Below are 71331 nucleotides of genomic sequence, written 5' to 3'. Positions count from 1 at the left end.
GTATTCACACTCATCATCTTCTATTCCTGTCACTCCTGCACTTGCACCTGCACCTGACCAAGGACCAACCACTACCCAGAACCCCACCAACTCTGAATTTTCTTGGAAGGTTGATGATTTTGTAGCTGCGATGGGGGGCATAGTTACTTTTGCGCATGTCAATATCGAGAAATCCTCCTTGATCAACCCTACAGAAAACAAATTCGCAGCCACATTGATCGTAGTTTCAATCATTCTAAACGGAATCTTCTGGGTTACTTTCATATCGGGGTGTTTGTTTGTAAGCTACGACAATCCATGGGCAAAATTTTTCCGTCTATCTTCGAGGGTCACGTTATCCTTATCCTTTGCCAACATTTTTTTTATTTCTACTCGGGTTTCACTGATACGGGTTTCCATTTTTTGTTTTGTTTGCTTATATTGCCATCGCAGTTACTTTCAGAGAAACAAATGCAAAGATTGTTGAAGCATTGATTACCAAAATAAGAAGGGTAAGTCGAACGTAAATTCTTAAAGAGAAGTTACCCTTCCTCTTTGTTCTTATTGCTGAAACTCAATCATGTCCTTTCTTTCTTACTTGATTACATCAGAACCACGAGATGCAGGAAACTACTTCAATTCAGCAGTTGACATGGTTTGACATGCATCCTGATTCAAGTATATCTATCTAAGCACTTCATCTTAATCAATATTTTCATATATCTATCTTCAACCTCTTGTTTAGGAACTGTGTCATTTTATCTGCTGAATGGAGATTGGACTTTTTTCATCCTCAGTTACAGAAAGACTCGCTTGTTGAGGTTTAGACTCCATCGGAGGAAAGAATCTCTCCATTAATTATATTACATATGTTTTTTGATCAATTTGAGTCTGCTTACCTTTACATGATTAGCTCAGACTCAGACATAATCGATTTGCTTGGTGTCCGAGTTGATTGTATTATCTCTACATCACTACCTCTTGTCCCTTCAGTTTATGCTTTGCCTACACACTGGACGAGACCTCTTACAGGCTTCATTAAAATTCATTTTTTTGATGGCACCACTTCCTCTCCCTGCCTTGGTGACAGAAGCCCTTAGCTTGTCTGAAGCTATCCATTTTCAACTTCTCTTGGTCTCTCCATTGCTACGTTTGAAGGTGATGCAGAAATTATGGTAAAACTCTTGTTGGGGGATTCTTCTCAGTTCTCACCCACCTTGTAGCATTAATCTTAGATCATTTCTAGTTGCAGGTGTATTTTGTCGCATCACCCCGATTCCTTCTCACTTCTCAGTTACTTTTGTTCCAATTAAGGTCTTATAATCAACTTTGTTCATTGAATGAATTGGTGTGGGCATTTTCCCAAAAAAATTTGCCCCTTTTTATTATGGCAAGAATATTTTAGTTCGACACAATTTGGCAGACAAATGATTCTTGGACAAGAGTTACTCAATAAAATTGTGCTGCTCGTGTTTGGTCGCCCCGAGACTTACTCAAGTAAAGACTTTGGTGGGAGATCTTAACATGAAATGAATAAGCCATGAGAGTATCAATTAATCGACAAACTAATATTCTCAGTAAAATAATCTTTCCATGGGACACATTATAACGGCACCCGAACATGAGAAAATTAATCATTTACTTGGTTGACCAACTTATTACCTCCATAAAATTTTTGTGGTAAACAAACGAGGCCTAAGTAACATTTAGCCATCTAGGATCTACCAGCTCAAAGAGCTCCATTTGAAGAGGCGATTGAGCAAAAAGAGAGCCACACAAACTAGCAATGCACCTACTCTTATTAAAATCCCTGATAATGACTCGAAACTTCAAAGGAAGCTTTATTAGAGTAAAAGGAAACCTGCATGGATCCATTGTGATTTTGTGTTAACCTTTACCCAACTTGAGTATGGAGGAGTCCAAAAACAGAAGACTTTTGAATGAAGGTAAAAATTTGCAAAGATTTTGCTCTACCTTATGTTTTCATGTGGTAAGGCTCAGTTTGGAAAGTGTATAAATACAAAATACAAGATTTTGCATTCTATATATTTGTATTTTGTATTCCTTTGCAAAGAATATAAATATAAATATCTACAATTCATATTCATACAAAGTAATACAAAATATAAGGTTTTGCACTGTATATATTTGTATTTGTATTCCTTTCAAAATAAGATTAAGGCTTAATTTGGAAAGAGCACAAATACAAATATGTACAGTGAAAATACATAAAAAAATACAAGGTTTGGCACATGCTCTACATATTTGTATTTGTACTCCTTCCATGCTTAGCTTAAGAGAAAAATAATTGCCTATAAGGCTCAGTTGGAAAGGAATACATAGAGTACAAAACTATGTTGTATATATTTGTATTGTACATATTTGCATTTGTTCTCCTTCCAAACTAAGCTAGGACTGTGTTTGGTTGTAGTGTAATTTTATTTGCACTAGCACAAATGCATGAAAGTGCAAATGAAAAAAAATGAAAATTCTCATTTAATTTTGTTTTGGGGTTTATTTTATTCTCCTTCATGTCTTAATTCACTTCATTCGTATTGCAATCAAATACAATAAACTAAAATTTGAAACAAAAACAGGTCAGAATTTACACTCAAATCGTTTGCACTGCATCAGTACAAATTTATTTGCATTGCAACCAAAACACAAGGGTAATTGTTGCATGTCACAGATTGTATCAGACGGTTCTGATCAATTAATCCTATTAATTCGATCTGGTTACTGAAGCACCTTATACAGTCGCTTGTGATTGTGAAATTGGATATTTTAGCTCACACCCAGCGGTCCACTCTCCATTCCAGTCTTCGGTAGCGTGGAAGCGTGTACGAGGAGCCAACGATGGATAAGAGAAATATCTGCTACTCCTGTTGGCGTAGCCTTGTGCTAAAGCCGTGAACGATGATGTATTGATGTGGGCCACAAAATAGGCCACATCAATACATCCAAAGGCCGTGATTTAATGTTTATGCCAAGCTACGTCATTGGGCGTAGCGGATTTCACCACTACCCAGTTGACAAATCGAAAACCCGCCAATTGTTTTGAAAACCCTTTTCGGAGAAGAAAAGTCGTAGGCAGCGCCCTCAGGCTATAAGTACCGGCGCTTCCGCCACGTTTAATTCCGAAGAGAATATAAAATCGAAGTTTGGTGTGAGAAACCACAGCTCTAACATGGCGCAAGAGGGCATGGAGAATGGGAAGAAGGTGATGATCGCCATTGATGAAAACGAGTGTAGCCTCTATGCGCTCAGGTGGGCACTCGACAATCTTCAGGATCGTCTCACCACGTCGTCTCTCGTGATCTTCACAGCTCAGCCCATGGCTGATTATGGTTACATCTATGCTGCATCTCTCGGTTCTGCTCGTATGTACCGTCCTCTTTGGTTCATTCACAGTCCTGCAGCGTTGCTTTCATTTTTCTCGTCCTTATTTCTGGCTTTTACTTCCTTGAGGGAGGATCTCTGGATTCTAAGTAAATTAACTGTCAATGGTTTATTGGTGTTTCTTTTTCCACATCTGTTTCCATGAAAAATGGTTCGGGAATTCTTTCGGTATAAAATTTTTAAATAATTGTTTGCTGCAACTTAATTGGCATAGTAACAGAGGTTATAGGCTTTGGAGAGGAAATATGAGGAAATGTCTAGATTTGGCTTCTCTCTAGTTGTTTTGTATTGCTCTTCTTCTTCTCTTCTTTGGGGGGGGGGGGGGGGTTGAATGGATTTTGATTCTGTTTTTGCCATAGAAGTACACATCTTGATAAAGTCCTGGGAATGTTAAAACTGGTTTTTCTCATAATCGAGATATGAGACATGCTATTCACTAATGGAAATTTTTCTGTGATATAGATCCGCAGCTGACTAAAGCCATTCAGGAACATCAAAAGAAGGTGTCCTTGTCTCTCTTGGAAAAAGCTAAAGACATCTGCGCTAACCAAGGGGTATACTCACTTGATTCATTTCGATTTGTTCTTTACACCAGTAAATCTAAGGCGGTAACCTGAGTCTCTTCTGGTGAAATTTCTGGCTCAGTGCAAGCTTTACAGTCAAAAGAATAATTAAAATTAAAAATAGTTGTAAAGATGAGAATACTTGAAAATTGTGGGATTTTGTAGAAAGTTTTAGTGGGTTGTCATAGTCAAATGAAGATGGATATTTAAAATTATGGCTCCCTTAGGATATTGAGTGATTTTTTATTACTTTAAATATATGAGTGCATTAAAATGATAGGCTTGTTATATTTGTTTAGATTTGTCATAGAATCTTTGAAATATTATAGGTTTCTTATATTTATCACCTTAAACACCTGACGTTTGTTAGATGGAAACTCCTAAACCATATGAATCAGTTTTAGATTGATTTATCTGGTATTATAATAACCTTAGTCTCTCTCTTTCTCTCTAAAATATCTCCATTTAAAAAATGGCTGGTGATATTGCAAATATACGTGTCAGAGTTATTTGTAGAAGCCTGGAACAGATAAAACAAATGTTTACTACTCCATAACTTCAAAAATTAATTATTGCTCTTTCTTTTACTGATGTTAATCTAAGATCTCTTATTACAGTTTGGTAACTACTGATTGGGGAAAAGTCAAAATCTAAGGCTAAAACTATAGTTATATGAAAAAGTTAATCAACAAAATGTAATTTAAGAAAACATAATCTAATGGTACTCCAAAAGAAATTATCATCGTTGTTTCTCCTTATTTATTTCACTAGCTATATATAGATTATGTTTTTCTTCTTGGCATCCAATATCAGTGTGTGGTCAATGTTTTATGGTAGTTTGTATATAGATATGCACATATTCGCATGGGTTAAAAGAAGCAAGTAAAGAAGTCAGAGCTCTTATTATTCGGTTCACCAAATAAATACAGATTTTGGATTCCCTTCTGGAACTAAATTAGTGCATAAAATTTATATCTACATGATGCACACATGACATGCATGATTAAGGGTATGATTATGATTTATCTTATTACAGGTAACTGCAGAGACAATTACAGAAATTGGAGATCCCAAAGAGGCCATTTGTAATGCAGTTGAAAAGTTCAAGATCAATCTACTTATTTTAGGTTGCCGTAGTCGAGGAGTCCTCCAAAGGTAGTTGCTTTTGTCTTGAATTATTACTCTATTCAACGATGTGGTGGTATTCATGCACACATTCTTTCCAAGTAATGATTACATTTATCAATTTCATTTCATTCTAAATTCTTGGGTTCTCTTTGTGTCCCTGAAGTTGTTGTATACCTGTATCATCTCCCTTGTGCTTTCCTCTTCTGTAATATCCATTTGCATGCCACTGAAATGCCTTTTTATAAACATCCATGTTGCATATGGTGAAGGAAAAAGGTTTGCAAACAAAAATCTGTTTCTTTCATTGTTGCATTTTAGTATATGAATATTGTTGTTGCAGCTTTGGTACTTGGTTTGGATTAGCAAGAATTTTAAAAATCATATCATTGTGAAGGGGAGGAAATTACAAAAAATATCATTGGCCCCTCTACAAAGTGTTCTTGACAAAATTCTACTTCTATGATTGCATATGGTTTAGTATTTTCTTTTGGAGGGTTAGGAAAGCAAGGGTTGGTAATTTGGTATACATGATTGGAAGGTGGGCATGGTTCCCAAACACAATTCCCAAGACTATGCATACTGATATTTGAGCTAATAAACAGAAGCACATGTATGCAACTGTAATATGAATGCTCTGTTTTGTTTCATCAGTTTGTTCACCTTAGTGTTTTATAGCTCAAAGAAAATGAGCACAAGGGAAAGGAACTAAGAAAGAAACACAGCATAAAGAAGAGAGAAACTTGATAGAGAAGATGGTTAACACTCCCCTTTAACACCACATACAAGTGCAAGATTGCCATAGGTCTTGAGAAGAAAGTATGGAATTCACCTTTCAAAAAATAAACCTTTTTAAGATTCATACAGAATGCAGAAATTTACAGTACACATTAAGAGATTGTAGAAAAACGCGCTGATGTCTTCAACAGAACAACCAGGAAAGTGGAGGAAAGGGAATCAACTTTATAGTTATTTCAGCATGCCCCTGTTTTTATTTGTTAAGGCCACTTTTCTTAAGAATTCTTGCTCTCAAGCAGATCCTCTAGGGCCATTGCTTGGTTCAGTAATAAATTCTCAGTCTGACAAGTGTGAGAATGTTGGTTCGAGTCTGTTAGTTTCTGTTTTGTGCAAAAGATGCCAAGGGGTAGGCCCATATCCAGTCAATCCCTCTCAAAAGTCAAAACCCCAGATGGCCCTTACTATTCAGTGGATCCTCAGTTCTGGAAATGCTGAATTTGACAATAAGGAACATGCAAGAGGAACTATAGCTTGAAGTTCAGAAATTCGTAGATAAAAAAAGGTGTAAAAATATTTGAGCTTCTAGTTTTTTTACACTAAACAGTTTTCAAAATTATGTCTCATATTTGAGTTATTTTATCTCTGTTATCTGTTATACAGAGAGACCAAATGATTCATGGATATGACACCTAATTTGCTTGTCATGAAAACGAGATTATATTTGCTGAACTTGATAGCTGTTTTAGTGGTTGTGGGACCAATCATTTTTCTCCACGCCAGCCATAAAGGACATGTGACCCACAACCACTCAATCTCTCACTTGCATTTATGGTTGACATGGAACAAAATGATTGGTCCCACAACCAGTAGAATAACTATCAAATTCAGCTAATCCATATTCTCTACAAAGGCCAATGTTGGCGGCAACTGAAGTATTATACTTGTTTCCATGTGACATTTTGAGAACAGAAAATGTGTTCATGATACTTTCATCAAAGAAAAAGAAAACCTGTTCAAGAGAGACATTATATGAGATGCCAATGCCCCAAAATTTGAATTGTCTCCCCATTTGATAATTTCGTTACTAAATCCATAGCAAATTTGTTGAAACAGGGCTTTCCTAGGGAGCGTGAGCAACTATTGTGTTCATCATGCCAAGTGTCCTGTTCTTGTAGTGAAGAAACAAGAATGAAAGAGTTGAATCACATTGTGAACTTGAAATAATTTGGTACAAAATGTATAGCTCTCTGTTCATATGTTATTTTATATGGTTTCACATTGTTAAGCTGTGTGGATAAAGAGACTGAAACTATGATTGTACAACAATGAGTGAAGCACAGTCTAATTTGGTTGTAAAACTTTGAACAGTCCCATAGACCCACTGACCTGTTCAAACAAATCAGCTAGCCAGATTAGTATTACCGGATCATTGACAAAGTCATGCCTTCCTTTTTGCAGGCAAGCAGTTAGAATAATGAAATGGCAGACAGAACCTGCTACTAGCAAAAAGCATATTAACACATTGACAGCATGGCATCCAACCACACACCGGGAACATCATGTGTTTTCATTGGGAGATGTTCCTGATGAGATCGGATTCAGTCTTCACATAATGGTGTTCACACCTTACATCCACTCGCAGTCTTGCATTGGCATGAAGAAAAACATGCGAGTATAAAGATATTCCCAATACAAGATTACAAGTGGCTGTGAGGACGGTGTGAGATCTGTTTTTTGAGGACTGCATCCGAGTTTGTTTCCTAGGCTATGTTTGTTTGGGGTGTAAAAGCAAATTTACACTGAATGTAAAATGGGAACCGGTTTGATGAGAGTGTAAAATGGTAACCGGTTGTTGGCCCCATTTACACTGGTCGTGTTTGGGGGGATCAAGGTGATGGTATTTGGTGTTCACACGCCATGCTTCCAGGCCCAATTGAAATGCTCGAAATCCAGCACTAACGACCTCAATCTGGGTCTTCTCTATTGAGTAATGTATGGTATGGGACTGCCAATGGGCCTCAAATACACCTTGTTTCGTCCCCATCCACCCTAGAATCCCCTGTAATGTATGTTCCTTTCTCTATTGAGTAAATTACAGTACAAGGGGTCTAAGGGGTTGGTAAGCCTTTTGTTTTCTATGATTCATGGCCTCACTGGCATTCACTGTGCATGGGCCTTCTTCAAAAAAGTGCATGCAGCCGAGCATGAGAAAGAAGCTGCTGACCTGCTATATCTTTTGGAGTATATTGTATTAGAAATTTGAAAACTAGCTGTTCTGTTAATGAATGTGGGTTCATATCTGCAAGCAATATGGAACCTAGCCTGGACCCAATGGAATCATTCTTTTCATTGTTCTTTCACTTCCCCCAATATATGGCTTTAGATGAATCTAACTAGTTTGATTGAAACTTGAAACCAAGAAATGTTGGGTTCTCATATCAACCTCTGCTAGTACTTGTAGCATAATCTTTGACCATATGCACTGTGTCTTATTAAAACAAATCAACTCAGCTAACATAACATAACAGTATTAACTGATATTATTCATAGAATGCAAGATAACCAAACATATGAGAGGAATAATGGGGATGCAGTAAAAGGTGGACAGACAGAAGAATGGAAGTCCGGAAACTGAAAGAACAAAAAGTAAAATAAATCATTGTTGTTGCTTTAGGGCTCATCTTCGCCATTTGGAGGTTCAAAAGATGTCTACCAGGGAGATCAACAAGCACAAGTAGATATAGTACAAAAGGTGGATCCAGACGGAGATCAAAGTTTGAGAGTTCCCCAAATTCATTATTTAAGGTTAGTTTTGACCCCGGCCCAGATCTTTTCTATTTAAATTCATAAACACCAGTTTCAGAGCTGGAAGCTTCTTGTGTAAAACACACTTGTGAAACTGTGGCCATTTCAACCAACCAAGAATCATCAAAGTCTTCATTGGTCAAAGTAGATGAATCATGCAGAAGAGAATCAATAAAAGCAGAATCTGACAGTTTGAGTTGTTCTTCTGCTGAAGAATTTGTTTTTGTACATGCGCGTGTAGAACCAATTGACAGTGGCAATTGTTCATCTGCCAATGAAAGTGCCCACCCTGAACCCCTCTTCTCTGATAATGAATCATTTCACTCCTTATGTGACTCACATTCGTCAAATGTGAGGCTTTCCAATGCTTCAGATGGTAGTCTGAGTGATCCATGTTGGTTCTCTGCAAAGCTTCTCAAATAGATCTTCACCCTGTCATGATTTAAGAGAACCTACTCTGCCCCATTCAGTGAAGTCACCATCTCCTGCAATTACTCCAGGTCCAGAACCACCTACACATTCAAATTTATACTCTTCTCCAAATTATTCAAATTATATAAAACAAAGCACATTAATATCCCCTCATTCTTTGAATTGTCGACAAGATGTGCCTCTCCCTCCCCCTCCTCCACCGCCACCACCACCTCTTCCAAATAACATTTTTTTCATTTTAATTTTCGTCCTTCTCAATCATCTGATACAACAAGAGCCAGACCTACATTGTCAAGTTCTTGTACAAAGCCAAATGCATCATCACCTCAGAATTCAAATTCATCTTCAGGATCAAACCAAAGCCCATCTAACAACAAACCCTCTTCTCCTAGTCCTGCACCAAATCAAGACTGATGATGCTAAAAGCAAGGGCCCATCACCCAGCAAACATGTTATTGAACCTAAGAGATTGCAGAACTTCACCATACTTTCAAAGGCTTTGAATGCAACTGTTGAGCAAGTATGTGAAGCACTTATTTGAGGTAGTGTACCTAGAACTTAAAAACAACTAAAACAAATTATGAGTATAATAATTGTTTCTAGGTTGTTTGTTTTAACCCAAGTAAAATTCTTTTGGCTTCTGTTTTTATGTTTTTGGTATTACACAGTGCACATTAATGGAGATTCAAGGGAAGGGACAAACCAGGGCAGGGTACATATGAATTCAACTGACCATATACCACAGAGAGCCTACAGTTACTTTTCCTATTTCAGCGCCATTTCGCAAGAGCTCTATGGACGGGGTTGCAGATAGGCATCAACACTAATGATGTGAGTCAAAAACTCATCCATGAAGTAGTTGATGAATGACAAATTGAAAGGTTGGTCCAAACATGAGGAGGATGTCATGATGCAGTATTGCAATAAGGCTGTTTTGGGACTCTTGGAACAAAGTGATTCATGAAAACAAACATCCAAATCCCAAAGAGACCTTGCAATTGGTAGAAAGATACACCATTCAGGACTTACCTATGGAAAGAGTACAGCAGAAACAAATCCTTATACTGATAATTGCTCAAACAAAAGAAGTTGTGTTGTGGTGGTCTATCTACCAAGTCTATTCATAAGAGGCTAAGGCATCCTTCTAAATCCAAGCAACTTTGTTAAGATTGTGTATACCATCTGGGCCCATAAGATCTTTTCCCTAGCAATGAACATCATTGCTTCCTTCTCATTTTCCACTAGGTATTCAAATACCACACTTATGACTTGAATATCGAACCCCTCTGAGTGTAAGTCCATAACTTCTCGATACAATATATTAACCATATCTTGCTCAGTTTGAATTGTGAGGGCAGTTGTCATGTCTTTGATGTTAGACAGTTTTGTATGCCCTTAGCTTCAATCAGAATGATGTACTTTATGAGTTTATTGTAAATGAATAAAGATAAATATTTGATTCATGTTCCCTTCGTATGTTTCTGTGTAATGCCCTTAAACTGGACACTTAATGAGACTCGTGTTAGTTTAGAATGTTCACAGCCAGTGGGTCGGTCTGGGGAGACCTATCCTGACAAGGCTGACACTGTAGTGCCACCAAATCGGTTGGGGTGGCTTGTCTCAGCTGCCAGGGTGAGACCCTAGGCACATACAGTGTAGGATTAATTGAATTTTTGAACTGGACCAGATTTCCAGTATTGCCCTGGACCTTGGAGATTGATGGGCAAAACTGGAAAGTTACACCCGACCCCTAGACTCGATTATGATACTACACTAGGTGTCGGATTGGGCTGTCTTTGATGTACCAATCAGTGAGATCCTTAGAGGGGGTCAAAACCTGGGTATGTTGGGACAGTCCGAGAATTCATCTGAGTGGGTGATCATAGTGACAGGATCAACCCCTTTGTCGGACAAAGGTAATGATCGGGGATGCACTCTCACTGATGGAAACCAAGACTGCCGGCAGCCGATTTCAACCGTTGAGATTTGTTTTGCAAAATATATTTTATATAAGATATAAAAGTATATATGTATGGTTTCTAAATTGTTTGCAATAAGGTTTTAATTCCCGGGATCCATATAAGTAGAGAGTGCAACACTGTTCCTTGCAGCCGAGGGAGAGGTCCTCTCTTGTCGGGCAGTTTATGATCATTATGGGCTGAGAGGTTAAGTGTAAGACCATTGAGGATAATACCTGATGGGCTAATCTTGCATCTGCCCACAGTCCCTGGGTGTTACAAGGTGGCTTGGCCCAGGGACCACTTAGTGTAAGTGTTGGGCCCATAGAGCCCATTTGATGGGTTTCAGGGGGTGCACTGTCATTAACAGTGTATACGGCCAGGACTTGTAACAAAGGCTGGGCCGAACCCATGTGGCTGATGTGTAGATCAATGCTTGGGTCCCACGCCATACAAGGAAGCCCAACTGGGCAGCAATTTGGAAGCCTTTTGAGTACATAACTTTAAATGGGCCTTAAGCCCATTTCGAACTGGGCTGATTTGATCAGTCATTTAAAGGGGGCGAATTTTGAAGTGGGTCAGCTAAAAGGATTGGGCTTAGACCCTATCCACTCAGAGAGTCCAAGATCTAAATAAGATTTAGATCTGGAAACCTCCTAATTAGATTAGGAGACAGCTGATCTTATCTGCAGATAAGATAAGGGTTATCCCTTATCACTAAGGGACTTCTAACCCAAATATGATTTGGATTAGCAGCTCCTAATCTGATTAGGAGCTGATCCCTTTTGAGATTATAAAAGGGGAAGGGGGCGGCAGCCTACTACAACAACATCCATAGCATTCTTCTCTTTGAAGAAAGAGAGATTGAGAGATTTCCTGCATACTGCGAATTCTCTCCTGCCGCCACCTTCCTGCTTTTGCCATTCCTTCAGTTCGATCTCCAGTTCTTGGGAGCAATCAAGATTGGATCTTGATTTCAATCTTTTGTGAAAAGATTGGTTGGAACTGTACTCAAGTCGTCCAGTTGATCCTTACGAAGGATCAAGTTCTTTTGAAGAACGTTGTTGATTCTGCTCCACCCTGCACTGCGCCATTTTCAGTGTGAGCAGATTTTGGATCCTTCCTTGGGAGTGAACACCTCCATTGGGAGATAGTATTTCTCCGTATCAGGTATAATCCTCTCCCACTCCTTTTGGTTCAGATCTGGTTCAGTTTATGGTTCAAGATTGATCCTTGAAAATATGATTTTTTAAATGGGGAATACGATTCCCAGTTGAAGGGAGAGATAAAATTTTTGAAATTCGCCCCTTATTCCGCAATCTTTGGGCGTCCATAGGATGGATCTCTCATCCCTTCAGTGGTATCAGAGCCATGGTTCAAATCTTGAACCAGTTTGTTTCAGATCTGAACCTACGCAAATGGGCAGAAGGTGTTCTACCCGATTTGCGCAGATATGGGTTTTGGGAAATTTTGTTCCCAAAATTAATGGGCGAATAATCTGAAATTAATTTTATATAAATCTGATTATTATTTAGAATTGTTCTTTATGATTTTCTTGATTTATGGGCTGTTCGTACAAGAGGAGATCGAAATCTTGGTTTGCGCAAGGAACCTGCAAGATTTGCAGTTTCCTGATTTATTTATTACATTTGGTCTGTAAATAATTTTTTTTTTCTTAGACTCAATGTATAGGCATTCGATCTGATGTAATAATTAATAGAAATAGGATTTCTATTTTTTTATTTTGGATCGAAGATGGCGGCGCAGAAAGGGAGAAATCGCAGAGAAGAAGATTTCGCAGATGGGAGAATCGCTATCTGCGATTTGCAGTTTATGAAACTGCATTCTATGATCTAACCTCTGTTTTGCAGGATGGATTGTACGAACAACCCTGATTGACTGATTGTTGTTTTTCTTTTATCAGTAATTAATTTCAGATTATTTTCTTGAATTAAAGATTTAATTAAAAATCAAACCCTAGACCCATTCGAACCAAGATTGGTTCAAACTGTTTGGACCAAATCTAGGGTTTAATCAAGGCTGAAAGTCAGCCCTAATTTTCCCACTGATGGGCCTAAGGATTGATATTTAATTGAATGGTTAATTCGGCCCAACCTGTAAAGGCCCAGTTTTAAACAGTTAAAACTGCTAAAAGCCCACTTAACCCTTAAAGTTATATGGGTTGAACCGTTCGGCCCATATACCTAGATAATGTTAATGGTTAATGTTATGGATTTAAAATGGGCTTCAAATGGGCTTTACAGATAATTAATTGATTGGATCAATTTATCCCTGCATGTGATGTATGGATGTGTGATGTGCTACGTACATGGGCCATAAGTACTTGGCCCATGCTCAATCGACAGTGGCTCTTTCGCACACCATGGCTGAATGCACATCATTGCCATGGTGTCCCTTTTGGTCATTGGATGACCTCCCTCAGTGGTGGGCCCCACACCTCATCATGAGGCCTCGTGCGGAACCCTAGCCGATTTAGGCCCACCAAAATCTGGCTTTATGAAAGTCAGTGGGAGCCACTTTGGTTTGACCTAAAGATAGAACTAGGGCGTAATTATCTGTTCCCTCCAGATAATATGAGTGCATGTGATAGGGAGATTCATATGATGAACTCTCTAAAGGCCTTCCATCATTAGCACGAGGATGGGTCCTTCAGTAATGAGGAAACGCACCAGAAAATGGGCTATCCATTTGCTGTTGGGCTTGTCTAAGTGTTTCATAAGATGATAGGGGCGTCATAGACCGATGTGGGAGGGGCTTCACCAGAAAATGTGAACTCTCTCACGGTACATTGGCATTCATGAATATGATGGGTAAGCACTCACTGGACAGAAAGGTTTACCTGAAAACGGCTCTGAACCTTGTCTGACAGAGGCCAAAGGGAAAACTCATATGATGAGTGGATATGATCCTTCACAGAAAGGTGGTGGGGTTATGCAGCTGAAACAGTTGGCTTCATGCACCCTATGTGATTTCCCACATTTCCAGAGACAACCCGTAGTCTCCGTCACTGAGAAAGGAGGGAAATCTCAGAGATGAATAAATGGAAATGGATCGTAGATTAAAATCCATATCTATGAAATGAACATGAATAAAATTAGGTCGTGGACTGATGTTTGCTCTTTTATCAGAAAATGGCAAACGGATCATTTGCAAAGCTACTTGATGATAACAAGTTGAAAGGCCCAAACTATGCTGACTGGTATAGGAACCTTATGCTGGTCCTTGCTTCTGAAAAACTTGACAAAGTGGCAAAGAATCCTGCCCCGGAGCGTCTGGGAGATAGGGCTTCTGAGGCCCGAAGGATAGACTATCAAGAATGGGAGGAGAAAAACTCCCTTGCCCGGTGCTACATCATTGCCTCCTTGGACAATCCGATACAGAGGCAGTTCGATCAGATCGAACTTGCCGAAGACATATTGGACAGTCTCAGGACAATGTATGAAGAGCAGAATCGTTCTACTCGACAAAAGGTCTTGAAACAGTTCATGACCACACAAATGTCCAAGGGTCAACAAGTTCACGACCATTGTCTTCGGATGATGGGATACATCAATGAACTGGGGGCTCTTGGATCCGGGCTGGACCTTGCAACCCAGATAGATGCTATCCTTAACTCTTTGCCTCCTTCCTTTAATCCGTTCATCATGAACTATAACATGAACAAGCTGAATGTCAGCTTACAAGAGCTCAACAATATGTTGCAAAGAGCTGAAGAACTGATTAAAAAGGATGAGCCTGTAGCCATGCTTGTTGAAGCTGGCAAGACAGGCAAGAGAAAGAGGAAGGCAAAGAAGCCTCAGAAGAAAGCCACTAAAAGCAAGAAGCAGAAGAAAGACAAAGCATCGGATGCCTATCACTTCTGCAAGAAGACCGGCCACTGGAAAAGGAATTGTCCTGCCTACCTGGAATCCAAGAAAGGTAACTTCGAAACTTGTGTTATAGAAACCAATTTATTGGTAGCTTCTGCGTCCTGGTGTATTGACTCCGGGGCTTCAACTCATGCGTGTAACTCATTGCAGGGGTTCAAGGTAAGCAGAAGGCTGAGTGAAGGAGAAGTAACACTCTACTTGGGGACTACTGCAACTGTTGCAGCCACGGCCATAGGAACCGTGGAATTATGTTTCAGAGAAGGAATAATTGTACTAAAAGATTGTCTTTATGTACAAAATTTAAGAAGAAATTTGATTTCTGTCTCAAAACTGTGTGCAGATGGTTATTCTGTCTTCTTTAGTAATACGATTACTATTAAAAGAAACAACAGATTCATCGCATACGGGGAACTGGAGAACGGTCTCTATGTTCTACATCCTTCTCTAGAAACTAACATAACCGAAACTACGTCGGTTGAAAACCCCAAGAAGAGAGCCCGTGATACAGTTAATCCCACGTGTCTGTGGCATTACCGACTTGGCCACATCGGTGTTGACCGAATCACAAGGTTGGTAAAGGATGGTCCTTTGGATTTTCTAGCTGTAGAAGATCTTCCCACCTGTGAGCCTTGCCTACAAGGCAAGATGACGAAACGGCCATTTGACGGTAAGCCTGAAAGATGTACAGGCACACTTGACCTATTACATACTGATGTATGTGGTCCCCTGAGTGTTAGGACACGAAATCAACACGTGTATTTCATCACCTTCACAGATGATTTTTCACGATATGGTTACGTGTACCTAATGAGACACAAGTCTGAATTCTTTGAAAAGTTCAAAGAGTTTAGACAAGAGGTCGAGAAACAGTTAGGGAGAGAAATTAAAGCCCTTCGATCCGATCGAGGTGGCGAATATCTCTCTGACGAATTCAGGGACTACTTAAAGGACAATGGGATAGTATCACAATTAGCTCCTCCTGCTACACCACAACTTAACGGTGTTTCAGAGAGGAGGAATAGGACCTTATTAGATATGGTCCGGTCGCTTCTCATACACTCAGAGTTACCCACATCCTTTTGGGGTTACGCATTAGAGACTGCGATTTACGTGCTGAATCGTGTTCCAACCAAATCGGTTCCGAATACTCCATATGAACTTTGGACCGGAATGAAACCAAGTGTCAGACACTTGAAGATTTGGGGTTGTCCAGCACACGTTAAAAGAACGAATGCAGACAAGTTGGAATCTAAGACTAGCCGTTGCCTATTTGTAGGCTACCCAAAAGGCTCTGTAGGTTACCTTTTCTATGACCCAAGTGAGCAGAAAGTGTTCTGCAGTCGAAATGCACAATTCTTGGAAACCGACTATATCCTGGACACCCATCGTCAGGAAGTTGTTCTTGATGAGGAGAGCTCAGGAGCAGTGGGAGATGTCCCACAAGTTCCAGGTAGTGACCAACTTAGAAGATCCACTCGGGCATCCAGGCCACCAGTCCGTTATGGTTATGACCAGGATAGTTACCTAGTGGAAACCTTGACTAGTGAGGAGGATCCCGTGACTTACGTGGAAGCTATGTTGGACATAGATTCCCAGAAGTGGGTGGAGGCCATGAGGGCAGAGATGGACTCAATGGAGACCAATAGAGTCTGGACTCTAGTAGATCTGCCCTCCGGGGTAAAGGCAATCGGTTGCAAATGGATTTACAAGAGGAAGAAGGGCCCCGATGGTAAAGTTGAGACCTTCAAGGCTCGTCTGGTGGCGAAAGGGTACACTCAGAAAGAGGGCATCGATTATGAGGAAACCTTTTCGCCTGTGGCCATGCTTAAATCCATTAGGATCCTGCTAGCTGTAGTAGCATACCATGATTACGAGATTTGGCAGATGGATGTCAAAACTGCATTCCTGAATGGAGATCTTACTGAAGATATCTATATGCAGCAGCCGCAAGGCTTCATTGCTGCAGGTCAGGAAAACATGGTATGTAAACTTAACAGATCCATTTATGGGCTTGAGCAAGCTTCTAGAAGTTGGAACATCCGTTTTAACTTTGCTGTCAAAACGTTTGACTTCGAGCAGAATCCGGATGAACCCTGTGTCTACAGGAAGTACAGTGGGGATAAGGTTACCTTCTTGGTTCTATATGTAGATGACATTCTACTCATTGGGAATGATGTAGGAATGTTAACTACGGTGAAAGTATGGCTTTCACAGCAATTCTCCATGAAAGATCTTGGGGAAGCCTCCTATATACTGGGTCTTCGACTCTATAGAGATAGATCGAAGCGGATAATAGGATTATCCCAATCTGCTTACATTGACAAAATAGTCAAAAGATACAGCATGGAAAACTCCAAGAAAGGAAATGTTCCTTTCAGGCACGGAGTCACTCTCTCCAAGAAGATGTCTCCCAAGACTTCTGAGGAGATTGATGGCATGAAAGACGTTCCTTATGCCTCAGCCGTAGGGAGCATCATGTATGCCATGCTGTGCACTCGTCCTGACATAGCTCAGGCAGTGAGTGTAGTAAGCAGATTTCGGGCCAACCCAGGGCAGGAGCATTGGACTGCTGTGAAAAACATACTTAAGTACCTTCGAAGGACAAAAGAGTTTTGTCTAGTATTCGACGGTAGCTCACTACAGATCCAAGGGTTTACAGATGCTGATTTCTAGTCAGACCCAGATGATAGAAAGTCTACATCTGGATATGTCTTCACGATAGGATCGTGTGTTGTTTCCTGAATGTCAGCAAACAGGGGTCCTAACTAGCAAATTAATAGTCCACAACCCAAGCCGAAAGCATTGCCGTAAGTGAGGCTGCCTTATGAATGAAGGTGTTCATTCCTGAATTTGGAATTCAGCACATCACCCATTCCACCGTTGTATGACAACGCTGGACCTACGGGAGGATAGTGTAAAGAGGTAGCATTAGCGGAGAATGTGGTGGACCCATTGACTAAGCCACTGTCACAGAAAGTGTTTGAGAAACACGTGGAAAGCATGGGACTCTGGCTAGTACCTGATTGGACCTAAGTGCAAGTGGGAGCTGTTAGACGGTTTTGTATGTCCTTAGCTTCAATCAGAATGATGTACTTTATGAGTTTATTGTAAATGAATAAAGATAAATATTTGATTCATGTTCCCTTCGTATGTTTCTGTGTAATGCCCTTAAACTGGACACTTAATGAGACTCGTGTTAGTTTAGAATGTTCACAGCCAGTGGGTCGGTCTGGGGAGACCTATCCTGACAAGGTTGACACTGTAGTGCCACCAAATCGGTTGGGGTGGCTTGTCTCAGCTGCCAGGGTGAGACCCTAGGCACATACAGTGTAGGATTAATTGAATCTTTGAACTGGACCAGATTTCCAGTATTGCCCTGGACCTTGGAGATTGATGGGCAAAACTGGAAAGTTACACCCGACCCCTAGACTCGATTATGATACTACACTAGGTGTCGGATTGGGCTGTCTTTGATGTACCAATCAGTGAGATCCTTAGAGGGGGTCAAAACCTGGGTATGTTGGGACAGTCCGAGAATTCATCTGAGTGGGTGATCATAGTGACAGGATCAACCCCTTTGTCGGACAAAGGTAATGATCGGGGATGCACTCTCACTGATGGAAACCAAGACTGCCGGCAGCCGATTTCAACCGTTGAGATTTGTTTTGCAAAATATATTTTATATAAGATATAAAAGTATATATGTATGGTTTCTAAATTGTTTGCAATAAGGTTTTAATTCCCGGGATCCATATAAGTAGAGAGTGCAACACTGTTCCTTGCAGCCGAGGGAGAGGTCCTCTCTTGTCGGGCAGTTTATGATCATTATGGGCTGAGAGGTTAAGTGTAAGACCATTGAGGATAATACCTGATGGGCTAATCTTGCATCTGCCCATAGTCCCTGGGTGTTACAAGGTGGCTTGGCCCAGGGACCACTTAGTGTAAGTGTTGGGCCCATAGAGCCCATTTGATGGGTTTCAGGGGGTGCACTGTCATTAATAGTGTATTCGGCCAGGCCTTGTAACAAAGGCTGGGCCGAACCCATGTGGCTGATGTGTAGATCAATGCTTGGGTCCCACGCCATACAAGGAAGCCCAACTGGGCAGCAATTTGGAAGCCTTTTGAGTACATAACCTTAAATGGGCCTTAAGCCCATTTCGAACTGGGCTGATTTGATCAATCATTTAAAGGGGGCGAATTCTGAAGTGGGTCAGCTAAAAGGATTGGGCTTAGACCCTATCCACTCAGAGAGTCCAAGATCTAAATAAGATTTAGATCTGGAAACCTCCTAATTAGATTAGGAGACAACTGATCTTATCTGCAGATAAGATAAGGGTTATCCCTTATCACTAAGGGACTTCTAACCCAAATATGATTTGGATTAGCAGCTCCTAATCTGATTAGGAGCTGATCCCTTTTGAGATTATAAAAGGGGAAGGGGGCGGCAGCCTACTACAACAACGTCCATAGCATTCTTCTCTTTGAAGAAAGAGAGATTGAGAGATTTCTTGCATACTGCGAATTCTCTCCTGCCGCCACCTTCCTGCTTTTGCCATTCCTTCAGTTCGATCTCCAGTTCTTGGGAGCAATCAAGATTGGATCTTGATTTCAATTTTTTGTGAAAAGATTGGTTGGAACTGTTCTCAAGTTGTCCAGTTGATCCTTACGAAGGATCAAGTTCTTTTGAAGAACGTTGTTGATTCTGCTCCACCCTGCACTGCGCCATCTTCAGTGGGAGCAGATTTTGGATCCTTCCTTGGGAGTGAACACCTCCATTGGGAGATAGTATTTCTCCGTATCAGGTATAATCCTCTCCCACTCCTTTTGGTTCAGATCTGGTTCAGTTTATGGTTCTAGATTGATCCTTGAAAATATGATTTTTTAAATGGGGAATACGATTCCCAGTTGAAGGGAGAGATAAAATTTTTGAAATTCGCCCCTTATTCCGCAATCTTTGGGCGTCCATAGGATGGATCTCTCATCCCTTCATTTGATGGTATGATTCAACCTATCAATTGCCTCGATGAAATGTTCATGTGGTTTCTTCTTTGTACTGTGATTTCTTTTGGGTACCTGATGAGGAAGCAACAGGTCGAGGGATGGTACTATGGGATCGTGTCCCATAATCATCGCTGATAATAGTGTTTCCCAGAGGTGTTGATGCATCATCATCAACATTTTCACCGACACCCTCACCATAGTCATCATCCCCTAGGTCCATGTCATCCTGTAGCTCAGGACTCGTTGCTGCATAATCCCTAGAAGGTTGATCATTACCTAGCACCATTTGCATTTCATCATACATCTCCATGATTCGTCTTTTCATAATATATGCAAGTGGGTTTGCCTACATTGAACAAACAAGGTTTTTATTATGCTAACACAACTGCTAGAGATCACAACATTTTTTAAGTTATATCGGTTTACTTGTAGGTATTCTTCTCAAACTTGCTGATCTGCTTGTATCTGGTTTCTTGCATCATTCCATCCAAACCCAGAAGTACCAAGCAGTTTCTTCGCCTCTATATAAATTGGCTTCAACGTGTTTATCATATTCTTTATGTTTGGGGTTTTCATGCCAACACCATGTTGTCTCATCATCTCTTTACAAATATGTGTATGCAGATGTCTTAAACCCTTTGTCGATCTTGTTGCCTAAGACAACCTGCTCTACCAATAACTCTATCAATAATCGGTCCATTGATTGATTCCATCTAATCTGCTTACTACTCTCAAACTTAGATGTAGCTGGACATGACACAGATAGGGACTTCCCCTTTTGTCGGTCTCTTGGGTGACCACTAGCCGACCCTTGTGAATCTTTTCATGACACCATTCCTAGTAACCAATCTCATGTTAGAAATTGGGTAGCCCACCTAGTGAATAAGTATAACTAATCTAGATAGGAAATCTTTCCTTCTAAGAGCCAAATCAAAACAATTTGCTACTATTTAAAGGAAAACAACATTGCAAGCTCTTAGTAAAGAATATGAGCAATTACTGATTTAAGAGCATCTAAATTTTGGTTTGAATGTGGGCCAAAATTTTTCTTCTTGTTATGGAATCTTGTGCCCACTAGGTCTTTGTATTCTACATCTGCATAAACTACTTCTAAATTGGTTTTAGACATCCAATGGCCTTCTTATTGTTGACCAGAGTTCCATCATAAATGAAATGCTGCTTTCTTTCTTTCTTTTTTTATCTCAATTTTCCCTTTGTTTCTTTACTTCTCTACAAAGCTAAAGTGCATTTTTTTCCTTCAATTTTTTTTTTCATGTTGATTTGATTAATCATTTATCCATCTATGCCCACAATATAAAGAAACTTTTTATCTCTTTTAAAGTGTTCTGTTGGCACCTGGAGTGAAAATCGGGTCATTTTGGCAAATTTCCCTCAAACATTTAATTTCCTGTATAAAGGGTTTTAATATTTACATTAACTGCAGTTTACTAATTCAATAAAACTTTGACCTCCCTTTAAGATGATTGTCTGAATTTACATATAATTATTTTACCATACAATAGTAACCCTTAAACCAAAGCTCCAGAACCTAACGTTGTGACCAGTAGGCATGGAATTCCTCCTTTCTAGCCTCTGCTACAAAAATGGCCCAGGGTCTCAAAAATTGATCCCTTCAATTCTGCCGTGAAATCCATTCTCACCCTTATTCAAAGGCTTCAAGTATACGCCGTTGTGGCTCCATCCTCCCCACCCCTCTCTCTCACAATAAAACCAATCCCAAGTTACCCAACTGGCAAAATTGATGCATCTGTAGGTAGAAAAAAAAAACGGAAGGAGAGAAAATGAAGTATGAGAATGAAGAAGAGGGTCAGGGCAAAAATAGTCTAAGGTTTGGGTGCCATTCGATCGGTATTTTTCTCTCTATTTGTCTTCTACTCAGAGAGTCAGAGTCAGAGAGAGGAAGGAGAACAAGACAGAGAAATAGTATGAAATGAAAATCCAATTCCATCTCTCTTCAATCTCATCTATACGCTCAACCACTGTTCGCTCAGATCCGGTGGCAAACGAGATCTAGCTTCACTTGGCCAGAATAGTGTATATATCTTGTTCCTTGTGAGACAGAGACAATGGTGCGCCTTGAGCGTCAGTGAAATAGAGAGAGTGTGTGTGTCTCGTACCAGATATTCAACGAAGAAATAGGGCACCTGCAAGAGAGAAACCACCTTAAAGACAGAGGATTTTTACTTCGATGGTAAATACATCGATAATTTTGATGTATCTTTTACATTGATTATTGATATAAAGGAATTTAAAAATGGAGTTTTACATCGATGTGCAAAGCTATACTATTTTCAAACCCATGCAAAATTGAACCGGAATATAAAATTTATCCCGCTTCGATTTTTCACCTCAAACAAACGTGGCCCTATATGTGTTAAACTCTTAACATGCCATTTGCTGTCAGCAGATTTGGGCTCGTGAAACAGGCCCAGAGTTTTTTCCAGGTGAGGGTTGATCAGTCTGAGATGGGTTGGGCTCTCCCACAGACGCCCCACAGTTCCTAATACACAAGGGGGATATGAGCTATGGTGCAGATGTGGGTAGACTTGGCAATTGGGTTGGATGGGTTGGGTCAAGACCTTTCGGGTTGATTTCAGATCAGGTTGAATTTTGGGTTGAATTGTCAAATGTTTGACCTTAACCCTAAATGTTCGGGTTTTAGGGATGACCCATGGGTCAATTTGAATCATCACAAAAAATAACTGAAATTTAAAAAAATAAAGAAAAAACTACACATAAAATGACAAAATTAAAAGAATTAACCTTAAAATTCTAAATATAAAATAAAAATTTGAATATTTAATAATTTAAAGAGTAAATAATAAAGAGTAAAGACTAAATAGAAAAAATTAAAGAGTGGAAACTTCTAGTAATGTATAAATAGTCCCAATTATTAGACTTGACAATCGGGTCAACGGGTTGACCCATTACCCAACCCAACTCAATCCAGTTTTTTTCCGTATTGGGTCAGGTAAGGTCATTCTCACATTCAGGTAGCTAAAAATGAGACCCTAACCCTGTTTTTTTGAGTTGGGTTGGGTCAACTTTTTGCCAAGTAACTCAATCAGTCCAATCTTCTTTGTTTGATCATGGATTGAAAATTATGTTGAATTTACTTAAGACTCCATTTGATATTAGACTTGCCCGTGCCATGGATGGATCCACTATGTTTTGCATTGTGATTGTTTGAACCAACATCCATGTGACACTAGATGTAGATGTAGGGATGCAAATGGATTGGATCGGATTCGAATCAGGGTATATCCAAATTCGATCCGATACTATTAATTGTAGATCCGATCGGATTTGATAAATATGGATCTGAATTTGAATGCAATGAGAAAGTTGGATTTTTGGATCTGATCCGATCTGATTTGATTTTTTTTAATTAATAACTTATTAAAAAAAATTAGAATATATTAATTTAAATAAAGAAAAACAAAAACTACAAGTATCTTTTCAACTATTTTCATCATATATATATATGCTTTTTATAAAAAAAATAATATAACAAATTTACAAAAATATAATATAAATAATATATTTATAAATAAATAAATAACATATATATGTGTTGTGTGTCTGTGTTATATTTAAATAAATAAATAACATATATGTTGGAACGGATCTCAGATCGGATAGGTGGTGATCCGAATTCAGTCCAATTTTTTATTGGATCCTATTATTTGATCTAATCCTATCTGAAGAATCAAGAATATAGGATCAGACTTCGGATTGGATCGGTTTTTTTATATATGGTCATAAATATTATTTCTTTTTGGTAAGATAAATGTTATGATTTGTGTACCAAGTACCATGTCATGGTAAAAAAACAAATGTGAGATCACATCTACGCCCCATAAACGCCCCACATGCACATCTCAGCATGCATTGGGAACATCTCCCAAAGGACAGTTAAGATATGTTTTGGGGCATTTGTGGAGCACTCTCTGTGGGGTGCATATGTGACTTCAGTAAGAACTTTTACAAACCTTGCATAGGTTTCCCTATGTTTCCCTTCCTTTCCCTACCTTTTCCTTCAAACCAAGCATAGCCTAAATGTTCAGAGAACAATCACAATCAATAAAACCTTCTAAGAACAAAGTTCTTGATCATATCTGAATAGCAATAAAGTTGTATTGTTTTTGCTGATGTGGAAATTGTTTTTCTTTTCAAAATAAAACTATTTTGTCAGTGTTTTACAATATGAATGTTTTTATTTTCATTTGTTTTTTAAATTGTAATATAAATAAAAGGCAAAAACATGTTTTTGAACTTTCTTTTATTTTTTTTAAAGGGAAAAAATAAGTTAGCTTTGTTTCAAAAAAACAACACATTTTTTAATCATTAAAATAATGTTTTTTTTTTAAGTTTTGAAGACAAAAGACACATATGCAACCAAGAACATGTTTTCATTTGTCAGAAACAATCTAATTTCAAATAAGATGATTTTGATTTATTTATGAGATCGACAGAAAGAAAACAATTCAAAATGTAGAATGTCCTTCCTTACTGGCAGGGCAATGGTTAGAATTTGTTGCACTTTAATTCTAAACGGCGTGTACATTTACATATGTAGGAATTAATATAGTGGAGAGGAAAGTAAATAAAGTAATTATGGTATGTGTACAGGGCAAAAGCAATTATCGGCATTAATTAATAATTATCACTATCATCCAATTATCCAGCCTTATTTAATATCAATGTTTTAAAAATCGATCAGAAAATGAAATCATTCTGACCACCGGTTTCTAGATTAATGATTCAATCGTCTGATTTGAATAAATAATCTATTTTGATAAAAAATTTAAAATAATAAATAATAAAAAATTATTAAACGGGTCAAATGAATCAATAGTTTCATCGTTGGAGTCAATAAATCATTAACATATCCAACAGTTTTTTATCAAGAACCGAGATTGAAATAAAATGAAACAAATTGGCTGAACACTTGAAGAGTTCATAGGCGGAACGGTCTGAGTCAACATTGATTCGAAAACATTGGTTAATACTAAAAAAATTAGTATTTGTACGTATTGATTGCTCGATACTCTTTTTTTTTTCAATTTGTTATTTGAAAGAAGATTTATGGGGATGGATATTAACAGTCCTAACTCTAAATATTTTGTATATCAATGATTTTCAAACCGATATTAAATATATCCTATCAATACTACAACAAATCACTTCTTCTGATAATATCATCAATGGTCGTGCATGCACTCTCATTCCCATTCTACAACAGTAGTAAAAACTAAAAATAAGATAACATAAAAAATCATAACTGAAGAGATTAAACGCGTTCCATTTAACATCATATCAAATCATTCAAATAATGGGACCCTGTACAAAACTAGCAAACTTTCATGCTCAAAGTTGACATTGGTTGGGTTAGCTCAATCCGTATGCATATGAATGAACGTCATCATGGCAATAATAGATACCGTCATTGATGAGGTTGGTTTTCAAGGACACATCATCCAATCCAATCCAATTCATCCAAGTAGGTGATTATTTAGGGGTGGATTCGAGTTGAGCCGAGTCAAATAGTATAGGCTCAAGATCGGCTCGAGACTATTCTATAAGGCTTGAGTTCAAGTTCAAATTCAATTTGAGTCAGAATCTTGAACTCGAGCTTGGCTCAGATCAAAAGTTTATAAGCTTGAATTCGACTCGATTCAGCTCGTTTTATATTTTATTATAAAAATATTTAGAAAAGGTATTTTATAAAAATAAAAATTTTATATAAAAATATAAGAATTATAATATTTTTATTATATATATATATATATATGCGAATCGGCTCACGAGCCGAATTTTAATAAGCTCGAACTCGACTCATTTTAATAATCGAGCCACTAAATTATGGTGCCTGTAGTGGGGTTCTTCTTCCAAAGCCCACAACCCAAGGTTGGGTTGGGTGACAAGGATTGAATTAGATCCCACTTTCCAAGGCATGGGCCCAAGCCCAGCCGGTGCTCAAAAACCGGGTTGGTTTGAACCACGAACCACGAAAATTGTCCTACCTCAAAATTGTGTGGAGATATTGCACGAAATTTGTCCTTGTCCCTCAACGCTCCACGTCTCCATCCAGCAGCATCAATCCATGGACATCATAATTTAAAAAAGGAATGAATAAGGATTAGGATTTACGGCCGCAACTTGGGCGGGTCCGACCTCAGCTTTTGCGTAGGTGAGGTCTGAGTTTTCACTTTTCAGGTTTCAGGATGTTCTAGGTCATAAAATTTTGGCCGCTGTACAAATACATATATTTTATTTATATTATATTTTTATATAAAAAGATGATAAACCTACGGATATCAAGTTTTAATTCATTTTACAATTAAATTTGCACAAAAATATATTTATAAATTTCTTTAAATTGTACGAATTGACATCTCTACCCCACAACGCCTAATAACACATGTCCGCCATGTATTGAAAATATCTCCTCATAATATATCAAAATTGATGATATTATCATTGGAAGATGTTCTCGATACGCGGAGATATAGTGTGAGGCGTTGTAAGGCGGAAATGTAAACTCAAATTATACTGTATAAATTTGCATTTATATTCCTTCTAAACTGAGCCTTCAAACCGAATTCGACTTTGCATCTTAGAGTTGAGCGTAGGTCCACCTCACCTCGGCTCGAACCAATCCGTCCGAGTTGTACCCCTCAACCTCAATGAATGTAAGGTTGACCTTTTCTTGGGATAACTAAGGTTGAGTATTTTTTATTCATGCACTAACTCAACATCAGATATCAGACGGTTTATATCAATTAATCCTATAATTTTAAGCTGTTTGCGCTAACACCTTATCAGTAAACTTGGTTTTTGTTGGCTGTTTAGAAGCTGGACACCCTGTGTTTTCATTTTTTTTAGTTTATTTGGTGGAAGTATATATCCTTACCAAACGGCACCTTACTTTGTCTTCTCAAAATTTGGGATATGGATAATCCTCCTCTTGTGGGGCTCCCTTCTCTAAGTTGGCTGGATGTCCAAATCCAACTTGACGTGGCATTTATTGAAAGAGGGCGCTGAGTCGAGAGCTTCTGCTGAAACTGGAATTAGCTCAGACCGAAGAAGTAAGAACATTAACATTAGGGAAAGGTGTATGACTGTGTTTGTGTGTGCAAGAAACCCCAAAACATGGCGAATGAAGAACCAGGGTGTAAGAAGAAGGTGATGATCGCTATTGATGAAAGCGAGTGCAGTCACTACGCGCTCAAGTGGGTACTCGACCATCTTCAAGATTTCTTCCCCACGTCGTCGCTCATCATCTTCACTGTTCAGTCTTTGGCTGATTTCGCTTACCTCTCTGCCGCGTCTCCCGTTTCTGGTCGCATGTTTTGTGTTGCTACCAGTTACGATCCACCGGTATCCTTTTTTTGTGCTCGGGGGATCTCAGTTTTGGTTTCTGAAGTTAATCGTCTTTCTTTCTTCTCTTGTTTTCCCTTTTTATTCCCTTTTAGAGACCATGATTTGTTCTTTGTCTATGACCTCTAGCTGATTGCAATGGTGCTACTAAGTCACTTCCTGGTTTTAGGGAGAAATTCGGTGAAAGTAATGAGTTTTGGGTGTAATTTTTTTTTTTTTTTTAATTTTGGTTTTGGTCTCCCCTGAAGGTCTTAGGAGTAATAAACTGATTTAATCTATGGATTTAGTTGTCTGACTTGTTATTTTGATGGATTTGGAATTATTATGATACCATGACTTTTATTTACTAGTTTCATGTTTTCTTTGTTACACAGATCCCGAGTTGATTAAATCTGTACAAGAACATCAAAGGAAGGCCGCTTTGGCTCTTCTGGAAAAAGCTAAAGACATCTGCGCTACTCAAGGGGTACTCATTTCACTTATTTCTTTTCTCCAAAATTTTCCGAACAAAATTTTAATTTTGTTTCTAGCTGATCTGGAGTCACAAACATAATTTGTCAATTGAGATACCGTAGTGATTCAATGGCATGGTACAACCAAGAAGATCCTTAGATTGCTCAGAAAAGGCAACGTTTTGCAACCCAAACCGGTTGACCCGGGAATTAGGCTCTTCTGCTAGTAATTTTGATGATTAATCCAAGGTGGTGGTAGAACAATGAAACATTTGGTATTTCTAGTTGACCATTTGGCTTAATGCAGTGTTTTCTAAAATGAATATAAGGAATAGAATATGAAGAACCTGGAAACTTTGGGATTGGGTGCGCAGAACTTGGTACAAATTACAAATGTAATGATTGTGAGGGCAAAGGAATATGAAAATCTTTGGGGAGCCAAACAATTTCTTCCTTCAGTTGAAGTCAATTGGCAAGATGTTGAATGACTCTAATAAGGATATTCTTCTTGATGGATGTAATGAAACCCCAGAAATGATGATTTTCCATAGTATCTCTTAGAAATTTCACTAGCATCTGGAGGACTTTCAGAGGTACTTCTCTGTTTGGAACTAGAGAAACCCATGACCTTCTATACTTGAGGATAAGAATTATGCCTTATTGGTTGTGGAAACCTGCTGGAACAGCCTAAGGCAGTAGTATAAACTCATAAAACGTGTCTTGGTTAGAGACGATCTTCTGTATCCCTGATTTCTTCTTATTTATCTAGACAAAAGCAAAGCTTTATGGATCTACTATTTTATTTATTTTGGAATTTGGATAAGATGCTTCTTTCTTTAATGAGATACTTGGTCATGTTCTGAAAACTATATGTGGAAATAACTAAACAGAAAAAACGAGTAAAAAATGTTACTTATTCTTTGCTGTTAATCTTAGATAATTTTATATCTTTATTGCTGAAAAAGATTCTATATTTAATACTGATCAAAAGAAAAAAAAAGGATTCTTTATTTAAGTTTGGTTATAGGTTAGCTATGGATTGGAAACAAAATCTAATCCATATAATAATATTGTATAAAGAATAGCCAAAAACTCCCATTAGGAAATGGTAATGGTATTCCATTAGCATGCTGGTAAAGTGATGGTATTCCACAAGCATTTCTGATCAATAGCTCCTGTCTTTTGTTTGTCCAACTACATATTGTTTCTAGTTTTCCTTTTTATGTCTGATATCAATACATGATCAAGATGTGTCCTTCTGCATCTAGACATGTGCACCTTCATGTGCATGATTGAAATATAAAAGTTATAGTTTTTTCTTTTTTTATCAGAAAAGGTGATTTTATTATGAAAAATGAGATGAGAATTAGTACAGAAATTGAGTAGCCTCGGCTACCCCATTAGACTTTAAAATTTCCACCTAATATTTTGCTTTACAGCCTTACAACTGAGCCCCAATATAATAGTTATAGTTTATTTCACAATAGGTTGTTGCAGAGACAATCACAGAAGTTGGGGATCCAAAGGAGGTCATATGTGATGCAGTTGAAAAGTTCAAGATCAATCTACTTATTTTAGGTAGTCATGGACGGGGAACTCTGAAAAGGTCAGTAGTTTTCCTTTGGAGTTGAATTTCCAGTGCAACAATGTGATGTTGCATGTATATCCATATGCTCTCAAATCATTACTTTCTAGCCTTAGTTTAACTTTAGGGTTCTTTTTGTGTGCAATCTTTATTTTTAAGTGTGCTGGTTTTATTTGCTCTTGTGCTTTGTATTTTGCAAGATTCACTTGCGTTTTATAGATTCCTTGCAAATTACCCCTAACCTTGTGCAGTGTAAGGGCAACTATAATAGTTGAGTTCATATGCTACCAGAAGCCCATTTTACCCTTTTATGTTTGCATCTTGGCCAAAATTTCTAGCGGCACCCTTGGTGAAAAATGGGAACACTGACAAGTATTTCCAGCGGGACATTGACAACACCACCTTGTTGTAAGGGAGGGGTGTAGGGCATTTCATGGCTATCTCATAAAAGGTCATTACCCATTACTGGTCACAGAAATATGGGGTCTAGGGAGGGGTGGTTTGGATATGGACATTGTATTTTATGGCTATCTGTTATTGACATCTTCTCCCTACAATTTCCTTATTAAGCTAATCAACTGAGAGCTATTGGTGCTAAATTTGACAATAATCAATGGAGAGGGGGAATTGGTTCATAGTCAGAATCGGAATCACAATCCCTCGGAATTGGATAGGAATGGTCTATTGCCATAGTCTGTTTGGTTCAGACAGGAATTGGAATAAGCTGGAATGGGATTTCACTCCCAAGGGAGGGGGAGGGAGGAATGGCCATTCCACCAGGAATGGGAATGGGATTCTGATTCCACCCAACCAAACAGTTGGAATTGGAGTGGATCATTCTGATTCTGATTCCAAACCCCTATTCCCATGAACCAAACGGGCCATCAGGATTTCATGTAAAACGGTAGCGATCAAAAGGAATCTACTGAATTACCATTTTCGATTGACCCATTTTCTAAATTCTGTTTCAGAAACATTTATTTTTGCTCTATGCAAACAGACCAACTACATGGCTCATACACATCTAAATTTCCTAATTGTGACAACTGGTTCTGTGCTTATGCACCCTAGTATATGACTGAAATATGACATATATGATGCTTAGGATTCTAATATCACAAATGGCTTCTAAGGTCGTGCGTATGCTATAAATACATTCTACCAAAGTGGTTTCTTTTGTCCATCCTTTAACTTCAGCTCTATTCTCTTGTAGGCAAATTCTGGCAGCAGCTAATATACTGTAGTGGCTCACCTCATGATTTTTGTTTTAAAAGTTCGAATAAGAGAATATATTGATAATAATTCATCTTAAAATGAATAGAGAATCTGCTTAACACATCCTATTAGATGAAAGTTTCTGAAATACAGTTGATGTATTATTTTATAGTTAAGTACTAATATGAATTCGTTGAAACAGGGCTTTCTTAGGAAGCGTGAGTAACTATTGTGTTAATCATTGCAAGTGTCCTGTTCTTGTAGTGAAGAAACAAGAAGAGAAAGCTTGATCACTTTACAAACTTCAGATCATTTGGAAAAATACAAAATTCCCCCATGCATATGTTGTTTGATAGAGTGAAGAGATTGTTTTGTAAGGAAGCAGACTCAAGCTATGGATATTTGAATTTGGCTGTTATAGATTTTCTCTTCCTTCTTTTCTAATTCAGAATTTCTGTTAAATGCTTTTCGGTTTCGGCTTGCCGAAAGCATGTGTCGATGCAATCCCTCTGAATCTGGACTCCGTCCTCACAAAATTTGTACTCACACCGTCCACTTGCAGCAGCCCTACAGGATGAAAAAAATACAAGTAGAGAGATGTTCCAAATGCACGGCTGTAAATGTTGTGAGTGCGGTATGAGTATAAATATCGCGAGTACTGAATCCGGTCTCCGATTCTGTCCCTTCCTAAGGATCATAGAAGAATTTCATCCATAAATGAAGGGCATAGTCTGTTATGTCAGCCGAGTATGAGATATTCCACATGGAGTAGAGCTTTTCTGCTTGATGAGATATTTATCATCTGAGATTGAAGGCCGTTTGGGAGGGCTTTACTTTAGTGTAGATTGAGATGCTTCGAAGAAGCTGCCAAAATTAACTTCACCGGAGAGTCGATTTCATATGGGGCTTACCTTGCAACGTAGAAGCTATTACATGAAAGTCCTTCCCAAGAGGGCACAGAGAGTAACGGGATTTTTTACTCACTTTTCCTACCCATTCTCTACCCGCCGTGAATTGCAGTCACACATCTTTCAATTCATAATAGAGATGCGGGTAAAGAGTGGGTAGGAAACTGGGTTCCAGAGAAATCAGATTTGGTGTAATTGCAAGTCTAAAAAAGCTTTGATTTGCAAACGGGATTTTTTAGTTACTTTTCTTATTCACTCTCATTCATGTTATTTTTACAATTCTCATCTTCCTTCAACAACAGAAAGGAATAGAATGTAAGCATTTGCAGATTAAAATTAATGGAATCATTATATCATGTATGGTCCTACTAATCCCATTTTCGGAAGTTCTAGCGGAAAGAGAAGCAATGTTGCTGACTATCGAAAAGGAGTGGAGCAGTGTTCGAATTGAAGGGGATGGAAAATTGATTATTGACCGTCTGAAGATTAAAAAAAGAGCTCTATCTCTCCTCTTTGGCGTACAGAAAACATAATTTTGGATAAGAGATTTGGGCTTGCATGTCTCTTTTCATCATATTTTTAGAGAAACCAATCATTCGGCCAGAACCAGAGATCTCAGGTCTGGAGAGATGTCCAGATTTTGGAATGATCTGATAAAGTTCGTTCTGATTGTTGGGGTGTGGCCTGGCCTCGCCTCTCTTAACTGAATTTCCTGCTATTAAAGCTGAGTTTGGAAGGAGTACAAATGTAAATATGTAAAATGCAAAATCTTATATTTTGTATGTATTTACGCCGTACATATTTGCATTTGTACTCTTTCCAAACTGAGCCTAAAAGAAAAAGAAAAAAAAAAAAAAAAAAAAAAAACAGAGAGGGACCCCTCTGCTTTTTCTTCTCTTGGGATCTATCTTCATTCATTACAATTTGCAAACCATACTTTCTCACCAACTCAGCAGTCACCATTAGACCTGTTCATGGGCCGGGCCGGGCTTTTACTCTTCATTAATGGAAATATGTTAGGCCCGAGCCCGAGCCCGGCCCGACCAACGGGCCTACAACTTGGGCCCGAGCCCGGCTCTGATAAAAAGCTCGAAGCCCGACTTAATAAAAAAAATAGAATGTTTCCCTATTCAATAATCAATATAAATCAGAATTTATTTACACTAAAAAAAGAATATAAATTCAAAATTTATTTACATTAAAAAAAATATAAAGAAGGGAAAGAGGATGTGGAGAAGAAGGGTTCGGCTGGAAAAATAAGGGAAAGAGGTGAAAAAAAGAGGGGTATTCAACTAGGGTTTTTAGGTTTAATTATAGGTCGGTTCGGGCTGGGCTATTTTGGCAAATCCCGAGCCCGGCCCGAATTTATTACGGGCTGGGCTTTTTGGCCTGAGGTTAAGCCCGTGGGCCCATACACCTGTTCAAGCCCATCCGGGGGCCGGGCCGGGCCAGCCCGTTGGGCCACCCGGCCCATGAACAGGTCTAGTCACCATGCTGTGTTAAATTGCCATTATCATGAGCGTCATCATCATCATTTATTGGGTCAACTTGGAAAGCCAATTGGTGATGTTTTGTGTTTTGTCACTCCATATACGATTTGGTTAATCCATCCTCCACTCCACTAAGTCAACCACAATACCCGAGTTCACAACACATCTCTTATTGGGAACATCTCTCATTGACAAGGAGATGTTCCCAATGTACGCTGAGATGTGCATGTGAAGTGCCTGTGGGGCGCTGATTTGATCTCCCAATACTCTGCTGTACTGCACCAAAGAGATCAGACTTGTGAGATGCGAATTGAGATCTATTCCTCATAGAGTTCACCTCACACTGATCTCACAGCCACGTCCCATCCTGTATTGAGAACACCTCCCCATGAATAATAAATGCAAGTATGGGAGATATTCCCGATGTACAGCCAGAACAGGTTGTGCGGTCAGTGTGAGGAGCAGATCTGGACTCATGACATGCCACATGTCCATAACCCCAAAATCCTTCATGTCAGCCTTCAACGAGGTACAAGGCCTTCTATTCTAATGGCATGAGCTACTCTTCTGTTCATAATGGATTGGGATTTCCACGTTTGAATACATACAGTGGAACCATATAGACTTCGGTTCATGAATTGCAGAATAAGTAGGTTTTCCTAAGCTACGTTGAAGCCATCTAGACCTGTGCTGCCATGACGACACCCTCATCATAACAGCAATGAGGTGCCCACCTCAAGATTTTTTCAAAATCCTTCGGATTCCCTTCATGAATTGTTTATTCTAAGTAGGTAATGAAGATTGGAACAGCACCATTAGATAGGTTCCACGCTGAACAACAATAATCTCACTCTCTCTCTCTCTCACACACACACAAAGGGGCATTTTGGGTATCAGATTCATATTTATTCCATTTTGCCAAAATTATCGGTAGAAACCTTTGACAAGGGATGTTCAAGGATTAAGGGTAAAACTATGGGAAGGTTTAGTAAGTGCTAAAAACCTTAGGGGGAGGTTTAAGGATTTTTCCTATTAATTAGAGGAAAAAAATAACATATTTATCCCACATTCACAGATACAGTGAGATGCCCACACACTCCCCAACCATGAATGACCGGAAAGAGAAAAGTATAGAGACAGAAGTTAATATTTGGATTCTAATGAAGTCCATTTCCTTCTCAAAGGCCAAGAATGACAAGCAGTGGTTTGTCCTTCTATACGTTGAGAGAGAGAGAGAGAGAGAGAGAATTCTAATAATAGAAATACTTTTCATACTATACGTTTGATGATGATGATAAGTTAATGGTGTGAAACTGTGAACTTCGCATAGTGCATAGGAACCTTCTGACGTCTCATCTTTCGCTACCGTGCGTTACCTTTCCAAGCGAAGGAAGACTTGTCAGCAAGTGGAAATGATGAAGTTTTGAAGATTTTCTCTTTCGTCCTGAATTTTTCCCCTCTTATGAGTGCTGATGAGATATGGTTTCATTTAAAGGAGGTGGCTGACTCAGCCTGAGGGAGGATGCATTGTTTGGAAACCTTCTTGAATGGAGTGTTTCAGCAAGGATGCTTATCGAGAAGGCTGGACTGAAAAGTTTCAGAGTTGACAACTCAGAGGTTTCAATATCCAAGCCAATTTCTTCATCAAATCCAGCAATTCCAATTCCAGAGCGATGTTTGAACTCATCCATTTGGTTAAAGCAAAAATTAAATGTAAACTGTGATCTCCTCATAGAAGAAATGCAATATGTTGGTCCATTCCGTAAAGTGTGGAATGAAAAATGAAACAAAACACTATAAGAATTTGATTGGAATTTTCAGACATAAAATTCTGTCCTTCAAGATCCATTCATTTTGCATTAACTCTATTCCAGTCACGTGGTTTTCTGAGTATTCTGAGCTCCTTTGGCTAGTATCTTTGTGATAACATGAGTAACAATTCCAATGGGACAAAATAATAGGCACAGAGAAACTGAGTGCCGGGTCTCAATCTCATTGTCCAATCCATCTAGATACACTTGCCTGCATAGATACCAAAAGACATAAATATGGAGTTGCAATTCCAATAAAAATACCTTATCAATTATCACCTCCTTAACAGAGACAAGGTAATCATACTCACTGCAGGTAAAAACATGGAGAGAGAGAGAGAGAGTGATAAACCTTGCAGCAAAGAGATCTACAGCCAACAAGTGTATCCATGCAGAAGCTAAAGTCATCTCACTTGTGAACATCTTTGCTATGCTGGACAGCTGAGCAGAGCCAAGAATTTGTAACCAATAAAGAAATTGGGAAGTGGAGATCAAGAAACCTTTTCCCCTTTCTTTTTCTGATAATCAACAATATAACCTTGTTGGAAAATCAATGGGGATATCATGACAATTTGAATCTGTAACATGCTGCTTGAGTACATACCTCCGGTAGCCAGTATTTATTTGCAAACATCAACCGTATGGTGTCAGGTGTCCAAGAGAGGTATAAGAGATATGCATACAGAAGTCCAAGGATGACATATGGCACAGTACTCTCAATTGACCTCTTGGTCTGCACTAAAAGGGATGCAATAAAGCAAGTATGTATGTAATTGATCTCTAGTTCAATGTCATTGATATAAGCCACAAATCAATCACATAAAGCATACCAACTTAGCTTTGGGAGCCAGAACCATAAGTGTATAAAATGGCAGAACAGCAACTGTTCCCAAGGTGAAAACACTCCTAGCGATTTGAGAACTCACAAACCCTGAAAGAGAAAATAACCATCACAAGAATTATAGAACCTTTTGTTAATAACAGCACCAGAGTCAACAACATTGAAAAAAAATATATACGAAAGAAATATGAGGACCACAATATAAGGTTCTCAACAATGTTAAATTGCAACCTACAAGATGGATTTTGCAATGTAAAAGAATATAAAGAAATATGAGAACATATTCTATTCTCTCATATCAAAGGTATCAGTTGAAACTCCTTTATTTCCATAACTTGATGGAGGGAATTCTTCAATGCTGACGAGGGCTAAATAATGAGACTCTGCATCAAGGAAATAAGGGAATACTAGTGCGACAGTTAAAGAAGTGATTAAAGAGGTATATCATCAGTGACAATGTACTATATACAACAAACAATAAAATATTAAAAACCATAAATAGACATTGATGGGAGCATCTAATTTATCATCATAAAAAAGTGAATATCCTTAAAAACAAAGTATAACTCTCACATCTTTACTTCTTTCGTTTGAGGCTCTTTAAAATCATCTTTATCTTGACTTGTACGGCCATATTATTAGATTAAATATTAATTATCTGTTATTATGATTTTAAGGCCCATAATTTAACAAGGGATATGGCACTCAACAGAATAGAATGGTGGAACAGGATTATGCAGAAGACCCCATATAGTTGGGACAAGGTTTAATTGAGTTCAGCTGAGTTGAGTATTACAATGGTTATTATGTTAGCATATGACTAATTGATTATTGTAGGAGACAGATTTGGGCGCATTCCATTTTGATAAATCAATACATCTCCAGTGAGAGGAAACAAGTAAACCACAGTTGGTAATGATAAAAGTCAGAACACTTGGTGTTTTTGTATTTAAAAGCATGTATCCTTTGACCAATGATTAAGGATGTGCCCCCATATAAACAATGTGATATACCCAGATTAATTCATTTTCATAAACCAATATATCTCTAGTAAAAAGACACAAGTAAATCACTGTTGGTAATGATAGAAGCCGAAACATGTTAGTGTTTTTGTATTTAAAAGCATGTATCCTTTACCAATGATTAAGGATGTGACCCCATATAAACATTGCGATTTGCCCAAATCAATCCCCTTATTATAAAGAGTTAATTATTTTTAAACCAATTATTAATAAAAAATTTAAAAGAGCTGTATATTCTAAAGAATCCAGTTACAGCTCTTGATTCAAAGGTCTACAATCAACAAATACAAACACCTTTTATTCTTAATTTTATATAAAATTCTTGTTAGGGTGTTTCTATATCCCATGATTGTTTCTAATTGCTTTTGGAAAAATTGGTAAAATGCCGTTAATATTTCATCAAAACTTGAAATATTTACACAAGAAAAATTGAGAACTTCAGTGATATATTGAAGTTTTTCAAAATAAAGGGAAAATTCTTAAGGATATTTTGATATTTTTTTTATTCCAAGATGTTGTAGTTCCAGACCTTGGGGAAATGCAAAATATTTTCTTAGGTTTTATTAAAATTCTGAAATTTTCTTATGACCATGTGCACAGACATGGTTATGGTCATAAATGAATGTTTTTCTTGCTCTAGTAAACCTTGGGAGTTGGCTGCAAATTGACAAGCCATATATAAAAATGTGAAGATATAATTATTACATCCTCAATACAGTTGTGAGAAAATTAAATACAAAACTAATCATGTCCCAAATGAGTAAGATTCTTGACTTTATACGTATCTTTGTGTTAAATATATAACTGCAACAGCGTGAAACACTCCTTATAATGATAGCAATGAAAATAAGCTTCCCAATCCAAAGTGATCTCCTTCTTCCCCAACTTGGAGCAGGATTAAATTACTGAATAATTAACTCTTAATAATGAGGAAACACACATCAATTTTTTAAAGTGGCAGAGGTTTCAGACAAGGCACTACGATCTTCTAACTCAGTGTGAGGCTTTAAGTCTCAGGAGATTTTTCTTTTAAGAAAATACATGAACCAAAATGGGATTAATTATAGAAATATGCATAAAAGGATAACAGTTTTATGTAAGAAGAATGTAAAAATGAATTGATCGTCATATAAACAAGAAATAGGAATTATTAAGAGCTCTAAAAAAAATTAATTGCACTTTCAAAACTCTCCATGGCTATCAGAAAGCTTCCAGTGTAAAAAGGAAAAAAATTGGGTGTTACAAACACTATATAGTTAAATAGATCACTTAGACACAAATATGGAAGAAAAAAGAAAAAAAAAAAACCCTTAAAATTAATCTTTAACTTGATCTTTTGATGAGAACCCTTAAAGCTAATAAATGACAAAGCTTGTTCTTGACACAAGACATCTCAATGTTTCAACATGTCCCTTACAATTTTGGGTGTGACCCTCAAGGTTGAGCCTTGGAGCATTTTCCTTAAGTTGAGACAAGTCTCAAGGCATCAGCTTCACGTGCCACTTAAAACACTAAACCACAGTAAAATTTGGGGTGTAAGGTGTATTGGGACACAAACAAGAATTCATGCTCAGGAACTGATTATCAAACAACATAATATGCAATATGGTATCATTATGAATATTCAAAAGTTTAATATACAGTTAGAACTGCATGCCTTGCTTAAGTGGCTAGAGTGTGTTGAGAACAACTTCACTTGAAAATTGATGCACTGAGAGAAAGACACTGGTTGCATCAAGGTTTCAATGATATGATTGATGTGTTGAAATAGATTCCTAGAATATCAGCATGTAGGTTGGAGCTATTACTTATTAGGTCCAAATGAAGCTCTTAATCCTTCAGGTTAGTCTAAAGATTACTCTCCTCGCTGAAATCAGATAAGATCTGGTTTTTATGGAGTTGCATGCTGTGGAGAGGCCTATCATTACACCCAAGCATCTGCAAGAGGATGATTTCAGCTTCTACCACTGAGAAACAAGGAAGCTTGGAATTGACAAGAGACAAAACCTAAAAGTGAATTTGTCAATTGTTGCATTTATTTTGAGTATCAGCCAGTCAAGTTACTTGTGGGAGATCATACACATTGTATTCAACAAGGACAGTACCACCAGAGGGTTGAACAGATATGTTGCATCTGCCTAGGAGAATTAAGAAACTCCCCAGTCCCTTGCATGACATGTGCAAATATGGATATTTTAAAGAACTGCATTCTCCTAGGGTTAAGAACCATAAGTCTGAAAAGCGAGCCAAAAGAGATATTTTCTGTTTTGTAAGGCAAGTGACATGGAGAAGGGCAATCTTGTTTGTGGAAAGCCATGGGAATAAGACATTGCCGCCACATGATCTTAAAATCAAGAATAGAGATTAATGCTCTTTCCTCATTACCCAAAAGACATGCTGCAAAGAAGGCCATGAGCACCCTGAACATTCTATCACGAAGAAGACATGTGAACCAAGTCTTATCTCTCTAAACCCTGGGATGCGATGCAGGGGTTTTTACTTATAGAATGTATGGAGAAACTTAATCTCCCTCTCCTTAATAGGATCGTGCATGGAGAAAGGAAAAATATTAAGGTCTGATGTCCAGGCAGTCCAGATATTTTGAGAGTTTCTACCCGACCACAAGTATAGTATGAGAAGTGTTAACCAGCAGAAGGCTAATCTCAACAGTAGAATTTTCTGTACCAAATGGGCGAATGAAACAAGCAACCTAGTTATAATTCTATAGTTCTGAGATTTTAGTAATGAAATTCAGTCAGGAAAAAACCCAGTTATGCAACCTTTCTGATAAAAATCTATTTGTATGGGAAAAAAAGAGTCAATGACAGAGAGGTTGAAGAAAAAGGAACCAAGATTACATGAAGCATATACTCCACGGCCTTTTCTGTGAGGTACAAAAGTTGCAATTTTTGGACTGAGGAAATGTCTTGATCCCCTTATGAAATTCCACTCACTGTATAGCATGCTCCCAATTCTTGGAACCTGTTGACCAAAAAGTCCAGTATTCATACCTCTGAGAGCAACCATGGATTTATGTTCCATCTCAGGTGTAGGATGAGATTGCTTTATCTTCCAAAACCAACCAACCTACAAGGATGACTCTATCGACATAAGAAAAATATATTACATCGCCAGAAACAAAACTTATCTTTGTACCAGATTGTGCACACTGGAAATACTTGTTATTATGACTCATGCTCCATTAAAGTGTAATATGATCCAGATGAAAGGAATTCAAACAAAAAAACTTAAGAATTTCTTTTAGAAAAGAACTATTATTATGACTCATGCTCCATTAGAGTGTAATATGATCCAGATGAAAGGAATTCAAACCAAAAAACTTAAGAATTTCTTTTAGAAAAGGAAGATATTTCAAAGTTAAAAATAAACAAAAAAGGAGGAGCTTTTAAAAGTTTAATAAGAGTCTAGGCTCAGATGCCAGTCTGTATCATTCGTGCTTAATTCATCATATTTTACATCTCAATTGCCCATCTTAATATCTAATATGTCCACTGTATGTCTATCTCTCCACTCTCCAGATCATGTGTAACTTGCTCTGAATCATCACAATATTATCATTTAGAGAAATCATTATCACCTTCCCAAGAATTAAATAATCAAAGTCAATGAAAAATAAGTACACCAAATAACCAAGAGAAAATCTAAAATTCATACCCACCTAAAATCTTGATGATGGATATGCTGTATCCAGATGGGTTAAATATGCATAAAACATAAATTAAGTACTGTAAATAGTTATGAAGCATTAAGATAGAAAACATCTGATACGATTATGGAGGAAGAGACGAAGAAATTTGGCATAATTAAATACAGAGGAATTCAAAATTGCATAATCAACCAAATTACCCAGATCAAAGTTTCTATTATGTATTAGAAAACCTTAACCAAAACTGTAAGGCATGCTTAATAAAATACATAGGTATTCACAAAATGAAAAATGTGCATAATAACAGAAACGTCTCAGTATAAAAAGCAAGACAGAAAGAACAATGGGCCAACATCACATTCCAGTTACCAAGTTGAGGAAAACCATAAAGGAAAAGAGAAAAGAGCTCCCATATTCCTGGTACATTTAATCTATGACTCGCAACATACTTTGGCATGACATTATCAGCTTGGAAATTGAAAAGAAAAGGTTATATAAGAGAAAAGTTTAATGGCCAACATAACTAAATCAGAAATCTAAGTATACCAAATATCCAATTCAAATCAACCAGAAATTTGGCAAACCAAAGAAACATGAAATGCCAAGATAAAAAGAAATTTCAAATTTCAGAAACATGCCAAGTATCCAACTCCACTGTACCCGAAATTTACCCAGTTAGCCGGGTGTATGAGTATAGCTACCAAACAGAAAACTGATAAAAATCAATCTACCGAGAAGAGAAACCAAACAACACCAAATATCTAGGTTCATCGTTCCTAAACGAAAATAGAGGAGCTATAGAAGCATTGAGGATACAGAAGTACTGACCTTGAGTGGGATATGAGAACGGAAAGAGCAAGCTAAAAGTACCATCTCGTCTGGGAAGCTGAGATGCCTAAAAAGTAAAAACACATTAAATCCAAATTAGCTTATGGGTATCTGCTTCTCCGCATAAAAATGCTACTTAATGAAGTGGTGTGGAATTCCGTCCTCGAGGGGCGGCGAAAGGACACGCAGCTCTCAGTCTGACCCCCAGACTGGGGGGTTATTGCCGCACTCAGCACTTCAGCAGGTTTCCTGATCCAACAGCATTCATGCCCACTTACACTATTTGCATTTTGTTTTTTGTGGTAATGGTTTTTAAAACCGACCCGGAAACCGAATCACCATCTCACTGGCAGGTCAATGATTCAATTGTTTGAATCGATGGGTCATATTATAAATTAAAATATATAAATATAAAAATAAATAAGTATATAAAAAATATAATAAACTTAGTCATTTATTTGATATTAAGGCTTAATTTGAAAGGAGTACAAGTAGTGCAAAAACTTGTATTTTGTATTTATTTGCACTGTATATATTTATATTTGTACTTTTTTCAAACTGAGCTTAAATGAAAAAAACAGAAAAAAAGAATAATAAATATCTAAATCCATTACTTAATTGCGTTAAATGGTCTAATGGTTCAACCGGCTAAACCATTGAATTCATTGACTTAGTCAATAGTTTTTTTTTCTTTTGTATATCTATCAATTAAAACAGTTCATAGTATATTTTTAGGTTAATGGTTTATGATGAATGGTGAATGAACACTTGAATAGAGTTATTAGTATTTATTTCAATCTTAGAATTAGTGTTATTGATATATTTGTGAAATTTGTAAGAGTTTCCCGATGTTTTTAAGTATATCCATATCTTTTCACTATATCCATGCATATTAAGAGTGCATTACTATATACAACTATATCCAAGTTTATTGTACGGTATGCAATACCAATATTTATTCTTTTCCTAACCTAGCCCATTTATGAAGATTTATTCTTTTCCTTTTTTACGAAAAAAAAAAGTAAAGACCTTAAACCCAACAAGAGGACTCCGGATCTTCTGCCCACGCCTACCCACAATACACTACCCCCCGTGAATTGGGAATATCTCCCCTTACATAATACTATACAGAGGATGAAATGTTCTCCATGTATGACTGTAATAAACGTGGACAGGAGATCCGGGCTCAAACAAGAGTCCATCCCATATGGATGTCATCAGGTTGAGAATTCAACAACTTAGGTTGGATTAGAGTTGACATCAGCCAACTTAACCTAGCCCAACTCACACCCTCAATTTAGGCCAACCCTAAGCACAACTATTTTCAATCCAATCTCACGATTGACTTGGATAGTGGTTGAGAATCTTGAATTTTTGGTTCGGTAGTAAGTCTTGAGTTGAAGATCAGATTGGGTTAGGGCTGCAATTGAAGGTTCGATACATTCAAGTTGTGTTTAGTACCATTGTCATGACTAAGTATTGAACAAATGTTTTGTGCAGTATTGTGTTTGATAATTGGCATTGCTCCTAAAATGTTCAAATGAAACATTTATACTCAATATGAAACCACTTTCATACACTTGATTCTCATCCAATGGTCATAAAAGTAAATGATTTCTGATGATTGGCTTATTATTTCACATGGATCAACATCTAAGTAAAGATCGAATTGTTCTACAAGCATAAAACAAAAAATCCTTTGTTTTAGAGGTAGGGTTTATGGTATTCCATGGTGCATATCCATCTTTGGTAGTATGCAATGCACTAGAGTATATCTCTACTCTGCCATGTAGGATGCCAACTAAGAGCCAGATCATTAGATTATTTTTTCAAATGGGCAGCTAATAGAGAAAATGCTAATTTGGTGTTTATATATCCCCAACATCCCTTGATTTATGTTTGTAGTAGAAGTGTTTTATTAGTGTTTTAATTTAATACAGACTCAACTATACAAAAAATTGGCATTTAAACGCAAAATACCTAGGTGTCACTCATATAACAGCACTTCAAGTATAAACAACCATGATACTAAAAATCACCTTAGTTAGGTGAGGATTAAGTTCAACTTTACCAACCAAGACTAATTTGTACCTCTATACCACCTCATTTAATCAAAGTCATTATATAGGACTAAAACTTAAATAGGGGTATTTTGAGTTTGGGAGGCAAGACCTCCATGGCTCCATGTGGATTAAGGGCCTCCATAAACTTTCCACATTTCACAACTTTCAAGAACCAATCTGACATTAAATATGGATCCCAACAGATCAGCTTAATTGGGGGGAGGGGATGTTTGGTATTGTGGCTTGGGTTCATCAATGCAAATTTGTAAAAAATGTGTTGTCCATCATATTAGGGGTGCAATCAAGCCAAATTAAGCTCAATTTTGGCATGTCTTGGCTTGGCTTTAAGTTTGAGTTCGAGTTCGACTCAAACTATATTTTTTAGTTCGAGCTCGGTTTGATTAAATATTCAACGAATTCAAATTTAGCTTAAAAGCTCAAAAATAAATATATTTATATATTATATATATGATATTTTTTATAATATATAGTATAGTTTTATATCATATAGCATATAAATTATAAAATTATATTTTTATATTCTATAATATATACGTATATATATTATATATATATGTACGTATATATTAATTGAGTTAAATTCATGAACTTTTGAGTCAAACTTTTTATTGGTCAGCTCAAGTATGAATAACTAATCGGGCTTACCCAAGATTTGAACTCGAATTGAGTCTAATTGAATTCGAGTTTGAACTATTCGATTAGAGCTTTATTTGATTGCAACCTCGCATCATATATGAGTGTCATTCCAATTATAAAATGTATATATCTATGAACTACCAAATTTGATGTTTTAGGTAGAAATATCAATTTGTATTTATCAACTCAAAAATCAAAATGTTTTCATAACATTTCAAGTAAAAAATCATTCTCTTGCATATTTATTTGTATTGATCAACTCAAAACGCAACAATGATACAACACCATGACCATTGTATCAAACACCTCCTCAATGAATTTGTGGAACAATGCCATATTCATCTCGGTGGTCAAGAATTCCACTACACCACCCAATAAACACATGGAAGATGCAAGTAGGGAACCTTATAAAATGGTTTTATTTTACTTTCTTTTTTATTCTTTTCTTTCCTTGAAAAACTATTGTGCGACCAACATCATAGGGCTGGTATTGGGGTGAGGCATAGGGGTGTAAATGGATCAAATTTGAATTAAATTAGACAACATCCAATTAGAAATTTTGATTCAATATCCGATGGATATTGAAAATTCGAATTTGAATTCAATTAAAAAATTGAATATTCTACTCAATTCGAATTTGACCAATTAATTATTTTATGTAATTAATAAATATATAAATTATTTATTATATACATAAATTATATAAAACATTTAAATATTTCATATATTATATATAAGAATTAAATCATCAGTCGAGTTCGGATATTTATCGAATTGAAGTAGGTTATATCCGAATTCGACCAATTAGATATTTGAATTATCTGAATTCGATTTGTTTATGTCGAATCTCAAATTTGAAATCGAATTTTCGAATACCATTAACACCCTTAGTGAGACACCCACTCCCCATCCTTGCTTAGTAGCTAAAATTCCCTACCCTACCCCAACTAGTAGTGATCATGGATCAAGCTAGACTAGGCCTAGGTTGGGCTTAGCACATATGATTAGGGTTATAGTCGAACTTGGGCCAAACCAAATTGTGGGCTTATGGCATCTAATAATAAAAATTTAATTATTTAAAAAATTAAATTAAACAATATAATAATCCATGAAAAAAATAATGCATGGGTCTAAGCTAGGTTGGGCTTGACTAGGCTTTGAGCCTATGGCACAAAAAATAAGGCATGTGCCTCATTTAAATTCTAGACTTGGCCTAGCTTGCATTATATAATTCTAGACTTGCCTATCCTTTTATAGTTGAAGGCCTAGCCTAGGACGACAACTTCATACTTGAGTTGACTCATATATTTACATATGTGAATGTTAGATTTTTCATAGTTTAGTATAAAACAAAATATATTTGCATATATATAATTTATTATTAAAAATACATAACATAATATATTATAAAATACAAATATTATGTATATTATGCATTATATAATTAATAATATATATTACATTATATTGTAAGCCAAGCCTCAAGTGTTGGACCAAAGCCCAACCTGGGACTAGGCTGGGCCAAAAATGATCACTCCAGCCCTTGGCCCATCCCCAATGGCAAGGCAACGATTTAACCCTCGTCTCCATCCTTGATGGAGATGGGGAATTCTCAACTTTTCCCTGCCTTGAAGCAACCACCTAAGAATACATCATATTCTATCATTTAAATATAAATATCAAAGAAAGATTTTGGGAATTTGAGAGGAGTGAGATTTCTAAGTCACCTTCTATACTCGGGGGTATTTTAGAAATTAACATTAAATTTAGAAGTATTTTAATAATTTATTATTGAATTTGGGGAAAATTTCTAATAGGTACCTTATACTTTAGATCAATGTCAATTTAGTACCTGAACTTTAAAATCTGACAATCTAATACCCGAATTTTTGCCACAATCTAATACCTAACGGTCCATGTATATCACGTGACTTCAAGTGCGATTTAAAATTTTTCAAAATGTCAAAATTACCCTTAAACACTGTTCCTCATCAGAAAATGAAAAAGAAACAAAGAGTTACTTCAATCTCTAGCAAACCTCCAAGCACCGGATTTGGTAACAGCAGATATGGTGGTCGCCCGCTGGGCTTATCTTCATCTGCGTGGCGGCCTCTGCATCAGTAGCCTCAAGCTGGTTCGGGTATGAGAGTCGTTTTCCTTGGAGGCTCTAGTACAAGAAGGGAGTGTTGTGGAACCGATGTCTTCTTGCCTCGTAGGATGGGTAGCCCAGCTGAATCCCGGAAAAAACCAGGTAATTTTTGTTCCCTTCTAAAACCTCTGTTCCTTTTCTCTTTCTATGAGCTATGTCTTTTACAGGGGCGTTGTTCTCATTGATGTGTTGTTTGTTTGATGGAGTTGGGTTTTAGTGATTCGTTTTTTTCCCATGCGATTTCTTTTTAATTTGTTCGGGGCCTGTATAAGTTTTTTTTTTTCCTTTCATCTGGATGTCTGTTACAAATACTGGGTTTGTATTTCGGTTCGTTTTGATGAGTTGTTTTTGGGTGGCCGGAGGTGGTAGTATTTGTTTTGCATCTGGGTTTCATGGGGTTAACTTGTGTTTTTTTTATATCAGCGTGTTCGACAGTTCTACTTCCTGCAAGAGTGGTGCATGCCTTGAAGTTGAACTTCGACGACATGGGTGCTCGTCCACGCATCCATGGAGTTTTTGCTGCAACTGAAAATGGTAGGCGAGTTATTGAGTTTCCTCAACTCCCTTTTCAAGTTGGTGACGCATACACCGGATATTGCAGATCTGGTGACTGCTCGGAGTAATGCCTCCTTGTCTCAACAGAAGAGGAGCTACCGCTCTCAGGGATCTATGAACCATGATATACGCCTCCCCCAAGATTGGACTACAACAGTTTTACTAATCTACTACTGATGTTTCAGTTCTGCTGGGAATAATGTAGAAAATGAAGAAAGAAGATAAGAGGGAAGTTTAGGAGTTGATTATGGTGAAATTTTATTTTTGATTGGGAAAAAGAAGATTTTACTGAAGAAGAAGAAATGGTTTTTTGTTAGGTAGTAGGGGAAACAAATAAATACGAGTCTGTATACATCAGTTGTTGCCGTTTCTCTGGTAAACAATAGAACAGGGGTCAGTACCATCGGTGGATCTCAATTTTGGATGAAGCTGTGAGCGATGGAAACGGCATGTTTCAGAAGAGCAAAAGAAATTCCAGTGCAGTGCAGTATCCCAAAGAACAACCAAAAAAGGTAATGGTGAGTGAGAAGAAGCAAACAGAAGTGCTTGAAAAGGTTTTTCCGTCAAAGAGAAGAGGCGAGATGATGAATAGGCGGCATTGCCGGTCTGGTTTCACCGGATGGTTGATAAAGAAAATTAGATGACACTTGAAGGAAATTTTTATCATTTTGCATATCATTTAATGGTTGGTTAACATTGGATATTAAATCGTCACAAAATAAAAATCCGGGTACTAGATTGTCACGATTATTTTAAAGTTCAGGTACTAAATTAACACTCAATCTAAAGTACAGGATACCTATCGAAAATTTTCCCTTAAATTTGTGGCGAGTTCAAGGAATTATATGTAGACTCTATCCTCACCTCATCTTCATTTTACATGGGCGAAAACCCATCCCATTTGTAGTGAGGCAGGGACCCACTTTTATGGGCAATATTTCCATCCTTGACCATGAGTTCAATGGCAATAAGATATAGAAAAAAGTAAATAAATACACGAACCATGAGAATACAAGATTTATGCTGTTCGGTTGATTGCATATGTCTCTAGGGAAAGCAAATACAAATAAAATGTCCACCACAATGAGAAAGGATGAGAGACCTAGAAGTAGAGAGAGACAAAATTGCCACAAAGGTATTCTCTTCCCAAATACTATATTTTATCCCACAAACCATGTTTTCTCCCAACCGACAATTTTGAATTTAATCTGAAAAATGATCTTTAGACTAAAAGTGAAGAACTCAAAACACAACACAAGACATGAATTGTAGAGGATCCAAGGAACGACCCACAGGCCAAACTCAAAAATCTCTCGCATCACAAAAGGTTAAAAATGCCCAAAGCATATATTTATAAATATACACGGACCCTTTTCCATGTACAATGAAACCCGTGTGATACCAGTTTCAAAATAGGAAACCGAGACTACAACTTTCATTACAATTAAAAACAATAAAAAAATCACAATAAAACGAGTTTGGATTTTCTATCCAATACCCACATCTACCTACATAAAATCGCAGCCACACATGGGGAATATCTCATCCTCTTATATGTTATTATGCACGGGAAGATGTTCATAATGCATATGTTATTATAAACAGGAGATATTCTTAAATGCATGGAGGTAGTGTTTTGTAGGTAGGCGTGGATAAGAGATCTGGAGTCCAATAAAACCACATTCTCTCTATCTCTCTACAAATCTCTAGAGATGGAGCTGAATCTAAATAAGTCACTTGCCCATGTACATGGATCCTTTGCTCACCTGTGCTTGAAGATCTTAAGGCCCCGTTCACTTTTCAGTAAGTCACTTGCCCATATTCTTTTCTTTCTCATGTAAATAAGGCAATGACCATTTTAGTCATAAAAATTCATTATTACAAGGGGCATTTTTGTCCCATTCAAATGTTGACAATTTTTCCCCAATGTGGGAAAGTTATTTATCCACCTAAGAGACTTGGTAAGTGATACCTAGGAACATAAACTTTCCCCCCTCTCAAAATCCAGAAAAAGAACGCCCCCAAGAGTTATGGCTGCATTTGGATGCTATGTAAATACTGGGCCAGATGAGTTATGCACTCATTGGTTTAAAAAAGTGGCACTTATTGATGTAAATTTTTATGAGAGTGAAATTTTCCACGGTTATCGATGTAAAATTTGATTTGTGAGGAATTTTACATCAATTTTTGGTGATAATTTACATTTCATCCAAACGACTACAAAATCAGATTAAAGTGTAAAACTACACGAGTTTGGTATTTACACCACAAACAAATGCAGCCTAAAGATGTAAAGACATGAAGGCAATGGGCAATAGTAGAAGCAATAGAACTAACCTGATATTTGTTAAACATGCCTAAAAGAAAACCTTGCAAAAAAATTCATAACGGACAAGTCATACAAGGGAAATCGAAGAAAAAGAAGAACAGGGAGTATAAAAATAAGAAAAGGTGGTTGATTTCCCTATTTTATTTGCTGAACAAAATTGTGTTTTTTACAGACCTTGTCTCAGCCTTGACCTTGTAGAATTTGTGAGTTAATTAACCCTGAACCAATCCTATCATGAATCAGGCTTATTGGGTCATTGGGTCTGACCACATAAGACCTACAAATTATATTTGGCGTACCTTTAGCTTGGTAATTTGTAGGGAAAATAAAATTTCTTTTATTCTAAAGTAAAAGTATACTTAAAATGTGGAATAGAGTATTCTTGTCTTTTCAAAAGTCTAAATAAGGAATAGGATAACATGTGAGCCATAAATATGTGGGTCTTTTTTACACAACTAAAATTGACAAGTTGTTAATATAGGAGAGGTAAGTAAAAGCAATGTCAAAATGTCAAGGGAAGCTATTAATAATTGATGTTCAGTAAATCTAACTAACAGCAACAAGAAAGTTTAATAGTTCTTACAAAATTTTTCTTTAATTCTTATTCTTTCTTCAAAGAAAGGAATACTATGCAACTATTGGGTTCTTTCCTTCAAACCTTCCCTTTATTGTACATTCAATCCTTTATCTCAAAGTCATCTTACTCTTTGAAGAAGAAAGGAATACTATATGCAACTCTTGGGTTATTGGCCTTTCATATATGGTGGGATCCATAAAAATACAATTAAATGAAGGGTAACAGGCTAGAACCTCCCTTTAACTTTATGCTAAATATTAACATCTCCCTTATCTTTTTAAAATGGATCCAACGGAATAATCCAAAACACAAATACACCATTACTTTTTATAGGTTTAATGCTGGGTATAATTGTCTGGATAATGAATGATGCACAAGATGTTCCTTAGAGATCAACTCATCAGTAATGCTTCCAAATTCTGATAATCTTTGACAGACAAGAGCAAGATGGATGCACAACCCGAGCTCTTCACCCACATCATTCCTAACAAGACCAACAACACCCTATCCATTATTATTGATAGTGGCATTGTTAATTGGCATCACAAAGTCTGATCTGGTGAACAATCTTGGTACCATTGCAAGGTCTGGAACCAAGGAGCTCATGGAAGCCTTACCTGCTGGTATTGATGTGAGCAGGATTGGGTGTTTGTGTATTGGATTTTACTCAACTTAGCAACTTAAATGGTTATTGTTACAACGAAGCACAATGAGGAAATGGAAATGGATGAAAATTGATTGATCAACTGGACATCCCGCGCGTTGGCTAAAACAACCTGGGTTTTTAAAATACTTACAACCAACCAAGGGTTATCATAAAACAAGTGACCAATCTGGTGGTGTTTATGACAATTCATGGGGTGTTTTGATTGATCAAAGTTCTTTTGGTATCATGTCTTTCTGGTATAATAGATTTATTCCTTCAGCATATATTTGAGGGGATGTTTAAGTCTTTTACTCTTAAATAAAAAAAAAATACTGATATTTCCATATCAGTTCGACTATGATATCAGGAACATATGATATCTGAAAAGGGAAAGAGGCTCATAGCATATTTAACAGTCTAGAGCATGATAAAGATAGCTAACTTAGTATTACGAAATAACTACAATGAGTTTTGTATAAAACTAATGTATCATGTGGAGAGAGAACCTGTTGGAAGCACCGGGCTGTTAATTTAGACACAGCTAAATGTTTTTCCAAAACATAATTAAGCGGGTGCATGTGAATTATGATCCACACCCAGTGTGTCTAAAAAGAAACTGGGAAACTCAGAAAACTCAGCCAAATAACCCAGTCAATCCAACTCGGGGCTCAGCCAATGCAACCTTATACCGATCCAAAACTTATGTTACTTTTGGTGTTGTTTCTAATTGTTTCATGCATGTTATAATGGAGACCAAGAGGGAAACTGAATTCATTGTTGAAGCCTGAAGGTGATCTTTGATAGTAGCTAAAGTGGCTGAACTGAGTGACTTTATACTTCATCTTTTAATAAATGATTAAATAATAAAATCCAATGGTATAAATAAAATCAACCCAATTTCAGCTTTAAATAATGTTACTTAAATAACTTGTTCACTAGATGATAAAGCAATAATCATTCAGTTCAGCCACTTCAGCCTCAAAATAACTTGCATCCCTAGGGGTTATTATTCCTAGCCCAGCCCAGGTCGGAGCCCAACCCAAAAGTTGCACCAACCAACCCTTATTACTGAATACTGAGTGAGGTGAGGACTACTCTACACTGACGCGAATCATGTACCTGGAGACTTGGAGTTGGAGAGTTAGAGGTGCCAAACTTACGTAATGCCAGTGTAAAAGCATCTAAAAACAAACAAATAACCTTGTATCAATTCCAATACACAGAAACCAAGGCAAGACCGTATAGATAAACTCATAAACCATAAACCCTTTTTGATTCAGTACTTGGCTTTTGAAGCAGCCCAACGATTTTTGTTTGTCAATGACTCACGGCTCCTAGACTCGGCTCAATAGTACCCGAAAGTAGTTTCAATGGCGGTCACTCCTTCTTCCACCTCATTTATCCTCTTTCGCTCTCTTTATCTGCTCTCTATTTCCTTTTTCTCCCAGAAAACCCCCTAACAGTGTATTGTTCCACTTCCATGATCGTTATCTCTTAGAGCAGTTGGCCGAAGTTGGGAATCTTTTTCTATTTATTATTTTCTATTATTATTCATTGGGCAGATGATTCTAGTGATTGAATTTCTCCATTGGTGAAATGGGTTCTTGCATAACTGTTCGGGCAAAGAAATCCGACGTGGGTTTGTCGAGAGTTGCATGAATAAAGAAAATTTTGGTGAGTATAAGGCATATTTATGCAATCTATTGCGAGTTTCATAACAAAGTTGCAGGGATTTAGAAAACTGTTTGTGAAATTGAGATTTTGGTTTTGAACGAAAGGGTGATTAGCGAGTAATTTCAGTTAGGTATATTGAAAGATTGCAGGAATTAAGAATACTGTTGGTGAGATTGGGATTTCACTTTTGATCGAGTAGGGAAAGTAGGGAAAGGGCTTCTGTTAAAATTTGACCTCAGAGAGGAAGATAGATATAGCCATGGTGAGCAAAACCAGAAATATGCTGGAGGGTCTCGTAAGAGAAGGATCGTTTAAATGGTTGCTTGGCAATCGGAGTCCCTTTGATGAGGAATTTGAGGAGATGTCTAAGTCTCCCTCTGCCAGAACAAACTGGATGCCAGAGCTCTCTCCTATTGCAAATGTAGTTGTTCGCCGATGTTCGAGGTGTGTCTGTATATTAAACTTTTATTTTGTAAATAATTTACACTTTTTTGTAACTTCAGAATCTTGGAATATATCTAGTTCGTATGGACGGTTGAATGTTTTTCTGCACTTTGTTGCTTAGTTTTGCTTTGCTTCATGATGTGCATAACAAGACCTAAACTTATTTCCGAACTACATATATGCTTGTTCTTTCCTGGAATAAATCTCGTTTTAATGATGACTATTCGTTTTCTGACTAACAATATAAAAACAAATATGTAGAATTCTGGAAATTTCTATGGATGAACTACGTAACAACTTTGATGCCGAGGCATCTGATAGCATAAAGCATTCATCGGGGTATGCAAGGAACTTTTTGGAATACTGTTGTTTCAGAGCCCTTGCTCTGTCTGTACAAGTGACTGGTTATCTTGCTGATAAGAAGTTCCGGCGCCTAACATTTGATATGATGCTAGCATGGGAGGCTCCTTCTGCTTCCAGCCAACCCTTATTAAAGGTAATTGTTAATTGGTATCTTATATCATTCTCTCTGTTGCAAAAGAGAATTCATTGATTCAAAGGGAGGGAACCATTCTCATACTGATATTTCTCAATCTTTTTCTAAATTAAGGCATACAGGAGATACTTTGTTGATCTATTATGTGTTGTACAAAAATAGTTATCTTTGGTTCCTTTAGGTCGCCTAAAATAGCCAGCTGCTTACTCTTACAACTGTTCTACCTATGCTAATAAAGGAACCATTTACTACATGGGATGAATTCCAAATTGTCCATATCTTTTCCTGACAGGTGGATGAGGAGAGTACTGTTAGTGGAGATTCTTTTTCTCGAATAGCACCAGCTATTCCTATTATTGCTGATGTAATTACTTGTGACAATCTTTTTGATGTACTTACCACATCAACTGGAGGACGACTTCAGTTCTCTGTCTACGAGAAGTACCTTAATGGATTGGAAAGGTCAGCTCTTTTGGTTTTATTTTACTCTTAAGATAATTTCTGCATTCTTCAGTTGCCTTTCCTTGTAAAAGTCACAATTAATATACGCTAAAGATGATATCAGTATCATTTATTCCACCTGCTAAATTTGTACTTACTTTATATTATATAATTTCTAGTCTAAAACTAGGTTATTGACCTCTTTCTGCTACATTTTTGTTGTCATGCCTTTTTTTTTGAAACTGCAAGGTAAAGTAATTTCATTAATAATCTTAAAACAATACAACTATGGAAACCCCTCTACAAAGAGAATCTGTACAAGATGAAAGAACCAGTATACCCGGTACAACCAGCTCCAAACCAAAAAGACTATAGGCTCCTTACAAATAGGAAATCTTGATAAAAAAAGAACATGAATGTTATTTTATTTTATTTTTTTTGAATAATGGGTGAATTGCCAACCAGGAATGCACCATTCCTGAAATCCTCCTAAACACCTCTTCTTTTGTACTGTCTCTTAAAAAAATCTACTTTTTCTTTCGCACCACACTGCCCAAAAGACTGCTGAAGGGAGGATTTTTCAAGCTAATTTTCCAGCCCTGCTTAATCCTCTTACATACCGAGCCTTGATGAATCCCTTCACATCAGACGGGAAACACATATTAACCCCAAACAAATCCAACAGTCTTATCCAAATCCAGTAGGTAGAATCACAATGTAGTAGGAAATAGCTAGAAGATTCCACACTTCCATTGCATAGTGTGCAAGCCATATCCGCTACCTCTACACCTCTTCTAACTAAATTGTCCTTGGTTAGGATCTTATCCAAATCCTGTCACTTGGAAAGGAAGAAAGGTCCTCCCCCATCAAGTTGTTGTAAAAAGATATTACAGAGAAGGTCCTCGATTTCTCAAACAACCATTTTCTTTTGTCTTCCCCCTGCTCTAGATGCTCCGAAGTCATAAAGAATCTGAAGCAGACTGACCAAAAAAGACACCTCCCAGTCATTTAAATACCTCCGGATCGAGGTGTAAAACGGGTTGTGTCGCCCTCCCCTGGGATAACTTGGGGGGTTGGACCGGCACGGCCCACGACCCAAGCGTGTGCTCCCCCGTGCCGTGCCGCGGGCTGGGCTGGCCAGTGGGCCAAGCCGGTCCGTGGATTGGGCCAAAGCTATTTATTTAAAAAAATTAAAAAAACTTAAAATTTTAATTTTATAGGAATTTTGATGTATACAATTGCTTATATATACAATAATTAAATAAATTAGTATAATAAAATTGAAAACAATTGTTTATTTTATTAATGTAATATATTAATAAAATAAACAATTGTTTTCAATTTTATTATACTAATTTATTTAATTATTGTATATATAAAATTTTATTAATATATTATATACTAGCCGGCCCAGCCCGCTGACCTAAAACCCAGGCCTAGCATAGCCCACACGATCGTGCTGGGCCTGGCACGGCCTGTGTGCCGTCGTGCTAGGCTGCGGGCGACATGGCCCGATTTACACCTCTACCTCTGGAAATGAGAGTTCCAAATACAAAGTCCATTTTGCCTCTCCAAGTAATCAACCACTGTTGCATCCTTGTTTATAGCAATCTCGAACAGATCGGGGAATATTTTTTTTTTGATGGATAACAGATCAGGGAATATGACCCTTAATGGACCATCCCCACACCAATAATCCTTCCAAAAAAGCACTCTCTGACCATTGCCCACTTCATACCTTATACGCTTCATATACTGTAGACAAATTTTCTAATTTCCTTCCAAATTGAACACCCATAAGAGGATAAGAGGATAAGAGGATCTTACTTCTTCTGTCTCCCACTCCTTGCTGCTAGAACGATACTTGGATGCAATTAACCTTCTCCACAAACTGTCCGGTTGGTCATTGAATCTCCACAAACACTTACCTAACAAGGCAGTGTTGATCTCTTTTACTGATCTGATTCCTAAAAGTAGTCGATCAAGACTACAATCAGTCTTGAATTCGAAAGTAAAAGAAAAGAATTTCAGAAGAAGAAAAGAAGAAGAGAGGGAGAAAAACAGAAACACACGAAGGGTTTTTAGAAAAGAGAGAGAAGGTCGAATTATGTAGATCTGCCGATCCACTCTTAATATTTATATGTTGACTAATTGTAAAAGGGCCTAATTGCCCTTATTGCTTACATGGCAAATAAACTAATAATAAAGCTGAAATAACAAGCTGTAACAACAAACTGAAATAACTACCAACTAACACTGACATAACAAACAAAAAATATATGCTGTGCTGCCATACGAACACAGTGGGGACCACAGTAGTGGGGTCCACATCAGTGTTCTCTACACTCCCCCTCAAGTTGGGAATAGATATTTGTCATTCCCAACTTGCATAGGTTTGCCTCTAATTTCTTCCTTGGAACAGCCTTGGTGAGAAAATCTGCGAGTTGCATGCTGGAGGTGATATACAGAAGACATACTTCTTGAGACGCAACCCTTTCTCTGACAAAATGTCGATCGACTTCGATATGCTTAGTTTTGTTATGCTGTACCGGATTATGAGCTATATTAATAGCAGTCTGATTATCACAATACAACATTAAGGGCTTCTCATAATCAATACCCAACTCTTCAAATAATGACTTCAAATAAGGGCTATATTCAGCTTCAGCACTAGAATGAGAAACAACACTTTGTTTCTTACTCCTCCAGGAGACAAGGTTACCTCCTACAAAGGCACAATATCCAGAGGTAGACCTTCTGTCATCAACACTCCCAGCCCAATCAGCATCTATATAGACCTCTATTTTCATGTGATCATTATTCTTGAATAATATACCTCTACCTGGACATCTCTTCAAGTATGCTAATATCCTCTCAACTGCAAGGAGGTGAGTAGTTCTAGGAGAGTGCATGTATTGACTGACAACGCTGATTGCATAACTAATGTCCGGTCGTGTGAGACAAAGATAGAGGAGTTTTCCAACCAACCGTTGGAATATAACTTTGTCTTCAAGAGGCTCTCCACCCTCTGCACTGATCTTGTGATTCTGTTCAATGGGTGTATCTGCAGGCTTAACACCCAACTTTCCAGTTTTTACTAATAGATCTAGAACATACTTCCTTTGAGAAATAAAGATCCCATGTTTAGATCTAGCAACCTCAATACCCAAGAAGTATCGTAGCTTTCCTAGATCTTTCACTTCAAACTCTTGATGAAGGAGTTGTTTAAGAGACTCAATCTCACTGTTATCATTCCCTGTCACTGCCATATCATCTACATATACAACAAGCAAGGTCAAGGAAGAGTCCGCTCTTTTAATGAACAATGTATGGTCTGACTGGGCCTGTATATAACCGATTTTTTCAAGGGCTTGTCTGAATCTATCAAACCAAGCCTTGGGGGACTGCTTTAGTCCATACAAGGCTTTATTCAACCGGCAAACCTTCTTACCTGTCTCTGCATCATAAAATCCAGGAGGTAACTGCATGTAGACTTCTTCCTGTAAGTCTCCATTGAGGAAGGCATTTTTAACATCCATCTGGAACAAGGGCCAAGAATAACTGGCTGCAAGGGATAATAGAACTTGAATAGTGGTCATCTTTGCTACTGGAGCAAAAGTCTCCAAGTAGTCTATACCATAAGTCTGAGTAAATCCCTTTACAACTAACCGGGCCTTATACCTTTCAATGGAACCATCAACATTATGTTTCACAGTAAATACCCATCTACATCCAACCAGTTTCTTTCCTTTAGGTTGGTCAACTAGCTCCCAAGTATTATTCCTCAGAAGGGCATCCATTTCAACCTTCATTGCATCTTTCCTTTCCACTCAGGAACTGACAAGTCTTCCTGCACTGTTCTGGGAATATCAGCAATGGATGCGAGAAAGGACCTGTAAGAGGGAGACAGGCGATAATAGGACAGAAACTGGGAAATGCAGTGAGCTGTGGATATGGTGCAATGCCGTTTGCCTTTACGGACTGCAATAGGGAGGTCAAGGTCATCCAAAGAAGGCAAAGTAGCAACAGTGGAAGGTATCTCAGCAATAGTGGAAGGTATCTCAGTAGGACCTGGATCTGGATCCGCAGAAGGAACTGGGGATGGCTTGGATTACTGATGACCGAAATCAACCTGCCTCCACCGCTTGTGATACTCTCAAATCCTGACACCTCTGACAACCCTCCCCATTACATCCTTCATCACTCAATGGAATGGGTAAAGGAACTTCAGATGAGTTAACCCCACTCTCACAAACCCCATTCTCACTACTCTCCCCCTGAGGAGAAACCCTAGGGTAATAGGGTACCTCCTCAAAGAAAATAACATCCATCGAGACAAATCTCCTCCCGGAAGTAGGTTCATAGCAGCAATAATCCTTTTGAGTTTGTGCATAACCGAGAAAAATGCATTTGGAGGCCTTAGGATCAAATTTGGAACGATGAGGTCCAAGAATCTGAACAAAGCAAGTGCAACCAAAGGTTTTAAGGGGAATAGTAAATACTTCTTCATCGGGGTATAGAAGGGTAAACGGAGGCTTCATGTCAAGAACCCGTGAAGGAACTCGATTAATGTGGTACACTGCTGTAAGAATAGCATCACCTCAGAAACGGATAGGCACATTGGAGGTAAACATAATGCTTCTAGCCACCTCCAATATGTGCCTATTCTTCCTCTCGGCAACCCCATTCTGCTGTGGTGTATAAGGACAAATACTCTGGTGAATAATCCCATGATCAAGTAGATAAGAGGCCAGTGGCTTGGTAAAGTATTTTTTCGCATGATTGGATTTGAGAGTTTTGATTTTGGCCCCAAACTGGGTTAAAATCATCTGATGAAAGGTCTGGGTCAAAGCAGGAACCTCATCTCGAGAATGCATACCCACGAAAAACGGGTATAGTCATAAAAAAACAACAAGAAATATCTGTACCCCCCCATAGAAGGGATGTGATACGGGCCCCAAACATCGGTGTGCACAACATCAAAAGAATTACTACTTTTATTACTCAAGGAATAAAATGTTCTACAATGTTTTGCAAGCTCACAACTCTCACATCTCAAATTTGACATCTAAACAAACTCAAACAAATTAGGAAACAATCTCTTCAAAGACCGAAAGGATAAATGACCTAACCGATTATGCCAAAGCATAACCGGACTAACAGACTGAGAAACAAAAGACTTCCTATCTTCATGATCTTTCCAATGAGAACTCTCTCCAAGCAGATAGATCCCATTCGTCTCACGGCCAGTCCCAATCACCTTTCTTGTCTCCAAGTCCTGAAAAAATACATCGGTCAGGGAAGAAGGTTACTGAACAATTCTGATGCTTTGTAATACTACTGATTGAAAGTAAGTTAGTATCAAGCTTAGGAACATGCAAAACTGAAGATAAGGAAATGGTATTAGACAACCTGATGTCTGCTTTGCCAGAAATGGGAACAAGGGAACCATCAGCAATGGATACTTTATTTCTACCAGAAGATAAGTGATAGGTAGTGAACAGTGATGGCAAGCTAGTCATATGGTTAGATGCACCTGAGTCTATTACCCAACAATATTCAGTGTTACCTGGAGCTGAAGCATGGTAAGCTGAGGCCCGAGTACCTGAATGAGCAAAGGTTGATGTGGAAGGAGCCGATGATGACTGAGATGATTGAGCTGAATTCCCAACTTCCTTTTCCAACTGTGTTAGGGCAGCCTGAACAGTAGCTAAGGTGTCTAGAGGCGTGCCTTTTATGCCCGATGAGGATGCATAATCGGTATTTAACAGCCATGGGCATTACCCCTTTTGTTCCTCAGTTTTGTTGGGACTAAATGAGGGTGCAGCTTCCAACATGTGTCTTTAGTATGCTTAAGTTTCTACTTTCTGGCAATGTTCACACACTAGATCCCGCTTATCTTCCTTCTTCATATCCCTTTCTGTATCACCCCCAGACTTAGGTTTAACTGCTGCCAAGGCTGGTGGGAAAGGATGATGCTGCATCATAACCTTTCTCCTAGTCTCTTCACTATGCACCAATGAGTAGGCTTGAGATAAGGTCACACTGTCTGGTTAGCATTTGCTGTCTCACAATATCATAATCAGAATTCAGACCAGCTAGGAATTCAAAAACCCTATTAGTCTTAACCTGCTTTCTATGAGTCTGCGCATCCTTCTGACTTTCCTACTCAAGTGTTTCTAGGTGGTCAATTTCATGCCACAAAGATTTTAAAGTAGAAAAGTAAACGGAGACTGGTTTTTCTTCTTGCTTAAGGTTATTAACCTCACACTTCAATTCATAGGCCCTAGCACATTAAGGGGTTGGGAGTAGGTCTCTTTCATGAGATCCCAGATTTCCTTGGCTGTTTTTGCCTACAAATAGTTTCGGCTGATATGTGGCTGCATAGAGTTGCACAGCCATGTCATAAACAAATAGTTCTTCTGAACCCATTTGGTATACATTTGGTCCTCCTTAGATGGTTCTTTCACATCTCCCAATAGGTAGCTAAGTTTTCCTCTACCCCCAATAGCCATCATGGTCGATTGGGCCCATTCTAAGTAGTTGGATCCATCAAACCTCATAGTTGTAATCTGAAATGCATTCTCAGACATATTATCAGAATTGCTAGTCCCAAAAGCACTTTCCCCCTGATTCTTGAACTCCAGAACTCCATTCTTGGTTAAGAATTAGCAATAAAAACTTTTGAAGCTGCTGTAATAGAAAACAGCACCTAAACAACTGATAACAGCCTGCCTAGGTCTTCCACAAACACGGGAAACATAGAATTCTGTATGAACCCAGTTCAGATCTGATCTGAAACCAATGACAGTTCTGAATTTTAGGGTTTTCTCTCAAAACCCTAAAGAGAAAAAAAGGTTTTCCAGCCGCACCTCTCAGAATAGACCAAGATGGTTCTTTCAAGGTTATTCTCAAGCAAAAAAAACTTACTTTATGAAAGAAGATCTCTGGCTGCCACCTTCTGTCTGATGCAGAACCCTAATCTTGGGGGTCCGAAGCCCTTTTTAATTCTTCCTGACTACTGGAACTCTCCCAGCCTTCTACAATCTTCTTAGTAGTAGCCGCACACTACCAGTAGCCTCCAAGAATCAGCCGATCCTCCTTCTTAGTCTTCCAGCCCTAGGCAACTCTCATGTGGTTGGCTGGATAAGACTCACATGAGAAACCCTAATCCTTGCTCTGATACCAAGTAGTCGATCAAGACTACAATCAATCTTGCATTCGAAAGTAAAAGAAAAGAATTTCAGAAGAAGAAAAGAAGAAGAAGAGAGGGAGAAAAACAGAAACACACGAAGGGTTTTTAGAAAAGAGAGAGAGGGTCGGATTATGCAGATCTGCCGACCCACTCTTAATATATATGTTGACTAATTGTAAAAGGGCCTAATTGCCCTTATTGCTTACATGGCAAATAAACTAATAATAAAGCTGAAATAACAAGCTGTAACAACAAACTGAAATAACTACCAACTAACACTGACATAACAAACAAAAAATATATGCTGTGCTGCCATATGAACACAGTGGGGACCACAGCAGTGGGGTCCACATCAGTGCTCTCTACACTAAATCCCCATTTTCCCTGGAGCAACAAACTTTCTTCCAGCCCACCAGATGGCATTTTGACTCCTTCCACCCCTTCCACAGGAAGTCTCATCTTTCTTTCTAACACAGCAGCCCTACTTTCCGGGACTGGGAACAAAGACTAGTAATAAACGGGAAGGGAAAACAACACACTTCTAATTGGAGTGACTTTGCTTCCATTTGATAAGTATTTGGTCTTCCAAGAGGCCAACTTTCTATCCCCTTTTTCAATGATGGGCTCCCAAATGGTATTGGATTAACAAAATTTGAGCATGAATAGGTTATGGATCAATAACAGAGATTTTCCTTTTCGTACAACATTTGGATTTAGCAGTTCGCACAGGGCTTCTGTTTACCAATCACCACTTTTTTTAAAGGTATGACAAGAATGGTGACCAGAAGTCACTTGAGAGGAGAAAGAAATTGTCCCAACACTCAACCAACCCAATCCCTCAACATTGCAAACAAAAGTCACCCCAAAAAATCTCTCTCTCTCTCTCTCTCCCAAAAAAAAAAAACTTGAGAATATCCACCCAAACCCATATAAAAACCTTAAAAACACAATGTAAGACTCCACAATGGAAAGACTACCAAATCAACCCAAAGTGAAAAACCCCAAAAATCCACAAACTCCAACAAAACCACAAAACTAGACTCCAATTTAAAACATTGCCCAAAACTTTACTCTATCACTCAGCTTATCCTGTGGCTTGAATAGGAATCTCTTTACTTATCTTAAGAGCTTTCTTTGATTTCTCCACCTTCTTGATAACTCTGACCCCAAATAAACCCCATTTGAACCCAACAAGAACTTTTGAAACCTGAACTCTTCGGTGGTTTATTTTTTATTTTTATTTTTGAAGCGTCTTACTGAATTAGGACTCTTTCGCAAATCTTTTGAATCCTTAGAGCTATCATTTATCCTCTCTAACTCCAAGACCGCATTCTTTTCAAAGGTCTAGCTTGCTATCACTTTTCCACCCTCTTTTTATCATCCCCTACATCTCTAGTTCACCTCAATCTATCAAGAGCATCTTCTACCCTTAAAGACCTTTATCTTTCTCCCTATTCGTCTTCTCCACTTTTTTAAACCTTCATTGCAAACTCTTCAACCCTCTCAAAAAAAAAACATTTTTCTTACCACCAATTATGTGTTCACAACTTCTTGGGAACACAGAAAAACATTCATTCATTAAAATTTTAAAGGGATAACTACACTGCACTCCACCTCAGAATTCTGAATTCCACTGTAGACCTACAACAATTCAAAATTTCAAACACCTCCACCTAAACACCAATACCTGCCCGTGTATTGGCATCAATTCGGAGCTGGCACCTACCCCAACTGTACGGTGGAGCTAAGATTTGTGGGGGTGGACTGAACAGTAAAAACCCCAATTTTAAATTGAAAAGATTACAACAAGAAGTTGTGAAAATCTGTCAAAACCCATTACAGAACAGCCCCACCCAACTGTATTACAAATGTGCCCAGTACATATGTTGTCTTTGAACCCCTTGCCTAGCTAAGCCATCTGCCAAACTGTTAGCAGACTTTTGTGTTCACAACTTCTTAATCTGAGTCTGTCTTTCTAAAGTGTGAGTTTCATCAATAATCACTTCTTCCGCTTGGTTGTCCCTATTCTCAAGATCATCCTTTGTCTTCTCCGACATCCATTAATGGGATGGCCTAGTCCTGTAAATTTTCCTCCTTTCAGACTCTTACATCCACTACATCATCACTGCCACCTACTTTCCCAAATTTGTCTACCAAAACTGACTCATCCATCCCCTGTAGACTGTAGAGCCAATCCAAACTCATCATTGTCCTTACCACCCTCGCTCTCCCCATAACTTCTTTAAGTCCTCCGTCAAGGTTCTTGGAAATCTCAAACAAATCGTCCTCTCTCTCCTAAACAACCTCCTCCCCCCCTCTGTTAAACAACCTTCTTCAACATTATTATCTATCTCCCCCCACATTTCCAACCGCCACTGGTTCAGTGTATTGAGTCCCCCCAGACAAACCCCCTTTCATAGCATTGTTTGCTTTTTTTGCTCAGTCATCACCTGAACCCCTTGAATCATAGATGGTTCTGCACAAACCACTAAACCCATCCCATTCACATTATCTGCCTTACTAATCACTACTTAAGGATTTGTAATTACCAACCATTGGAATTAGGGAGAATGACGGTTCAGCCCAGGGTCAGAATTTTTAGGCCCAAAGTACAGTTGGGGTGGGTGCCAGCTTGGAATTAATGCCAATTCACGGGCGGGCATTGGTGTGTAGAGTGGGGGGTTTTTGACATTTTGAATGTTTATAGCTCTGCAGTGGAAATCATAAATCTGCATTGGGCCTTCCGTACTTCTCTGTTGGAATTACTGTTTAAGCAATCAATGATGGTGAACTAACATAAATCTTCCAGAATGGCACAACTAAACAGTTATCTTGTAACACTAAAATATGTCTATTATTTAGATTTTGACATGTAGAATAAAAAATGTAAGACAACTATCGTGAGATTCAAAATATAGTGAATTATATGAATGGTCTATAGGCTCTATACAATAGTGGTTGAAAAAGCAAAGTAAATGAAGCTTTCGCTTTTCCCTCATAATGGATGTATAAATTTGTTGAGTATCATGTTAAAAGGGGAATTCAAAAATGAATTGTCCATATTAAAGAATTAAACAGAAGCCCCACCTAATTGTGTAATTTCCAGAATCGCTAAAGGCCAAATATTATCGGAATAGAATTATTATATTGATAAAAATGATAGAATTATGATGGCATTTGTTGGAGCTTAGAATAAGAAAAGATCTTAACTGAAAACTAGGATTGATATATAAAGCATATTTTGATACATATTGGTTGTTAGCTATCATACATACATGGGGCAATGAGCTAAAACATGTAGTTGACTTAAGTGATGGTATATAGTTATAGATGATTCTTTTCTTCTTCAATCATCAAGAACATGGTGTTAGCAGTCATGTTACTCATGTATGTGCGATTAGAAAAAGTCAAAAACTTTTAGCAATCAAGAACCTGACAACTAAGTTATTTATTCCAACGCTTTCCTAAGCATTAGGGCATATTTACTTGCATCCTACAGCAGCAGGTGGTCCCATAGTCCTGTAGACGTGCTGTAGTTTCAATTCTGCAAAGGGCAATCCTATATCTATGGTTGAAGGTTCTTCTTATTACACTAAGTAGGCTCCTTTTCAAGGAAGAGCATTTGAAAAGACAAAAAACTTGGGCTGGCAAGTGGAAAACACAGGTTCAAGTCTGAGAGCAGCCACTTTGTGCAAAAGAAAAAAAAGGGCCAAAGATTAGGTCTGTATCCAGTATACCCCTCCCAAGACCCAAGATAGCTGGGACCAACATTGGGTAATGGCTTTCTGTTTGAAAAGCCAAAAAGCAACATGTAGCTCCTCAGGGCAGGGTGAATGTGTACAGCATATACCGTTGTATACTTGAGTATATCCAAGGTGTAGTGCCTATTAGTTTACTGACATGCTATTGTTTAACTGCTTAAGGTTAATTGAAATTAATGAAATGAACTTTTACTGATCAAAAGAAGAAAAAAAGTCCAGGTTAAGGCCAAGCAAGAGTGTGGCCTGCCAACTCATTATTTTATTTTTCTGTATGTCTTGGATATTTCAAAAAGAACTGTAGACAAAAGATTTTCACCTACATTCATTGTCTTGCACAAGTACCCAAAACATCAAGGGCAATGTTGTATTTGCTATTTCTGCAGCTTCAGTTTGCAGGAGGAAATGATAACATAAAAAAATAGTTTTATATTGTAGTGTTGCATAATATTGTTCCTAAAAGAATTGAATAAACAATGAATTCTGTCAAAGGTTCAGGATATGGATTGCATATCTGTACAATGGGATCGGTGGGACATGTATGAGAAGAGTACATAACTAGCTAGTACCTCCAAAGCTTAGAACATTCAATAGAGAAACGGTTAATGTTAAAAGCAGGGTGAAAAGACTATAGCTGGCTGGTTTTCCAAAACTTAGAACCTTTAATAGAGAAACACTTAATGTTAAAGAGCTGCTTTAAAGAGTTTTTACAAACCTTTAATATCTTAATGAGTGAGGCATTAATCAAACAAATTAAAAATGAAAGTAAAAACAGTTTTCCTAAGTTAAAGGCACTTGGCTTATGCCACAGGGTGCTTCACTTTCAGTTTTTAGATTTGAGATTTCAAGAGGATTAAGCCTCTAAGGCTTGATGCTTGTGGCAGAGCATGGGCTTTTAATGGCCATGGCTTTAGAAACGTTGAAGCAAAATGAGAAAGCCGATCCCCTTGTACTACAAGAATTAAATTTGATGCAATAGCTTACTAACATGCATGTATGATGCTAAGCTATCATTTCATGGTTGTGTGCAGCCCCCCACACAAATAAAGGAATTATGTGTCAAGAAGCTAATTATTAGTGGTAATGCCACAGTTATTTATGGGTTTATTATATTTCATCAATTTGACAGTTAATAGGGTAGGTGAATCATCTTTAACTTGCAGATGAAATTTGAGGTAGGAAGTTGAAACATTACATACAGACTAGGATTTAGATAGTTTCATCTCCGGATAAAAAAGAAAAAAAATAGTGGATTAATTTGATAATATTTTCTTATAACATTGAAGTATTTCTTTCTTTCCCTTTTTTCATGCCTGTCAACTTCAGACTATTCATTACTGTGAGAAGATTCTAGCTTGTTAATGAGCAGTCTATTTTTCTTTATTAATTGCTTTTGTGAACTCTATAATCTTCAGTTGTCCATCTCATGGCTAGTCAACTCTTTGCTACTTTCATTTTTAAGTAGAGGGTTATGGGCACTATGTTGGAATCCATAGCCATTATCTCAATGGGTACTCTATGCCACTTGATTTACTTACAAATTATTATTCCTTCTCTTTAAAATTCCTTTTTGTACATATCTGAAATTGTAATGTTGCATGTCAAGTGTAGTGCCATGCTTGTATTTTACTGTAATGTGCATGAATATGTGATGTGAATAAGGAACATCGAAACACCAAACCTTGAGGTTTTGTTTTTCTTTTCAGAGCAATAAGAAAACTGAAAACCCAATCAGAGTCATCCCTTCTTTCTGCCCTCCGATCACCAAAAGGAGAAAGGATCCTTGAATTGGATGGCACAGTCACAACTCAACCAGTTCTCCAGCATGTTGGAGTTTCTACATGGCCTGGTAGATTTCTGGGCTTTTTTCTTATTTAATTCTGTAACTTTCATTGTTTACACTTGTATCATTATTATACAGATTTATCATTGCTCTGACTTCTTGCCAACTGCAGGTCGATTAATATTGACTGATCATGCACTTTACTTTGAACCTCTAAGAGTTGTAACCTTTGATAAGCCAAAAACATATGACCTATCAGATGATCTAAAACAGGTTGTTAAACCTGAGTTAACAGGACCATGGGGTACACGAATTTTTGACAAAGCAATCATGTACAAGTCCATCTCTGTGTAAGTTCAATATGTTATTTTTCGTATTTTATCCATATGTTTTACGCCATTTTACTGATCAGGTTATGTGTTTATATGGGTGACTGTATGTCTGTTGTGCAATTTTCTTGCAAGTCCTTAACTCCAATTGATACTGATTGACCTTTATTTGGGTTTTAGACCAGAATCAGTTATTATGGAGTTCCCAGAGCTGAAAGGACATACTCGTCGTGACTATTGGTTAGCCATTATCAGAGAAATCTTATATGCTCATCAGTTCATCCGTAAGTTCCAGATCAAGGGAGTTCAACGAGATGAAGCACTTTCAAAGGCTACACTTGGAATTCTGCGATTACAAGCTCTTCAAGAGTTTTCTCATGCAAGTTCTGTTCGTGGTGAGGCATTTCTCATGTTCAATCTTTGCGATCAGCTTCCAGGAGGTGACTTAATACTGGAGACACTTGCTAGGATGTCAACCTCAAGGGAGCTGGACAGAACTAATAGTTCAACTGCTAAGAGTGGGATGTATTCAATATCAGCTTTCACCATGATGTCTAATTTAGGAGTCACACTTGGGATGGGTTCAACTGTTCCTAATGAAACAGGACTTGTTGTGGGAGAGATAGTTGTAGGGGAGATGACTGCATTGGAAAGGGCAGTCAGAGAGGCAAGAAGTAGCTTTAAAAAGGTTGAACTAGCACAAGCAAGCATTGATGGGGTCAAAGTAGAGGGCCTTGACACCAATTTGGTTGTGATGAAGGTATTGCAGATGGAACTTTATATGTATAGGCTCTCAGTATCTACCATTTTCATTGAGCCATCAAATTGTCATCACCATTATCCGAGCCTTACTCCAACTATATGGGGTTAACTACGTGAATCATGCCATTCTGTTCCGTTTAATGCCATATCCATTGTTAAATTATTCGTGCTTAAATCATTTTTTACCACTTCAATCCATGCCCTTTTTGGTCTACCTCTACCTCTTCTAGCCCCTTGGCTTGCAACAGATCACTTCTTGTGGGTTCTGTCGAAGGTCTTCTATGCACATGACAAACCATCTTAGTCTACTTTCTCTCATTTTATCACCTATTGGAGCTACTCCTAAGTTCCTTTGAATGACTTAATTTCTGACCCTATCCTTTTTAGTTTTTCCATTCATCCATCTCAGCATACACATTTCTGCCACTCTGATTTTTTGAACATGTTTCTTGACTGTCCAACACTCCGCTCCATACAACATAGCTGGCTGTACAACTGTTTTATGGAATATTCCTTTTTAATCTAAGTGGTATTCACCTACTATATAAGATTCTAGATGTACCCCTCTATTTTTGCCCATCCTACTCTAATTCTATGGATGGTATCCTCCTCAAACTCTCCCTTGTTATGAGTTGTTGAACCAAGGTACTATAAAAGGTCACATTGAGTTATCTCTTGATCTCCAATCCTAAGTGTACCCTGATTTGTGGTCCTATTATTATTAAATTACATATCATATATTCTATTTTGGTCTTACATATTTTAAGACCTCTTGTTTCTAAGGTGTTTGTCCATAAACTTAATATTGTATTTAATCCTTCAATAGCTTCATCAATTAAAATGTCATCACCAAACAATATGCACCATGAGACCTCTTCCTGAATATATTTAGTCAATTCTGAGTCACCAAATTGTGAACTATCAAATATTTCATGCAAATTGGGTTTGTTTTCAGTCTACCCCTACCAAGATCCTGAATAGCTAGGACCATCATTGGGTAATGGCCCTCTTTTATATTTCATGATCAACAAAGAAAATGAAAAAGTGTGAAATGTAAATATTTGTGGAACTTTATATACACAAATTGTCCATACTCTTACTATTTCCTTCACAATTTTTGTTTTTTGCAGGAATTGCTCTTTCCTGTAATAGAATTAGTAAAGTATCTTCTTTTTCTTATATCGTGGGATGATCCTATTAGGTCTTTGGTGTTTTGTTGTGCATCAGCGTACACAATTTATAGGTAAGATGCCTATATGACTATTTTATGATCTGTTGTAAATTGTAATGCTCTCAGTGTATGAGTTGTTAGGACACTTGAGCTACAAGTCCCATCAACTCCATTTCATGTGATATAAGGCTTTTTCTTTTTTTTTCCCCTTGAAACAAAATTGAAAGTTGCTTGTGCTATTGGTCATTTGGATAGCTTTATACTTTAATCTAATTTCTTTATAACCTTTATTGACGTAAGGCAGGACAGTTGCTTCCACTTGACTTCAAGTAGGTATTGACTGTTTCAAGTATTGAATGGGTTAATCTCCGAGAATTAGGTGAAGCATCTATAAACGAAAAGAACATATGGAATTTTTAATCACTAAAGAAATGGACCTGTTCACCGAATGGCTATATTTGCATTTAACAGTTTGGTTCTTGGTTAATTGCTCTGTTTTTGATTGAAAAAGATCAAACTTGTTTTTCAATTAAAAGGATAATTACCCACCTAAGAAAATCCAAGACACGCATTGCCAACTTCTAGTGTCTGTTTAAATTAACTCTCGTTCTGGAATGAGACAATCCTGAATCAGTGGAAGCATTTCCAGAGCAAAATTAGGAGTTCTAAAGAGAAGGGCTTAGATTGTATAAAGATTAGAATATCTCAGATGCACACTGTATCACTCAATCACATATATCCCTTTGGATGATCATTTTCTGATGCTTATCAAGATAGCTTGCCTGGTATCTGGTGGTTATATTCATGGTTTTCCCCGTTCTTTCATTGTATTGCTAGTTATGCTTTTTCATTTTATGGGTCTACCATCCCTAGATGTTGTAACAAGTTGCAATGCCATGAATTTTGTGGCCCACTGTTTATGGGCTTTGAGAATAAGGGCTCAGTTTTGGTCAAATAATTAAGCACAGTTAAAAAACTGTGGATTGAGGGCTCTTTGCTACTCAAAATACCTCCAAAGTCCAAATCAATTAAATTGGCTTCATGAAGATATTGGCAATTTGCTTCTCATAAACTGACTTTCCTTTTCCATTGTTACTTTGTGATGTGATCTGTTGCGTAACTGAATTTATTCAGGGGATGGCTGGGATATGCACTTGCACTGCTGTTTCTGTTTATTGCCATCTTTATGGTACTCACAAGATGCTGTAGCCAAGGGAAGCCTGTGGATGAGGTCAAAGTAACAGCTCCTCCAACAATGAACACAATGGAACAGATTTTGGCAGTTCAAAATGCAGTTTCCCAAATTGAAGAGTTCATCCAGGAAGGGAATGTTGTTCTCCTCAAGTTGCGAGCCTTGCTCCTGTCTGTTTTCCCTCAGGTTTTACTCTCTTTCCTTCAAATTTCTAGCTTCTGCAAGTTCTGTTTACTATTTTGGCATAGTAGGCTTCACATAATAGTGTTACCATGACATGGTGCTAGTAATGACTATTCTTCTCATGTTAACAATAACTAAACTGTAATATGAATACCATGCTCTAGAAGATTTTAAAATAAATGGAGAAATATGGATTTGTGGTCCATTTTCTCAGTGCTCCCTAAACCATGTACCATGCAAATGGGCATAATAATCACATCTATCAGCATCCTTGTATCAAACAGTGCCTGGATGTAGTTCCCTGAATTCTTCACCCTACAGACATTGTGGAATACATGCAAGGGCATGTCCAACTCTGGCATGTTCTCTGTCTTTTTGTAAGTCCAGCCATGCCTGTGGGATGAAGAATTCATAGTAACATAGTGTTTACCAGATACCTTCAAATTTATTCCATCAACTATTCCAAGGACCAGCTTGCGAGAACTTGGATCTTCTGGTGGCCCATGTGATTTGCCCAATAGTTAATGAATTGATTGGTACCACATGGAACCTTGAATTACTTAGCCCCTTGTACAATATGGCAGGTAGGGGCCATCAAGGATGATGGACCTTTCTGTAACATATAATGCCTTGAATGTAAACAATTTTTATGGTTGGTGGGAAAGCTTACCAAATTTATTTATGTTGTCATGGTTTTCGTTAAGAAACCTTACCAAATTTTGAGCTAGCTATAGTAAATTTACAATAACTGTCACAAACAGGCAAGCGAGAGAGTTGCATTTGGGCTGCTGCTAGTGGCCTTTGTTCTGGCCTTCATACCTTGCAAGTACATAGTTCTTCTAATATTTCTAGAGATGTCTACGAGATATTCACCTTTGAGAAAAGCAAGTACAGAGAGATGGGAAAGGAGACTGAGAGAATGGTGGTTCAGCATTCCAGCAGCTCCTGTTCTCCTTGAAAGAACCAAAGAGGAAAAGAAGAGGGAATAATGCTCTTCTTGTAATTATATATTTGGATATGTACATATATGATGTATTTTTATTCTTTAGGGAGATAAAAATAAATATAGATGTAAATCTCTATACTGAAATTAATTACAAGGAAGCAGCAGTAGTCTCATTAGATACTCTTCAGAGTATATATATATATCATCAGAATCTTGATTAGGTTCTACAACCATAACACTAGACGCACACAAAATTACGCATGAAATGGTGATCGATAAATTTTGCTGCTGGTTCAGTTTTGCATTTGTTTGTTTGTAATTATGTTTCTCACTGGCGTATCGATATTTTGAACCTTGCTAAAACTTGACAAATTTTGCACCACCTTCCTACATAAGGTCTCTCTAAATATAAAGTGACGATTATATAATCTTGCTTTTTACCTCATTCTCAACAAATATCCCTTCTACCCAAGGTTTTAAAAGCTGACCCAGAAATGGAATCACTGTGGCCACTGGTTTCTGGGTCAGCGGTTTGACCATCCAGGTTGAACGGTTTAGGTGGTTTGATGAAATATGAGTATTAGGGTTAGGGTTTCATTCCTTTTACTCTTTTACGAGGGAAAAGAAAGTGGTTGTTGGCTGCAAGAAAGATGAAAGTTAGAAGAAAAAGAAGGAAAGAAAAGAAATGGAGGGAAAAGAAAGGAATCGATGGAGGGAAGGAGGGAAGGAGGGAAGGAGGAGACGGCAATGGCGGCGTGGTGATGGCGATGGCAACAGCAGCAACAGAAACGCAGGGTTAGGGCTTCATTTTCATATGTTTTGCTTTTCTATCAGCTAAAGAAATTTGTTATTTGATGACAGTGGCCAC

The 71331-nt window shown here is 37.7% G+C and overlaps 5 protein-coding genes and 1 long non-coding RNA gene across 10 annotated transcripts in view; 5 read left to right on the top strand and 1 right to left on the bottom strand.

Annotated features, from left to right (window-relative positions):
* The window catches only part of LOC148801034 (uncharacterized), a 1834-nt gene extending 536 nt beyond the window's left edge, over window positions 1–1298 (top strand). The window contains exons 1-3 of the long non-coding RNA XR_016084078.1: window positions 1–491; window positions 591–657; window positions 725–1298. The exon at window positions 1–491 is cut by the window's left edge and continues 536 nt beyond it. This is a non-coding gene — a long non-coding RNA (uncharacterized LOC148801034). The remainder of the gene's footprint in view (window positions 492–590; window positions 658–724) is intronic.
* A 1762-nt stretch (window positions 1299–3060) lies between these two features.
* On the top strand, window positions 3061–7241 carry LOC104602231 (universal stress protein A-like protein). Its single transcript, XM_010265848.3, has 4 exons — window positions 3061–3359; window positions 3841–3932; window positions 4978–5096; window positions 6918–7241. Exons 1-4 carry the CDS (start codon window positions 3167–3169, stop codon window positions 6994–6996), a joined length of 483 nt encoding a protein of 160 aa, XP_010264150.1. The 5' UTR covers window positions 3061–3166; the 3' UTR covers window positions 6997–7241.
* Window positions 7242–26928: 19687 nt separating this feature from the next.
* Window positions 26929–30990, top strand: LOC104602218 (universal stress protein A-like protein). Of its 2 annotated transcripts, none has more exons than XM_010265838.3 (4): window positions 26929–27280; window positions 27669–27760; window positions 29234–29352; window positions 30545–30703. In XM_010265838.3, the coding sequence occupies exons 1-4, from the start codon at window positions 27067–27069 to the stop codon at window positions 30573–30575; spliced, it is 456 nt and encodes a 151-aa protein (XP_010264140.1). In that variant the 5' UTR covers window positions 26929–27066; the 3' UTR covers window positions 30576–30703. The 2 variants fall into 2 exon arrangements, with proteins under 2 accessions (XP_010264140.1, XP_010264134.1); XM_010265832.3 differs by lacking the exon at window positions 30545–30703 and adding an exon at window positions 30749–30990 and having other exon boundaries at window positions 26930–27280.
* A 3666-nt stretch (window positions 30991–34656) lies between these two features.
* LOC104602203 (protein ABA DEFICIENT 4, chloroplastic-like) lies at window positions 34657–41366 on the bottom strand. Of its 2 annotated transcripts, none has more exons than XM_010265817.3 (6): window positions 41114–41366; window positions 39477–39705; window positions 35586–35686; window positions 35360–35488; window positions 35108–35196; window positions 34657–34966 (listed from the first exon to the last, which is right to left on the bottom strand). In XM_010265817.3, exons 1-6 carry the CDS (start codon window positions 41156–41158, stop codon window positions 34819–34821), a joined length of 741 nt encoding a protein of 246 aa, XP_010264119.1. In that variant the 5' UTR covers window positions 41159–41366; the 3' UTR covers window positions 34657–34818. The 2 variants fall into 2 exon arrangements, with proteins under 2 accessions (XP_010264119.1, XP_019054269.1); XM_019198724.2 differs by having other exon boundaries at window positions 39477–39600.
* Window positions 41367–45843: 4477 nt separating this feature from the next.
* On the top strand, window positions 45844–46840 carry LOC104602196 (uncharacterized). The gene is made up of 3 exons (XM_010265806.3): window positions 45844–46084; window positions 46406–46516; window positions 46584–46840. Exons 1-3 carry the CDS (start codon window positions 45976–45978, stop codon window positions 46712–46714), a joined length of 351 nt encoding a protein of 116 aa, XP_010264108.1. The 5' UTR covers window positions 45844–45975; the 3' UTR covers window positions 46715–46840.
* A 4458-nt stretch (window positions 46841–51298) lies between these two features.
* On the top strand, window positions 51299–70652 carry LOC104602177 (uncharacterized). Of its 3 annotated transcripts, none has more exons than XM_010265785.3 (10): window positions 51299–51763; window positions 51906–52207; window positions 52469–52703; window positions 52996–53165; window positions 65804–65946; window positions 66053–66230; window positions 66390–66969; window positions 68102–68214; window positions 69277–69520; window positions 70279–70652. In XM_010265785.3, exons 2-10 carry the CDS (start codon window positions 52023–52025, stop codon window positions 70504–70506), a joined length of 2076 nt encoding a protein of 691 aa, XP_010264087.1. In that variant the 5' UTR covers window positions 51299–51763; window positions 51906–52022; the 3' UTR covers window positions 70507–70652. The 3 variants fall into 3 exon arrangements, with proteins under 3 accessions (XP_010264087.1, XP_088757678.1, XP_010264095.1); XM_010265793.3 differs by having other exon boundaries at window positions 51625–51763; window positions 51913–52207; XM_088901552.1 differs by having other exon boundaries at window positions 51363–52207.
* The last annotated feature ends 679 nt before the right edge of the window (window positions 70653–71331 follow it).

Source organism: Nelumbo nucifera, chromosome 3 (genome assembly GCF_055504915.1).
Source record: "Nelumbo nucifera cultivar China Antique chromosome 3, China Antique-T2T, whole genome shotgun sequence".
NCBI classification, from domain to species: Eukaryota; Viridiplantae; Streptophyta; class Magnoliopsida; order Proteales; family Nelumbonaceae; genus Nelumbo; species Nelumbo nucifera.
This window is presented reverse-complemented; position numbering and strand designations above follow the sequence as displayed.

Coding starts and splice junctions, on each gene's coding strand:
- LOC104602231 (XM_010265848.3), top strand. CDS start 3,167: ATGGCGCAAGAGGGCATGGAGAATGGGAAGAAGGTGATGATCGCCATT. Junction 3,360..3,840: donor TGCATCTCTCGGTTCTGCTC/GTATGTACCGTC, acceptor TCTGTGATATAG/ATCCGCAGCTGACTAAAGCC. Junction 5,097..6,917: donor AGTCGAGGAGTCCTCCAAAG/GTAGTTGCTTTT, acceptor TTGTTGAAACAG/GGCTTTCCTAGGGAGCGTGA.
- LOC104602218 (XM_010265832.3), top strand. CDS start 27,067: ATGGCGAATGAAGAACCAGGGTGTAAGAAGAAGGTGATGATCGCTATT. Junction 27,761..29,233: donor ACATCTGCGCTACTCAAGGG/GTACTCATTTCA, acceptor ATTTCACAATAG/GTTGTTGCAGAGACAATCAC. Junction 29,353..30,748: donor GGACGGGGAACTCTGAAAAG/GTCAGTAGTTTT, acceptor TCGTTGAAACAG/GGCTTTCTTAGGAAGCGTGA.
- LOC104602203 (XM_010265817.3), bottom strand. CDS start 41,158: ATGGTACTTTTAGCTTGCTCTTTCCGTTCTCATATCCCACTCAAG. Junction 35,687..39,476: donor CCGTGGAGTATATGCTTCAT/GTAATCTTGGTT, acceptor TTTCTCTTTCAG/GGTTTGTGAGTTCTCAAATC. Junction 34,967..35,107: donor GTAGATCTCTTTGCTGCAAG/GTTTATCACTCT, acceptor GTATCTATGCAG/GCAAGTGTATCTAGATGGAT.
- LOC104602196 (XM_010265806.3), top strand. CDS start 45,976: ATGAGAGTCGTTTTCCTTGGAGGCTCTAGTACAAGAAGGGAGTGTTGT. Junction 46,085..46,405: donor TGAATCCCGGAAAAAACCAG/GTAATTTTTGTT, acceptor TTTTTATATCAG/CGTGTTCGACAGTTCTACTT. Junction 46,517..46,583: donor TTTTGCTGCAACTGAAAATG/GTAGGCGAGTTA, acceptor CGGATATTGCAG/ATCTGGTGACTGCTCGGAGT.
- LOC104602177 (XM_010265785.3), top strand. CDS start 52,023: ATGGTGAGCAAAACCAGAAATATGCTGGAGGGTCTCGTAAGAGAAGGA. Junction 66,970..68,101: donor CCAATTTGGTTGTGATGAAG/GTATTGCAGATG, acceptor TGTTTTTTGCAG/GAATTGCTCTTTCCTGTAAT. Junction 69,521..70,278: donor TCCTGTCTGTTTTCCCTCAG/GTTTTACTCTCT, acceptor TGTCACAAACAG/GCAAGCGAGAGAGTTGCATT.